Here is a 58,569-nt window from a genome sequence, read left to right on the forward strand (position 1 = left end):
TCATGGGTCAGCGCCTTTGATGGCTTCCTTCTCAAGTACGGACCCATCAGCTGCTGAGAGTTGTCTTTTAAGAGAAGTATACCTGCTGGGTGCCAAGGTTTATGCCTGTAATCCCAGTATTTTGGGAGGCTGAGGAGGATCACTTGAGGCCAGGAGTTTGAGACCAGCTTGAGCAACATAGTGAGACCCTGTCTCTACAAAAAAAAAATTTTTTTATGTTAGCCAGACGTGGTGGAGGTGTATACCTGTAGCCCCAGCTACTTGGGAGGCTAAGGTGGGAGGATCACTCAAGCCTAAGAGTGAGGTTACAGTAAGCTATGATTGGGCCACTGCACTCCAGCCTGGGTGACAGAGCAAGACCCAGTCTCTAAAAAACAGACAGACAAAAACCCCCAAAAGACAAAGACATACACCTCTCAGCTGCTGAGAGTAGTTGTTTGTATCAGAAACCCATGAGGAGGAGTTGGCTATCTATTAATATGTAATCCAGAGACTCCAAAAGACTTCCGCTGTATAGGAGTCACTGGGTGGGAGGAGTAGCATCACTTGTTGGATGACTTTTTGTGTAGACCTATTGCTGGGGTGGCCTTCATTTAAATTGAAATGATTTTTTAGTGACCTTGTAAATCTGTTTTTAAAAAACTATTATGAAGGGGAAATTGTTGCCACTAAAAGCAAAAAGGTATTGGGCTTATTTGAGAGAGATAGTAAGTGAAGAGAACCAATGCTGATTGCTTGACTGGATCTGGCATAGAGCTGCTTCCCATGGGCCAAATTATTGCCCCCAGTTTTTTTCTTTTTTTGAGACAGAGTCTTGCTCTGTCATCCTAGGTAGAGTGCGGTGGCATCATGGTAGCTCACTGCAATTCAAACTCCCAGGCTCAAGTGACCCTCCTGCCTCAGTCTTCCGAGTAGCTGGGACTACAGATGCATGCCCCAACATGGAGGTAATTTTTCTATTTTTAGTAGAGATGGGGTCTTGCTCAGGCTGGTCTCGAACTCCCAAGCTCAAGCAATCCTCTCACCTCTGCCTCCCAGAGTGCTAGGATTACAAGCGTGAGCCACTGTGCCCGGCCATAATATTCTTGTTTATTAAATTTTGTCTTACTGACTTGGTGTCCATTTCTTGGAGGACCAGGACAAACTTATCACCCTAAAAGCACGCCTGTTGCCTCATTCTATTCACAGTCTTCTTCCTATGTCAGCTACTACATTGTAAAATCAAGATTAATGTACTTTACAAAAAAGGAATCACACAATATGTACAATTTTGTGTCAGACATCATTTCCTTAGCATTTATGTCCATGACACTCATCCATATAGTTGGAAGTTGATGACTTTGATTCACTCTGATTGGTGGATATTATTGCAGCATATACATTTATATAATCCATTGTATTACTGATGAGGATTGAGTACTTTCCCCTAAGTGGAAACTCCCCTTTCATTCCTTGAAGATTTTATCTCTTGGCTCAGTGTTTACTCTTCCAACCATACTGTAATAATTGGATATGTTTAGTCTTCTAAGAGTCATGTCTGTGAAGTATTTTCTGCTCTAGTACTCAATAGAGGGTAACTTTAAGCTGCAGAGTAGGAATCCACACTACCACTCTCGAGGTTGGAAACATGAACTTTGCTCTTCTGGGGCATAGTGAAAACTATAGCCCAAGAGCTCCAAACCGCCCAAAACATTTCCGCCTCAAGATGGCGAAACAGTGGATGGTGCTCTCTGGGAAGTTTCCACAAGTTCCGTCACGTCTCGGGCACTTCCGCTCAGGTGGCCGAGAAGGGAATTCTGGGAAGTGTAGTCCCCTCGCTACCTGGAGTCGTACCAACTTCCGCTCCAGGAGGGGAAGTTGCTGCCATCTTTCTTGTCGTTGTGCCGATTTGGTTCAGCATTTTTCATCCTTCCAATTCTTATGTCCTGGTAGGGCACAACCATCGATTGTGGGAAGAGAGGCTGAGCTTCCGGCAGCGTTCCCTTTGCCGAAGCTTCTTCGTGTTTGGATCGGGCCAAGGTCGTCCATCCTCTGGTGTTGGGGTTTCCCGCGCTCTCCGCTTCCTCATCTCGCCTTTGTCACCCCTCTTCCCCTTCCACCCCTTTCCCCTTCCACCCGTTCTAGAACTCCTTTAAGGTGGAATGTTGTTAAGTTACTAATACTTAAACTGTCTGTTCCTCTGATTATTTTTCTGTATTTTGGGATGATATTCGTACCTTTCTAGTAGGGTGTTTTGAGAATTAAATGAAATAGTACAAATAAAAATCTTAAAACAGTTCTTGGGACGTGGTGAGTGGTTGTCCCTTGTTTTTAGTACTGTTTAATTTCCTGGTAAGTGCTTAGTTTTCTGAAATCTATGAACCTGGCATTGCGTCAGGGTTCCAGCTGATCCCTGTAGGAAGCTGGATAGTCCCACCCCTTCTAACCCCGGTTTTTTGTTTTTTGTTTTTTTAGTGAAGGAAAGACCCGTCTGCAGAGGAGTAAAGGAGAAGGGAGAGTGGAGAGGTAAGAATATTCTGTGATTTCTGAGAGAGAGAGACATAATGGTGGTATTTCATAGCCTCTTTTCCTTCCCAAAAGGGCTACTTTTCTTGTTCCACCATTGTTACCAAATGGTTTTGTTTGATAATTGTTGATACTGTAGAAATCATTTATGATGAGTTGAAAACACCAAAACCTAGCTGCTACCAGCTATCAGGTGTCATTGTGGCTTTTCTCCCTTCACACTTTTATCATATCTGTATTTTCATTTTCCCCAAAGCATTTGAGATTATGCTGTGGAGATGATATTTCTTTAGCTCTTAATAATATTTAAGTATATATTCTAAGCACAAGGACATTCTCTTCTAGAATCAGGGTTTCATGATCAAAATCAGAAGAATTATATTGATGACATGTTTTTGCGGGGTTTTTTTGTTATTTTTCTTTTGTTTATTTGTTTGTTTGTTTTTGAGACAGGGTCTCACTCTGTTGCCCCAGCTAGAGTGCAGTGGCATCATCATAGCTCACTACAACCTCAAATCCTGGACTGAAGCGATCCTACTGCTTCAGCCTCCCAAAGTGCTGGGATTACAGGCATGAGCCACTGTGCCTGGCCTGCTAACATGTTATCTAATCTACAGTCCATATTTGAATTTATTGTTTTTTATTTAAATTACTTACAACTGATTTTTCCCCAATTCTGTCTACTATTATGGATTGTCTTAAACTGTCATGTTTCTGTTGTCTCCGTTAATCTGGCACAATTCCTCAGCCTTTCTGTTTTTGCTCATAATGTTTTTGAAGAGTACAGGTAGGTTAGGAGAAACTCCTTCATTTGAGGTTTATCTGAATATTTTATGTTTAGATTCAGATTATGATTTGTTGGCAGGGACATCACAGTAGTAGTGAGGTGTCCTTCTCAGTGCAAATAACAGCAGCCAAAGGATGCTTGTCCCTATATTGGTGATCTAATTTCATTCTTCTGCGTATGGCAATTCAATTTTTCTTTTTCTTTCTTTCTTTTTTTTTTTTTTTTGAGACAGAGTCTCGCTCTGTTGCCCGGGCTAGAGTGAGTGCTGTGGTATCAGCCTAGCTCACAGCAACCTCAAACTCCTGGGCTTAAGTAATCCTTCTGCCTCAGCCTCCCGAGTAGCTGGGACTACAGGCATGTGCCACCATGCCCAGCTAATTTTTTCTATTTTTTTAGTAGAGATGGGATCTTGCTCTTGCTCAGGCTAGTCTTGAACTCCTGACCTCAAGTGATCCTCCTGTCTTGGCCTCCCAGAGTGCTGGGATTACAGGGATGAGCCACTATGCCCAGCCTATACTTAAATTTTTGAGAAACTGTGAAGCTGTTTTCCAGATTGACTGCATGATACTTTTTCCCCCCAGAATCTTTGTGTTTCTTAATAGAAACTAGAAACCAATGTTTTTCTTATCACCATATATGTGGGTAAAAAGGGAATTTTTAGTCCTTTCCTACTTAACAGAGAAACTTCACTTGTTTTTATACCATTTAGAAAACATGAAGTTGTGACCACAGACATTCCACACTGTGAAATGTCTCTAGGAAGCTCATTAGAGAACGCATCAGGTTTTTATTGTGGCCTGGCCATATAGGCACCCTCTGTCTAGCGTGTACCAAAATTTCAGACGCCCAGAAGGAATGCAGGTATTTAGATTATACCACATTGTACAGTTTAGGCACAGTGAGCTAGTCTAACAGTTTTAGAAGAGTAGGATATGGGTTCTGGGACTAAGATTCTCATGGGAAAGAAAGAAAGAAACCAGAATGGTAGAAGCCCTTGTGAAACCCATGTTTTGTGACATCAGTCTTCTAGACAGGGCTTTCAAAGGACAGCAGTCTCAAGCCTGCTATGCTAACTCTTCTGCACATGTGTTATGAGAAATCCAAGACATTTGAGTATTTTTTTTTCTTTTTTCCTCCCAGCAGATATGAGAATAGGTTTTCTTCCCTATTTAAAGGGAAGTTAAAACTGGAAACTTCTGAGTAGATTAAACCTTAAATATTTGTTGTTCCCTGTAAATGAAAAGACCACATGTGGCTTTTTCATGTTCCCTTCTGAGTTATTTGTGCCTTCAGGTTGATCACAAAATATTAATAGCAGTAGCACCCATGGTCTGCCTGTTGTTTCATTTGTTTGTTTGTTTATATTTGGTTGGCTTTTGTTTTTGTTCGTATCCAAGGGAAGAAAATTGTCTCATTTGTAGGTGTGTGTAGTTCATGTCTTCCAAAGTGCATGGAGCTTCTAATTCTGACTCTAATTCCCCAAGCCTACTTTTCAGCTCCCAATTATCACTATGCACTTCAATTCTTTTTTCATTCCTTGCCCCTGGGATTGCCCTAATACAGCTTTGACCTTGGCTACATTTTAATATCTTAAGGAGAATATTACAAATTATTATCATTTCTGTTTAAGGGAGGAAGATTTCTCACATTATTAAAGTTTATATTGACTAGATATCCATTTAAGAATTTGAATTTAATGCCACAGTATCTCCTATTTATTTCACATGCTGAAATTCTAGTCTAAAGTCATTCTCAACCTCTATATTAATCAACCAAAGACTTCATGCTTTACTATATATGCCACATATAAAGACAAATGACCTTGTGGCTTTGGTTTGGCATCCTAAACACATCTGAACCAATTGGAGAGGTATTTTTTGTTTTTTTATTTTCAAAGAAAAAATTTTACTTTTTTCTACTTAGAGAAATAACACTTGCACACTGAAAAACACATTGTTACTGAAAAGTATCTGATGCCTTATGCATCTCTTTATCTGTATCTTTTTAGTATCATTTATAATAAACTAGTAAACATAAGTGTTTCCTTAAGTTCTGTGAGCTGCTCCAGCAAATTAATTGAACCCAAAGAGGGGGTTGTGGGCACCCCAGCTTCAAGCTGGTTGGTCAGAAGTTCCACAGGCCCAGACCTGCAACTAGTGTCTGAAGGTGAAGGACAGTTTTGGGGACTGAGCCTCAACTTATGGGATCTGATGTTATCTCCAGGTAGATAGTGTTAGAATTGAGTTAGAGGACACGCAGCCGGTGTTATATGAAACAATACTCAACATCACCAATTATCAGGGAAATGCAAATTAAAACCACATTGAAATATCATCTCACACCTGTTAGAATGGCTGTTATCAGAAAGAAAAAAGATAAGTGTTGTTGACAATGTAGAGGAAAGAAAACACTTGCACACTGTTGGTGGGAATGTAAATTAGTGCAAGCATTAGGGAAAACAGTATGGAGGTTCCTCAAAAAATTAGAAGTAGAATTACTGTATGATCCATTAATCCCACTACTGGGTACATATCCAAAGGCAATTAATCAGTATGTCAAAGAGATATCTTCACTCCCATGTTTACTGTGGCATTATTCACAAAAACCAAGATATGGAACCGACCTGTTATAACTGTCCATCAATATATAAATGGATAAAGAAAATGTGGTATGTATATGCAGTAGAATACTACTCAGCCATAAAAATGGAAATCCTGTAATTTGCCAGAACATAGATAAACCTGGAGCGAGTTATGTTAAATAAGCCAGACACGGAAAGACAAATACCTCATGATCTCACTTACACGTGGAATCTAAAGAAGTTGACCTCATACAAGTAGCGAGTAGAATGGTGGTTATCAGTAGAGTGGTGGGGGAGGGTGTGTTGGGGAGATTGTATGTATGTACATACCATCCTACCTGGGTCACCCAGTTTTAGCCTCATATCACCATATTCTCTTAACCATTAGCCGCCTTCTCAGTTGTCTACTGAGCCCTGAACAGTTATTTCCTTCAAGATTTTATCTCCTCACTTGCTCCCTTTCCAATAATACTGTCATAATTAGAGGAATTTAGACTTGAGGAATTTGTATCTATGGAATATTTTTGCTCGAGGACTCAGGGAACAGTAAGGACGACTGTCAGTGCAAGACCATATTACCACCCAAGACCTTGGGACTGTGGGATTCGTTCTTCATTGTAGAAGTGTAATCAAAAAGCTCCAAATGGTCGCAACACTTCCCGGAGGAGGAGGAGGGACTAGGGCGTTTTTCCTCTGGGCAATCTCGGAAGCATCCAGGCTCTGGAGCGCGCGGGCACTTTGGCGCCGGCGGGAAGACCCGGAGAATTCTGGGAAGTGTAGTCCACACGTTCTTGCCGAAGCGGGCACTTCCGCTCCCAGAGTGCGGTTGCCACCATTTTTCCTGCGCTGGTTTGCGTTGTTCTTGGTCTCGTGGGCCCTTCTGAATTTTTTGGACATACGCTTGGAATCCTCGATGAAACAGCTGTCGATTTAGGGGAAAAGAGGCCACGGCGGAGGTTTGGAGGGGCGAGGGCGGTGGTTTGCGATCTCATCGGCGGAGCTTCTTGTGTTTGAGGCTGTCCTTGAGTCACCGGGGGCGTTTGGGACTTGGTCGAGGGTGTATCTCCTGATTTGGGGGTTTCGGGACTCTCATCTCGCCCAATCCGCCTTCTTCCTTTAGTGGCGCGAGGCCGATTCCTCCGATATAACGTTGGGGATTTTTTAATACTTAATCTCTCTGGTTTTCTCCTTCCTGTTCTTTAAATGGAGATATTAAGACTTTCCTAATAGAATTGTTCTGGGGACCGAAAGAGGCAGTACAGATGAAAGTTTTAAAACCGTTCCTGGGGCCGGGCGTGGTGGCTCATGCCTGTAATCCTAGCACTCTGGGAGGCTGAGGCGGGCGGATTGTTTGAGCTCAGGAGTTGGAGACCAGCCTGAGCAAGAGCGAGACCCCGTCTCTACTAAAAATAGAAAGAGGAGCTCCAGTTGCGCAATCAGTTAGCGCGCGGTACTTATAAAATAGAAAGAAATTATATGGACAGCTAAAAATATATATAGAAAAAATGAGCCGAGCATGGTGGCGCATGCCTGTAGTCCCAGCTACTCGGGAGGCTGAGGCAGGAGGACTGCTTGAGCCCGGGAGTTTGAGGTTGCTGTGAGCTAGGCTGACGCCATGGCACTCTAGTCCAGGCAACAGAGTGAGACTCTGTCTCAAAAAAAAAAAAAAAAAGAAAGAAAGAAAAGAAAACCCGTTCCTGTCACGTGGTGAGTGGTGATCTCTCCTTATTGTTAATTTCGCGGGAAGCGGCCAATTCCTTAGGTTGCGGACAGAGCTCCAGCTGCAGTGTCCCTGGCCCTTCTCTTTGATCCTTGCAGGATGCTGGATAATCCCAGGCACCTTCTGACCTCGTATTTAGGAATGGGAGGGATATCTCCAGCTGCCAGGGAAGGAGGGGAGGAGTTAATCATTTTGTCAGGATTGGTGACACAATCGTATTTCACAGCATTCTTTCCTTTCACAGCCTGACTTCTCAAAAAGGACGGCAGAGAGACAGAGGGAGTGACTCTTTGACTACTGAGAGCAAAACTCCACGTGAGTGTGACTTAGCAGTTTTTTACGGTAAGGTTCATATCTGTTGTAGGATGTGTAATTGCCATGCACATTGATAATGATTAAGCCTTAATTGCTAACTTCAATTCTAAGGGCTTTATACAAATAAATACATTTACACTACAGGGTGGCTCTGCAGAGAGGTACTGCTTTTTTCCATCTTAAAGAGCAGAGTAAGACACAGGGAGCACAAGTATTTGATCATAGGTACGTTACAGTAGACAAATTTGAAAGACATCATCTTGGCCAAGTGAACAAAGTTGAGATCACCAATGAAGGAACAAACCGATATCACTTGGCCCTGTTATGTTTCAATGAAAAGAACACTTCACCACTTCGGTGGTAATCCTACCAACCATGGATAATGTGAACCTGAATGTGAAATGTATCAAATCCCAAATGAATATTTTTCTCTACAATACCTTGCCTGTACTCTTCAAAAACATCAGGAATAAAAAGACAAAGGCTGTGGAATCATTCCAAATTAAAGAAAATCATAGTAATGTGACACCCAAAGGCAACATATAAAATTAGACTTTGAACTGAGGAAAAAACCAGTTGTAAGAATTTTAAATGAAAATACAACAAATTTAAATATGAAACTACGGATAGAAAACATCTACTGGGCCGGGCGCGGTGGCTCACGCCTGTAATCCTAGCACTCTGGGGGGCCGAGGTGGGTGGATCGTTTGAGCTCAGGAGTTCGAGACCAGCCTGAGCAAGAGCAAGACCCCATCTCTACTAAAAATAGAAAGAAATTATATGGACAGCTAAAAATATATATAGAAAAAAAATTAGCCGAGCATGGTGCTGCATGCCTGTAGTCCCAGCTACTCGGGGGGCTGAGACAGGAGGATCGCTTGAGCCTAGGAGTTTGAGGTTGCTGTGAGCTAGGCTGACGCCACGGCACTCACTCTAGCCTGGGCAACAGAGTGAGACTCTGTCTCAAAAAAAAAAAAAAAAAAAACATCTACTATGTTATCTAGCATCATTTAATAGGTAACACAATTAACTACTATTAGTAGTCACATAATAGGAATCTAGTATTTACTGTAGCAATATTGTCTAGTATAATATTTAATATTATCTAGCATGTTATGTGAAACTGTATAACCAGCCCTTCCTAAATGCCTCTTACCAAGATACCCCGTGAGTACTCTGTATGTGGGCTTCCTTGGTGCAAAGAGCTACATTAAGCTGTCTCTGGTTGCAGGTATGTTTCTGGTGGTATTTGGCTGATGGGAACAGCAAAGCAAGTAGGCAAAATATAAACAATTGACAAATTGGAGTAAAGAGTATATGAGAATTTCTTATACCATTTTTGCAACGTTTTTATAGATTTGAAATGATATAAAAATAAAGTTTTAAAATGTCAGGAAAGAGCCATAGGAATAATAATAATAATAATGGGAATAATAAGGATGAGATGAGATAACATGGCAGTTTGCTAGTTTATTCTCTCTTGGCCATGTTTGGAAGTTTCCGTAGTTAAAAAGGAAAGCATTAAGAAAAGCATGATAAACATTTTGTTAAAACATTCATAAATAAATGTATAAATACACACAAAGATTTACTATAAAGAAATATATTAGAAGCTCAACAGTTACTAGAGCTACCACAAAGCTTTGAAAATAATAAAATTTCTTATGGAGAGATACATTATTAGTTGGCATTCTGCTGTAAAGATGAGCTTCTTCCCCATTTATTTATTTATTCATTCATTCAAATTGAATTTTTTTTTTTTTGAGACAGAGTCTCATTCTGTTGCCTGGGCTAGAGTGCCGTGGTGTTATTCATTCATTCAAATTTAAGTATTCTATGAATATGGATGAAGAATGCAGTCTTGTTAAGTTAAATGACATGTAGATTAACAATTATTTTGTTCAGCTTTATCGAGGTGTATTTTATATATCATAGAATTCACCCATTTCAGGTATACAATTCAGTGATCTTTAGGGACTTTAGAGAGTGGAGGAAGCATCCCCATAATTCAGTTTAGATTATTTTCATCCCCCAATTGCACTCTTCATGCCTACTTCAGTTGAACCTCATTCTCACTGCCAATCCAGTGTAACCACTAACCTACTTTCCGTATACATTTGCTTACTCTGGATATTTCATATAAAAGGAATCACACAATCTGTGGTTTTTTGTCACTGGCTTCTTTCACTTAGCATAATGTTTCCAAAGTTCATGCATGTTGTAGCCTGAGTCAGTACTTCATTCCTTTTAATAGCTGAATAACATTCCATTGTGTGGATATGCCACAATTTGTCTATCCATGAAAGGGCATTTTGGTCATTGGCAGTTTGGGGATATTATGAATAATGTGGCTATCAACATTCATGTGCTGATCCACAATGCACATCCATGTTGGTGAGTGGCATCCCTGGCCACCTTTTCATGTCTCCTTTTCTGCCTTTGGCACTTTTCAGGAACAAGTTATTGCCTTCCCACGAAGTGCATAACTCAGGACTCTACAAATTTCCTGAACAGGAGAAAAATGGTGATGTCCAAGGTGAGTAGGGCTTGCCTCTTGCTGTTAAAATTCCATCTCACTACTAAGATCGTCACATATTTTTCTCTCTCGGGAAGACTCAAGGAGAACAACACGCATTTGAGGACCTGTTGTGTGCTATTTCACACAAATATTATTGTAGTTTTCACACAGGAAGAGCTAGATTCTGTTTTCTCCGTGCCTCAGTTATACCTTATATGTATTTTATTTACTGATCTCTTCTTACTCCGTTATGTAGTGAGCAGTTTAACCAAAGTAGTAGGTAGCCTTCATTTAAACTGTCCAGTGATACTAGAAGATTTGCCAGTCACTGTGTTCTGTTCCTGCATTTACTCCAGAGCAGCAGAATGATGAGGTTCTTTGTGTCTTCTTCTTCCTAAAAATAGGAGAAACCCACCAGGGTCAGACGGGAAGCCAGAGGTTAGGAATGTTAGCCATTCTGCTCAATGAAAAAGAGAGACAAGAAGAGAGAGAGAGAGAATTCTTTGTTGAGGGACCTGTGCCCTGTGGTGTGGGTGTTTGGAGTGCCCTGTTGAGTGGTGACATTCACAGGTGGCCCAGCTCCTCCCTGACCCTGCCTAGGCGTGACCTATTTTCTTCCTGACATGTCACCTACTCAGGTGTACTCAGCACTCCAGGTACCCAAGGACAGTGATTACCATAGTTGTTATAGAAAATCTTTAAATTTCTTAATAGCAAAAGATGCCTTACACAGTGTTACCAGAAAAAATAATGACCTGGGACAAAAATATTTATTACATGGATACCTAAGGAAAATAAAATCAAAATAACAATCTTCTGCACAGAATAAAGAAAAAAGTACAAGCATGTAGGAACAAAGTACACTAAAAGGCAAGTGAAAAAGGAGGACTAAGGTAGCCAATAAACTTGAGAAGTGATTGTATTCATTAATTAATATAATCAAGTAAGTGAGAATAATAAAATGAATTGTTTTTCCTAATCCATTTCCCAAAAACATGGGAATATTTACAACCTGCTCTTTGCAGTCATGAAGAGATACTTGGACTCTTGAAAAATTAGGGAGAGTGAAAACCTTAGAAAGACAGCATGGAATTATATATGGTCATAATTTAAATGTACTTATTTTTTGACATTGTAATTTTCATTTGAAATTATTTTAAATAATCAGGACAGTAAGATCTACATAAAATTATTCTCTTTGCAGATTTGGTAATAAAGATATGTAAAATTAAGTATTCATTATTTATAATAGATAAAAAGAGTTCATCTGTTCCCTGCAATACTATGCAGACATGAAATAAGGTGAAACAGATAACAATAATGACAGTTATAATAAAAAATAATATAAAAATAGCTAATGTTTATTAATATTTAATCTTTGCCACACATTTTTCCCAATGCTATATATATTCTGTTGTTTAATCCTTGAAAAAACTGTCAGGTTAGAATTATTATACATAGAAGGAACTAATGCATGTAGGTGAACTTGTCCAAGGTCCCATGACTGGGAAAGGAAAGAGCCTTGGGATGTGCTCTAAGGCACGTTGGTTCCATATCATGACATTGAATGCTGCAGTTAATGTATGCAGTTTGTGCCTTGGGAGTACAGAGGACCCACTGCATAGCTGTCCCACGCAGATCACCACCATAAGCCTCTCAGTTTGCGGATAGTAAAGAAAAGTGGTAGCATCCAGGGTTCAAATTTGAGAGAGGGGGACATTGGGCGTTATCAAACAGGTTGGGACTGAATTGCTAAATGTTGCCTGGGTGTTTAGCAAGATTTATTGGAATCTAATAACATGTAGCCCAGGATACAGCATTTAGAGTCCAATATGATTGCTTACAAGTAGACTCAGTGATTGCCCAATATAAAAGTACAGGACTTCTCTTTCGTTGTTGCACTTCTTGGGGAGCTGAGGAAAATCAGTGTGTGTCGTTCTCAGGGTAGAGACAGAATGAGTGAGAAATCTGTAAGTTGACCTACATCTCTCAACATCCAGAACAACTTCCCACCTGTCTTCTCTGCCTGCTCAGTGCCACCCCTCTCCCAGTAATCACTGGTCATGACCCTGAGGTTGCATATGTTGGATGTTGTAGGAGGCAGTGACGTTCAAGGACGTGGCTGTGGTCTTCACAGAGGAGGAGCTAGGGCTGATGGATTCTGCCCAGAGGAAGCTGTACCGAGATGTGATGGTGGAGAACTTCAGGAACCTGCTGTCAGTGGGTGAGGACACCCACCCTTTGTAATGGAACATCAGGTCCCAGCAGTGACTTTGTATCCTTGGATGTTTAAGTTTGAGTATACAGTGGGAACCTATATCTCCAGTCAATTTTACCTAGAATGTGTTGGGATTAAGGATGCGATTTGACGTGTTCACAGGGCATCAACCATTTCACCGAGGTGCATTCTACTTCCTAAGAGAAGAAAAGGTTTGGATGGTGAAGACAGCAACCCATAGAAAAGGAAATTCAAGTAAGAACAAAGCAACTATGTGCCCTTGTACATGACTCTCCCATTTGTTTACTTCTGTCCATGCCCATTTCCCTTGCCCTGCAAAAGTGCCAAACCTCTTTCCTGGATTAATAACACTGCCTTCTGGCTGGGTGCCCTGCTCCCGCCCTTCCCACCCTGGCATCTGTTCTGCTCCCGCCCTTCCCACCCTGGCATCTGTTCTCTTCTTAGCAGCCAAAGTGATCCCTAAGAAGTATAAGTCAGGGCCGGGCGAGGTGGCTCACGCCTGTAATCCTAGCACTCTGGGAGGCCGAGGTGGGCGGATCGTTTGAGCTCAGGAGTTCGAGACCAGCCTGAGCAAGAGCGAGACCCCATCTCTACTAAAAATAGAAAGAAATTATATGGACAGCTAAAATATATATATAGAAAAAATTAGCCGGGCATGGTGGCGCATGCCTGTAGTCCCAGCTACTCGGGAGGCTGAGACAGGAGGATCGCCTGAGCTCAGGAGTTTGAGGTTGCTGTGAGCTAGGCTGACGCCACGGCACTCACTCTAGCCTGGGCAACAGAGTGAGACTCTGTCTCAAAAAAAAAAAAAAAAGTATAAGTCAGATTATCATTCCTCTGCCCAACAGCCTTTATGGCTTTTTATCAATGTTACAACCTCTTTAAGTGGCTTTTAGAGACCCTGTGCTGTGCTCTTTGCCTCCACTGCCCCTCTGACTACTACACCTCCTGTCCTCTCCCTCTTGCTCTGTCATTTCCAGCCGCATTGTCCTCCCCGCTATTTCTCAGTCCTGCCAAGGACATTGTATTGCCTGTTTTTGGTCACCAATTACCACAAACTTACATTCAACAACAAACATTTATTATCTTTCTATTCTTTAGGCCTGAAGTCTGACATATCTTACTGGGCAACAGGGTGTCTGTAAGGCTTTGTTTTTTTTTTGCTATGCACTTGAGAAGTAACCTTCACTTTTATGAGTGTCTATGAACTGTCCATACTCCTTGGCTCTCATTTCCCTTCATCTTCAAAGGCAGCAACTTTGCATCTCTGACCATCCTTCCACAGTCACGCTCCCTCCGCCTCTCTGCTTATGCCTCCATCTTCCGCCTTTCAGGTCCCTTGTGATTATACTGGTCATTCCTGAATGACTCAGGAAGATTTTCCTCTTTCCCAGTTAGCTGACAAGTGATCTTCATTGCATCTGCAACCTTAATTCTCCTTGGTGTGTAACATAACACATTTGTAAGTCCTGGAGATTGGGTCTGGACATCTTTCAGGAAACACTATTTTGTGTACTACAAAAGCTTTTGCCTCACAGCTCTTAATTCTGCTCTTCTCTCTGGTTGGAGTGCCCTTTCCCCTCAAAACTTTCTGGCCCCTCCTTTGGTTTATTCAGATCTCTGCTCACGTTTAACATGACATAGGCCATCTCCAACAGCTGTGTTTAAAATAGTATTCTATCTTTACTCTTCTTGGCCTGCACATATTTTTTCTCATATATTTTTGTTTATTGATCCCCTCTCCTTATTGCCATGTAATCTCCAGAAGGAGGAGTTTACCTGTTTTGTATATGGCTGTATCGTTAGTGCCTACGCTACTCCCCGTACATGGCAGATATCTGTATTTGTTATCCGGATGAATGAGTTAATGTATGTGGGGACTTCACTGTCTATAGGAATTGTGGAGATAGCTAGTAAATGATACACAAATCAGAGTACATGAAATATATTCATCCCACAGTAATTGTGGGCTTTTGGTTCCAGGACTCCCCATAGATAGCAAAATCCAAGGATGTTCAGTTCCCTTATATGTGTGAAGTATTTGGATATAAGCTAAGCACATTCTCCCATATACTTTAAATTGTCTCTAAATTATTTATAATAACAAATGCAATGCCTACACATCACTTAATTTACATGGATTCAAAACAGTACCCTGAGTGCAGCTAATTCAAGTTTTGCTTTTTGGAATTTTGTGAAATATTTTTTTTTTCCCAAATATTGTTGATTCACTGTTAGTCAAATCCACAGATGCCAAACCCACATATACTGAGGGCCAGTTGTATATCGCAGAATATTTTTGTTTGTTAGATGGCTGTCTCTCCAATTTCAACTTGCTTGGCTTCCTTTGAGATGATTGTGTTTTATGTGTATGCAGTTGACCCACATGCCATGGAAAGTTCTAAGCATTCTTTTTGTGACCACACTGAATAACATGCTTCCCCTGTGCCTTACTCTGGAGCTTTTGGTAGGGAGCATATTCATTTCTGGAAAGAAATCCATATTGAATGAGGATTTCTCAGACAGCTTCCCTACATGTGGAGAACGAAATCTCGATTTCCTGATTTCCAGCTACATTTCCTTTGAAACATTTACCCATCTGCAGCACATTTGCCTTTTCCAAATTGTATATGCATGTCATTGTCCCCATGTTTTTCCTTCCTTCTAGAGAGGGAAGAATGTGAATGGGGATGACATAAGTCACACAGCTAAACGTTGACTATGTTTTTGGTCATCTTTCTTCAAAAACACACATATTTCTGCATTTTTATTTTATACAATTGTTAAAAACATTAATGAAAATAGACTAAACAGTTTTTATTTTTATAAAGAACTAGTGCTGTATGTTGGACTGGTGAACTTTATGACCCAGAAGTAATTGGGAAACTGTCCTCTCAAAATATACATATCCAGAAAGAGACTCTCCCTTCTCCCCAAAAACCTTATTTTTAAGGTACAGTGTCTTAAATATGTCCATGTTCCGGTGTGCACCAATAGGTACACACTTACAAATAATATTTTCCAAGATTCAACCATTTGAAGTTAACTTTCCAGTTGAATGATTCATTTCATTCAGGACTTGGCAATATCCTGATCAAAATTTTGACTATTTTATGAGCATGAACAACACTAAGAAACATCTTTTATTATAACCCAGACAAACATTTTTCATGAGTGTAGATGTCGATGGGTGACTTCAGTAGACATTTCTTGTAATGACACCTGTCCTGCTTGTCATGATGCTATGATAATTTCTATTCTAGTTCTTTTTTGTAAATGCTTATTACAGGTTTTAACTTTATTTTACAGCTCACTAATGGTTTGTAGTCTTCATTTTCAAAACTTTTATAAAGGTCTGTTTATCTACATCATAGACTTTCTTTTCATTCTAAATGGTTCTTGCCACCTTTTATTGTCTCATCAGGACCATCCTCCTTTGTACCTCTGCCAGATATAGCCTTGCAGATTCCTATCAAAACTGTAGTTGTCTGTCCCTTTCCTATTTCAGCTACCCAAGTTATTGTCCATATCAACATGGAAAAATAAGATTAAGTATTTTTATATATCATACAAAATTCCTATGCAAGAATATTTGAATATGCAGATATAAACACTCCTAGGTGTTTGATATTGAGCATTGTGAAGAGCTTAACCAATTACAAAGTTGAAAGGGACAGTGTACAGAGGACTGCCCTCACATCACAACAACTGCAAACTTGGGAGTTTTTCAAAACTACCTTCATGTTCGGTAATTCACTAAAAAGACTCCTAGAACTCACTAAATGCTTTTATACTTATGTATATGGATTTTTACAGGGAAAAGATGCATATTACAGTTAGCCAGGAAAAAAAATCAAATAAGATAGAGTTCAGGGACGTACCAAATGTGAGGACCTTCTATTATACTCTTCCCATAGAGTCAGGATGCATTACAGTCCAATGATTAAAGTTGACTTAAACACAAGAATACTGCTAATCAGGAAAGCTCACCTGGCCCTGGTATGCAGAATAATTACTGGGCTCCATTACAGCCATTATTGGTTAAGTCCCATGTGGCAATAAATCAGTCTCTACCTTCAATCATATTGTTGTTCTTTCTGACATGAGTAACCCCCAGGCCCGACCAAAGGAGCAGCCAGCCATAACCCTAAGTCATATTTTTTTATTATCCAGAGTAACCCATCTTGTACCCAAGGAGAAAAAGATACTCTCCTCAGGCATGACACTTCAAGATCCTAGAGATTATCCCTCAGATGTTGAGGACGAAGTCCACACTGCTTTCTTAGCTAGCTTAATTTCTTTAGAAAGATATATAATATAAATGCAAATATAGAAAGTATTGATTATTTTATTACTTTTCCTTAAAGTTCTTTTGATTCATATTTTATGTATACAATGTTACTGATTTTGTAATTTTTCATGGAAGATTTTAGATTGACTAGGAAATCTACTAGAAATAGTAACAGGTTAAATGTATGTATCATATTGACTTTTCTATTAAGTCTTTATTTCTCAAGGATTTTACATGAGACTTGGTGTGGCTCTAAATTGGTCGCATGCAAATGACAGACTATAGTGCACTTGAAAAACACAAAGTGAATGTTCCTTGTGTTTGTTAAAGTTTAGTGCCACGTCTTTAGTTTGAAATCTTGATAACACTGAACAAAGGCTTCACTTATCCACATCTCTTAATTCTGTGTTCTGATAGGAGGCAAGATCCAAACTGAGAAGAAGACTGTTCCAAAAGCAGGACCACATGAAGAACTGTCCTGCATGCAAATCTGGGAACAAATTCTTAGCAACTTAACCAGGTCTCAAGACTCCATGGTAAATAGCTCTAAGTTCTCCAAACAAAGTGATTTCCCATGTGAGGTTGAGGCAGGACTGTCTACAACTGACAAAAATCAGGAACCTTTCCAATGTAATGAGTGTAAACAGTCCTTCAGTGATGTCTCTGACTTTGAGCTTCATCAACAATTACACTCACGAGAGAAGTCTCACACATGTGATGAGTGTGGAAAAAGCTTCTGTTATAGCTCAGCTCTTCGTATTCATCAGAGAATCCACATAGGAGAGAAACGCTATAAGTGTGATGTGTGTGGTAAAGAATTCAGTCAGAGCTCACATCTGCAAGCTCATCAGACAGTCCACACTGGAGAGAAACCATTCAAATGTGAGCAATGTGGGAAAGCCTTTAGTCGTAGATCATCACTTAATGTCCATTGCAGATTACACACTGAAGAGAAGCCTTATAATTGTAAGGAATGTGGGAGGGGCTTCATTCATGATTCACAGCTTCAGGAACATCAGAGAATCCATACTGGGGAGAAACCATTCAAATGTGAGATATGTGGTAAGAACTTCCGCGTTAGGTCAAGACTTAATAGGCACTCCATGGTTCATACAGGAGAGAAGCCATTCAGATGTGATACATGTGGTAAGAGCTTTCGTCAAAGAACCGCACTTAATAGTCATTGCATGGTCCACATAGTAGAGAAACCATATAAATGTGAGCAGTGTGGAAAAGGCTTCATTTGCAAGGGAGCTTTTTATAAGCATCAGATGGTCCACACAGGAGAGAAACCATATAGTTGTAAAGAATGTGGGAAGACCTTCAGATGGTCCTCAAGTCTTTTGATCCATGAACGAGTCCACAGTGGAGAAAAACCATTCAAATGTGAAGAATGTGGGAAGGGATTTTATACTAATTCACAACGCTGTTCCCATCAGAGAGCCCACAATGGAGAAAAGCCATACAAATGTGCAAAGTGTGGGAAGGGCTACAACAGGAGCTTGGATCTTGAGTTTCACCAGAGGGTCCACACAGGGGAGAGACCCTACAAGTGTAAGGAATGTGGGAAGAGCTTTAGCTGGGCCTCATGTCTTTTGAAACATCAGAGACTCCACAGTGGGGAAAAACCATTCAAATGTGAAGACTGTGGGAGGAGATTTACTCAGAGTTCACAACTTCAGTCCCATCAGACAGTGCACACTGGAAAAAAGCTACACAAATGTGAGGAGTGTGGGAAGGGCTATAACACTAAGTATAATCTTGACATGCACCAGAGGGTCCACAGAGGGGAGAGACCCTATAATTGTAAGGAATGTGGGAAGAGTTTTAGCTGGGCCTCATGTCTTTTGAAGCATCAAAGACTACACAGTCGAGAAAAACCAGTCAAATGAGTATGAGAAGAGATTTACTCAGAATTTACAAGTTCATTCCCATCAAGGATTCCAGATGGGAGAAAAGGCATACAAATGTTAGGAAATGTGGGAAGGGCTTTAGTATCAGCCTTTCTCTGTGTTTGAAAAAAGAGGGAGGCTTCCCAAGTTATCGAAGTATGACTATAGTAATAGGATATCCATTTAAGGATTTCAGTCCAGTGCCACAACTTCTTTTGGTTTTTGTTGTTTTTTTTTTTTTGACACTCTGTGACATGAACTTAATAGTTTTGTTGTTGTATTTAATTTTCATAGTAAAAATACTTCTATATTCTTTTACTTACAAGAATAATGCCTGGGCCAGGCGCAGTGGCTCCCGCCTGTAATCCTAGCACTCTGGGAGGCCGAGGTGGGAGGATCTCTTGAGGTCAGGAGTTCAAGACCAGCCTGAGCAAGAGTGAGACCCCCGTCTCTACTAAAAAAATAGAAAGAAATTAGCCAAACAACTAAAAATAGGAAAAAATTTGCTGGGCATGGTGGCACATGCCTGTAGTCCCAGCTACTTGGGAGGCTGAGGCAGGAGGATTGCTTAAGCCCAGGAGTCTGAGGTTGCTGTGAGCTAGGCTGATGCCATGGCAACTCTAGCCCGGGCAACAGAGTAAGACTCTGTCTCAAAAGAAAAAAAAAAAAGAATAATGCCTGGACTTTCAAAACAAGTACATTAGTACAGAAAAATCTAAAGAAGAAAATAGAAGATAGTAGAAAGTCACTAGAATATTTTGGTAAGCATGCTATAGTGTGTGTGCATATAGGTAACAATTGTATATACTTTTACAAAACAAGGAACAAAAGTTTCTAATCAGATTGTTCCAATTTGAAGCTAATGTTAAATGTTTTTTTCTTTTAAATAAATTTGGCTCCAACATAATTTCTAATGCCTGTAGTATTATGATGTACTGAATATTTTTCCCTTAAACAGTTTTCTGCTGATGAAGATCATGTGATAATCAATTTTAATGGCAATATGTCTAGACTACAATCCCTAGTTATTTAATCAAACATTAAGTGTTGTGAGAGTTTTTCATAGATATTCACTCCATAATCACTTTGCTTTGAGTAGGTATATTATGGTAGGTAATCTGGGTGAGCCTGTTCAATCAGTTGAAAGTTCTTAAGAGTAAAGCTGAAAATTCTCTGAATGAAGAAATTATTGTACCTATTTGGTAATAGCTTCCTCTCCAGGGTTAGAATTCCATCTTGGCCTTCCTGGTGGCCAGCCATATGCATTTTGGAATTGCTTACCCAGTCCTACAGTGGCAGAGTTCCTTGCAATAAATCTCTTGTATATGTCCTGCTGATTCCGTCTTTCTGATTGAACACTGACCAAGAGATATTTTATTTCAGAAGTATTTCTAGAAGAAGAAAATTATAAGAGTAAATTTTCTCAATTGATTCTGTGTTTTCTGGAATTGGGTTTCTAATCTTACTGAGTTTAAAAGCACTATTGACTATATTCTCTGTAATGTAGAGCACTGGCGATCAAAGGCATGATGTGGGCCGGGCTCGGTGGCTCACGCCTGTAATTCTAGCACTCTGGGAGGCCGAGGTGGGTGGATCGCTCGAGGTCAGGAGTTCGAGACCAGCCTGAGCAAGAGTGAGACCCCGTCTCTACTAAAAATAGAAAGAAATTATATGGACAACTAAAATATATATATACAAAAAATTAGCCGGGCATGGTGGTGCATGCCTGTAGTCCCAGCTACTCGGGAGGCTGAGGCAGGAGGATCGCTTGAGCCCAGGAGTTTGAGGTTGCTGTGAGCTAGGCTGACGCCACGGCACTCACTCTAGCCCGGGCAACAGAGTGAGACTCTGTCTCAAAAAAATAAATAAATAATAAAAAAAAAAAGGCATGATGTGGTCATACATGCCAAATATCGTATTGGATAATCCTACTCAAATACCTATAGAGAGCATGACTTTAGGTGACCACGAATCTGTTACTTTGGGACATATTTCTCAAACTAAGGAGTATAGTGATAATTTCCTCATTGCTCTTAATTGCGCTTCAGAAATAGCAAAGAAAGAGATGAGGTCAAGGTCTCAAATTCCAGCTCAGGCAGAATAACCTGAAAGCTGCAGTCATTTTGCATGGCTTCTTAACCTTGCCTTGTTGGTTCTGGCATTCATAGTAAATAAATTGATGGGAAGCCTATTAAATTGTTACTTGATTTGTATAGTCAAAGGAGTCCTATTGCAAGGGATCGGAAGTCTAACTGGAATCACCTAGCACAGGTAAAGCCCCAAAATAAATTCTAAGACCTGTCCATTTTACAAATCCACAATCTTTTTGATAAAGGGAAGGCCAATTCTAGATGACAATGGACTCTGCTATACTGTAGAATTCTCCACAGTGATGTATGGACATGAACCCAAGTGACTGTATTCAACAAGAGAAATAATCACACTTTTTGGCAATGAGAATCTTTATTGTCAAATGGCACATTGATATGATGATTGGACCTGGTGAGGAGGAACTAGGAACTCATCTAGGCATGTAAGACACATGCATGTCAGAGTGAAGGAACAAATCTTACACATTTTCATTGGCCTTCCACCTTGGTGAAATTTCTACAGGTTCACAGATGTGGGTCCATTGAGATGTGGGGCAAGTACCATATGGCACCTCCTTCAAACAAAAGAAAAGTGTCCAAATGCCTAGTGGGCTTTCTGTGCTACTGGATGCTACTTAGTCTTCACTGAGGTGTCTACTCTGCCTTTTTTTGAGAGACCTGAAAATACTGACTCAGATAAAGCTCTGCAGTGTATCCCAGCTGCCATATAATCTCTGCCACTAGGACCCTGATTCAAGAGATCCAAAAGTGATAGAAATGTCATTGACAAAGTGATGTTTGGAGCTTTTCGCTGCTTCAAGTTGGTGAATCAGGACACACATGCACAGGGTTTTGGAGTAAAGTCCTGTTATCTTCTACATATACTTACTCTCCTTTTGAGATAAAGCTTTTGGTTTTGCTAGTGGTCTGTGGTCTGAGTTTTCCATCATAAAATGGGTGTTGTTGGCCTCTCCATTTATTTAAGTTGCCTGTGCATGTCAGCATTCCATTTGCAAGTGGTATATATGCGATTGGGTTTGAGCAGGACTTGAAGCCACAGGCAAGTGCCCCTAAGGCTGATGGCCCCTATTCCTGTTACGTTACCTTCAGAGTGAATGAACATGAAGATAAGTCATATGAAATTATTGTGTCTCAGCAGCAGAAAGAAATGGGATAAATAAAAGTGAACAGAACCTAAGGAACATTGTGGACATCAACAGTTGGACCAATATATTATATACATTATAGAGTCTCGAATGGAGAAAGAAAGAGACAGAGAGCTTACTTAAAGAAATAAGGGCTGAAAATTCAAGTTTGAGAAACATGGATCTGCAAATCCAAAAAGGTCAATGAACTTCAAGTAGAATAAACCCAAAGAGGCTGGGCGTGGTGGCTCATGCCTGTAATCCTAGCCTTCTGGGAGGCCGAGGCAGGCGGATTGCTTGAGCTCAGGAGTTCGAGACCAGCCTGAGCAAGAGTGAGACCCTGCCTCTACCAAAAAAAAAAACAAAAACAAAAACCGATAGAAAGAAATTAGCTGGACAATTAAAAATACATATAGAAAAAATTAGCCGGGCATGGTGGTGCATGCCTGTAGTCCCAGCTACTCGGGAGGCTGAGGCAGGAGGATCGCTTGAGCCCAGGAGTTTGAGGTTGCTGTGAGCTAGGCTGACGCCAGGGCACTCTAGCCCGGGCAACAGAGTGAGACTCTGTCTCAAAAAAAAAAAAAAAAAAAAAAAAAAGAATAAACCCAAAGATACTCACTCAGATACAATGAATTTGTTGAAAGCAGCAAGATGAAAATGACTTGTCATGCATGTACAAAGGATCCTAGGTAAGATTTTTCAGCAGGTTTCTCATCAAACCTCCAAGGCTGTAGGATATATGTCTAAGTGCTAGGGGTTGGGGGGTGGGCAGGGGGGAACCCTGTGTACTGAGAATTCTGTATTCAGCAAAACTGTCCGTCAAAAATAAATTAATGCTTTCTTGGGCCAGGCATGGTGGCTCATGCTTGTAATCTCAGCACTTTGGGAGGCCGAGGCAGAAGGATCACTTGAGCCCAGGAGTTCAAAACCACCCTGGGCAAGATAGTGAGACCCCCCATCTCTACCAAAAATTAAAAACTAGCCCGTCATGGTGGCATGTACCTGTAGTTCCAACTATTCAGGAGACTAGAGGCAGGGGGATCCCTTGAACCCAGGAGTTCAAGGTTACAGGGAGCTATGATCACACCACTGCACTGCAGCCTGGGCAGTAGAGCAAGACCCTGTCCCTTTTTTTAAAAAAGAAAAAATTACAATGGTATCTTTTGCAGAAATGAAAAAATCCATCCTAGCATTTATGTGAAATATGAAGGGATACTCTTTCTCTTTCTCTCATTGTCATGTATTAGCCCGTGTCACTCCCAATCCCTGTCCTCCCTCCATTAGTCTCCAGTACTGATTGCATCTCCTCGCTTGTTCCTTTTCCAATAATACTGTCATAATTGGAGGCATTTAGGCTTCAAGAAGTTGTGTCTACACAATATTTTCGCTCGAGGTCTCAGGAAGAGATAAGGACGCCTCTCAATTTAACAGTCCACATTACTGGCCCAGCGCCCGGAGCTGTGGGATTAGTTCCCTTGGGTATTGAAGGAAGTGCAGTAAAGGAGCTCGGTGTAGTCCAAACACTTCCTCCTTAAAGGGTGAGATTCTGGACTTTTTCCCGTTGGCATTCAAGGAAGTGTAATCCAAACGCTCCGTGGGGTTGCGAGCACTCTGGCTCAGGCGCCCTTCGCGGTCTTCTGGGACGTGTAGTCCAGTTACCCCGTGGAGTAGCGGGCACTCTGGCTTTGGCCGGTGGACCCGAGGAATTCTGGGAAGTGTAGTCCGGTAACCCGGTGGAGCCCCCGGCTCTCTGGCTTTGGAAGGTTGATCCAGGGAATTCTGGGAAGTGTAGTCCAGCAGTCCCATGGTGTCGGCGGCACTTAGACTACCGCAGCACACGCGTGTTACGCTTTTTAGTGGTAATTCGAGGCATTTATGGGTCTTGAAGGTCGTTTCCAACGTGTGTGCTTACGTTGGGAGCTCGCAACAACCTGACTATCGGCTAAGCGGAAAAGAAGTCTCGTCGGAGAGCATAGGTTTGGAGGGGAGAGGGCGGCGGTTTTCATTCCCGTTGGCGGAGCCTTCTGGCGTTTGGAATTGTCCTCGCGCCCCGCGTCGCAGGGGGTTTAGGACTTAGTCAGGTCGTCTTTCTTGGTGTGAGGCTTTCCAGGACTCTGAGTTTCCTTAATCCGCCTCCCACCACCCCAACGTGTGCGGCCATTTTCTCGCTTTATAACGTTGGAATCTCCCCGTACCTCCCGTTGCTGGTTTTTTTAATGGGCATTTTTTAGGACCATGCTAATAGAATTTGTCCTTAGAAGCGCAAGGTGACACATAACAAGGTCCACACACGTTTGTGTAGTTCCACAAGATCAGACTTTCATTGATGCTTGTTTAATCATAAAAGCCACAAGCTATATGTAGTTCCTAAGGAGGAAATTCTTAGTACTATCCATTCGCTTGGTAGTGCTAACAGGAAAAAAAAAATATCCAAACTTTGTAAAATAATTTAAAGAAGTTTGTTCTGAGCTAATGCGTGTGACCACATCCTGGGGGGCACGTCCAAGAAGCCTTGAGTAAGGGATCCCAAGGCGGTCGAATTAGATTTTGGTTTTATACATTTTAGGAGACAGGAATAGCAAGTAAAATCATAAATCAGTACGTGGAAGGTATACATTGGTTTGTCCCAAAAAGGCTGAGCCGGACATCTGGAAGGAGGGTTTTACGGGTGGATTGAGAGAATTCTTTGATTTATAATTGGTTGAAGAAATAAAGCTTTATTTAAAGGCTTGGAATGTTTCAAGTTAAGATGAGGAAGTCTGTTTATCATAAGCAAGCTGCAATGTACAGACTTAAGTGATCTGTTAAGCAAATTGGTGACATGCATGTGTAATTTAACCTTTGTTCTGTTAATAGTTAATAATTTAGTATCTTATTGTCACAAAGAGTGTGTTTTGTCAGTCTTATGATCTCTGTTTTAACGTTAATGCTGGTCATTTGTTGATTCTGTCGATGGAAAAGAAACCAAACTCTGTAAAATAATTTAAAGAGGTTTATTCTGAGCCAGATTTGAGGACCATGGCCCAGGGCCACGCCCAAGAAGCCTTGAGCAAGTGGACTCGCTGTGGTTGGGTTACAGTTTGGTTTTATACCTTTCAGGGAGACAGGAATTACAGGTAAAGCAATAAATCAGTACATGGAAGGTATACATTGGTTTGGCCCAACAAGGTGGGACATCTCAAAGCAGGAGCTTACAGGTTGCAGATGGGTTTAAAGACTCTTTGACTTGTAATCGATTAAAGAAATGAAGCTTTATCTAAAATACTTGGAATGTTTTAAGTTAAGATAAGGAAGTCTGTTAATCTGGGACAATCTACTGGCCATATATTAGTATTTGTTGTGTAAATTGGGACCTGCAGGTTTATCTTGTATACCCTTAGGCCTGTTAATGAGTTAAAAGGATATCTCCAAGAAAGGAGGGGGTTACGATGAGGCATGTCTGACTTCCCTTCTCATGGCTGGCTTCACTGAGAAACTTCTTAGCTACTGAAAGCGAAGCTCTATGTGAGTGGTACTTGGTTTTTTCTTTTACAGAGATGTTCACCTCAACCGAGAATGTGTAGGATGTGTCCTGGGACATGGGTATTGATAATATAAAGCCTTAATTGCTAACTTCATTCCAAGGACTTTATACAAATAAGTACATTTATGCCATGCTGTGGCTCTGTACTGCTTTCTGACATTTTAAAGCTGAGAGTGAGACTCGGGATGCACAAGTTATTGGCCCATAGTCAACCAACTAGTAAGAGGTGGAACTGAGGTTGGAACCTGGGCTGTATGATCCTGAGCCTGAACTGATAATCTCTTGGATATATTCTTACTGAGGCATAGCAAGTAGCTGGAATGAGGTGGGCAAAGTAAGATAGGACTTGATTGAAAGGACCTTGACAACAGGCTAATGGGCTTGGGACAACTTCTCTAGGAGTTGTAAAAAATTTTGTCAACTATTATGTTTCACTTATTACAAGTATTTCACATCGTTATAAAACCATGTCATTGTGGAGCCTTCTCAAATTAGAGAAATATGACTAGAAAAAGTTTTTTAACTGCCCATGACTTCAGGATGTAAAGATAGTAACTGTTAAGCTTTAAATGCATTTCTTTTTAGTGTTTCTTTGTGCATATTTATATATTTATTTATGAACATTTTATCAAAATTTTTATCATTTTTTCAAATGTGTTCCCCCTCAACTGTTTAACTATGGAAATTTTCAAACACTGCCAAGAAAGAACAAACTAGTGAATTGCCATGTTATATGATGTTCATTCTTATTATTCTCACTGTTATTTATTATTCCTCTGTTTCCTGATATTTTAAAACATCTAATTTTTATATAATTTGAAACCTATAGAAAAGTTGCAAAAACAGTATCAGGAATTCTCACATACTCTTTACGGAACTTTGCCAGTTTTTTACATTTTGCTTGTTTGCTTTGTTGATGGCTATCGCCAAATAGCATCAGGAACATACCTCTAATGGGACACAGCTTATTGTAGCTTTCTGCAGCATGGAAGCCCACATCCCAGGGTAATCACGGAGTATCTTGGTAAGAGACATTTAGGAAGGGCTGGCCAGAGGGTTTCACATAACATGCTAGGTAATATACTAAAAAATATTTATTTTATTTTATTTTTTTTTTTATTTTTTTTTTTTTTGAGACAGAGTCTCACTCTGTTGCCCGGGCTAGAGTGAGTGCCGTGGCGTCAGCCTAGCTCACAGCAACCTCAAACTCCTGGGCTTAAGCGATCCTACTGCCTCAGCCTCCCGAGTAGCTGGGACTACAGGCATGCGCCACCATGCCCGGCTAATTTTTTTTGTATATATATATTTTAGTTGTCCATATAATTTCTTTCTATTTTTAGTAGAGACGGGGTCTCGCTCTTGCTCAGGCTGGTCTCGAACTCCTGACCTCGAGCGATCCACCCGCCTCGGCCTCCCAGAGTGCTAGGATTACAGGCGTGAGCCACCGCGCCCGGCCCCTAAAAAATATTTATTACTTTTTTTTTTTTGAGACAGAGTCTTGCTCTGTTGCCCGGGCTAGAGTGCCATGGCGTCAGCCTAGCTCACAGCAACCTCAAACTCCTGGGCTTAAGGGATCCTTCTGCCTCAGCCTCCCGAGGAGCTGGGATTACAGGCATGGGCCACCATGCCTGGCTAATTTTTTCGATATAGATTTTTAGTTGTCTGGCTAATTTCTTTCTATTTTTAGTAGAGACAGGGTCTTGTTCTTGCTCAGGCTGGTGTCGAACTCCTGACCTCAAGCGATCCTCCCGCCTTGGCCTCCCAGAATGCTAGGATTACAGGCGTGAGCCACTGTGCCCAGCCAAATATTAGATATCTGTTAAGAGACTACTAACAGTGTTATTTATTACATAGTACTAGATAACATTAATAACATCATGGTGTCTAATATGCAGTTACACGTTTAAATTTGTTCTGTTTTGCATTTAATGTCCTTGTAACTGCCCCCAACCCCCAGGCGCATTCAAAGTCCAATTTTATGAATTGCCTTTAGGTGTCATATTTCCATAGTCCTCTTTAATTTGGAATGATCCACAGCCTTTGCATTTTTGTGCTTGATACAATACTTTTGAAAAGTATGGGCAAATTTTTCTTGAAGAAACACAGTCATTTGGGGTTTGTCTGATATATTTCACATTTAGGTTCAGATTGTATATTTTTGGTGGGGATACTACAGAAGTGGTGAGGTGTTCTTTGCATTACAGCATAACAGGACAAATGACGTTGATGTGTCCCTTCATTGATGATCTCAACTTTGTTCACGATGATGTCTTTCAGATTTGTCCACTATAAAGTTACTTTTTTTTTCTTTAAATAAAGTTTCTTATGGGGAGATACTTTATTAATATTCTGCTGTAAAGACAAGCATCCACTTCACCCTGATTTATTCATTCACTTGTTCAGCTGTAAATATTCTGTCATTATGGACTCAGAATTGAGTATTATTAAGTGAAATGAAATGTAGATTAACAATTATTTTTCCAACTTTAGTGAGGTCTGTGAATAGCATTCACCCATTTGAGGGGTGCAATTTAGTGATCTTTAGGAACTTGCAGAGTGGGGTAATCACCTCCATAATTTAGTTTAGACCATTTTTATCCTCCCACAAGGAGTTGGACTCCTTGTGCCCACTTACCTTACGGTCAGACCTTACTCTCACTGCAAATTTGGAGCAACCACTAACCTACTGTCTTTCTATATACACTGGACATTTCATGTAAGTGGAATCACAGAATCGATGGTTTTCTGTGAGTGGCTTCTTTCACTTAGCATAATGTTTTCATGGTTCATGCATGTTGTAGCAGGAGTCAGTACTTCATTTAATTTCCAAAAACATTCCATTGCATGGATATGCCACAATTTGTCTGTGCCTTTACCCACAGGTGGACATTTTGGTTGTTTGCAGTTTTGTGTTGTTATAAATAATGCTGCTGTGAACATTCATGTGCTAATTCACAATATCCCTGGCCACCTTTTCATGTCTCTTTTTCTACCTTCTGTGGCACTCTGCAGGCATGATTCTGCCTTCCTGTTAACTCCGTAACTCAGGGCTCTTCAAATACCTGGAAGTAGGAGAAAAATGGCCACATTCAAGGTGAGTATGCCTTGCCTCTCTTTCTGTTAAAATTCAGTGTCACTACTCAGATTGTCATGTGTTTTCCCGTGTTTGGGGAAGACTTGAGGAGAACAACAGGCATTTGAGGACCTGTTGTGTGCCAGGTGCTTTCTTTGTCATTCATTCATTCATTTATTGCTTGCCAGCTGATCTGGCAGATGAGATATTACATACTTCTTAGTGGATTCCAACTTTCATGGCCACTGTCCTCCTTTGTCCCTTTGTGTTGATTTCGCATTTTTTTAAATGTTTATTTTATGTAGTAAAAAAATTACTAGAAATGAACAATTCTCCCACTTCCTTAGCTCCCTGCTCACAAATTAGCCATTTTTATCTTCTCGCGCTCTTCCTCATGTACATTCGTTGCTCTCTCTCTCTCTCTCTCTATATATATATATATGTATTTTTTTTTTATTTTTTATTTTTTTTGATACAGAGTCTCACTCTGTTGCCTGGGCTAGAGTGCTGTGGCATCAGCCTAGCTCCCAGCAACCTCAAACTCCTGGGCTCAAGCAATCCTCCTGCCTCAGCCTCCCGAGTAGCTGGGACTACAGACATGCGCCACCATGCCCGGCTAATTTTTTTCTCTATATATAAAATTTTAGCTTTCCAGATCATGTCTTTCTATTTTTAGTAGAGATGGGGTCTCACTCTTGCTCAGAGCTGGTCTCAAACTGCTGACCTCGAGTGATCCTCCCACCTTGGCCTCCCAGAGTGCTAGGATTACAGGCGTGAGCCACCTTGCCCAGCCTTGTTTCTATATTTGTATTGACGATATATGTCTAATCTTAAATTGTGTTTTTATATATTATTATATAATGTTCCATTTTTATGACTGCATCATATTCCTATTGAATGAATATACGCTTATAACGACCTCACAATTATACACATTTAGGTGGTTTAGGAGTCTTGCTATTTTAAGAAACACCGCAGTGACAGTTATATAACCTTTTCCCCTGAAATTAATTCTGAAAACAGGATGAGGTACTTTTGTCACGTACCACACTGGCCGTTTTGTAGATAGAATATTGCAACAGGCACAGCACAACTGCTACTTCTTGCAAATATTGTTGAAGTTTTCCTATAGGCACAGCTAGATTCTGTGTTCTCCCTGCCTCAGTCCTACCTCGTATGTATTCTATTCACTGGTCTCTTCTCATTCCTTTACGTAGTGAGCAGTTTGACCAAAGTACTAGGGAGCCTTCTTTTAAAATGTCCAGTGGTACTAGAAGATTTGCCAGTCACCGTGTTCTGTTCCTGCGTTTACAGAGCAGCATCATGAGGAGATTCTTTGTCTCTTCTTCTTCTTAAGTATGGAAGAAGCAAAGTCTGCCATGATCAGGAACAGGTTTCTTACCGTTTTTTCATGAAAATTTACTCCTCTGTGTGGTACTAGTATCTCATAGGGGACATAAACCCAAAGCCAGTTACATCTCCTGGTAGGTTCCTAGTGGTTCTGGGGTACCTCGTATGCTGCTGGCTCAGTGGGACATTCCGTTCCCAGGATGATATCTAAGGCCACTCCCAGCACACATAATGTTCAAGATCTCACAGTCTTCCAGCTTTCCAAGCATGACATTGTCCATCCTGTATTTCGGTCACCCGTAGGCCACCCACGGGGAAAGATATAACTTGGTGATATGTCCGCCATTCACTTATTTACCATTCAGTGACCCATTTGTGGACATGGGGACATTGGATTTTACCAGCCACATCTCATTCATGGTACAGTTGTGCACGCTCAGTTCCCCCCACATGTGGTTCATGAAGCCCTTACACAGGGGACTGTCACTAGTCCAGTCAAAGGAGTGTGATTTACCAAAATACCAGCCCACTGTGGCTTTCTTAGTTGAGGTTGTGAAATTGTGTCACCTTAAACCAGTTAGCACAGGGCACCTCCAGCTCTCTCCCGTGTGGCCCGTGTCAGATCCTCGCTCGGTAAACCAGGGCTTGGGTTCTGTTGGCGTACACTGTGGTGTTGGGGATGCTGGTATGGTTTACCACTTGTCAGGATGAGTGGGTCACTGTGGCCTGTGACAGAACAAGGTTCTGGATAGCAGATCAAGCACTCTGTCAGGTTACTTGAGGTGGCCATAGCTTGGGAGAACCTAACAAAGGTGTTATGCTTCTTGGCCTCTGCTGCCTCATCCTTGTGGGAACGGCAGATTGACAGCTGTTGGGTAGAAGTTGGGCTACGGTGGTGTAGTGACGCAGTCTCTCTGTCCCCATCCTGAGGCTACTACCGCTGCCAGCATCTATTCACCTGGTTACTTGGCCCAGACCTTTCTGCCTCAGTTGTCCAGTAAGGAAAGGACATGTCCTATATAAAAAGACATATCTGATGTCGTCACTTGAATGGGAGGGCCAGGTGTCCCTAGCACCATTAGAAGGCCCCTAGCACCCTGGTGTTCCGTGGTCCCATCCTTCATCCCACGGGAGCCCATGGAAGTTGGGAGGGCTGCCGAGGGGAATCGTCACCTCCAGATTAGAGTCAGGGGAACCTGTCTGGGGTACTTTGGCAGCCTGAACCACAAACCGTCACCAGGATGTGCACTTTAAAGGGAAAAAGCAAAAAGAATGTTCGGGAACACTGAGGTTGGGATTTCACAGGCCCAGTGTAATCAGGCGGCTGCCAGGTCTGCCTCCACCCCAGCTAAGCGCAGTAGTTCTCAACGCATGCTGCACTGACCCATTCCCCTTGTACCGGAGTGCAGGGTGTAGCGTCCACGTTACCCTAGTCAGGCAGGGGCACCACCCCCCAGGGGACTGGGCGATGTCCTTTCTTCAGTGGTCTTGTGAGTCACTGTTCTGTTGGCCTGCAGGTGACAGGGTGCATGGCAACTCCATCACATGCCTTGAGAGTGTGCCCATTGTCATGTGACTTGGGCAGTGAAGGATGTTCCTTGGTCAGAGTGAAGTCCCATGGAGTCTTCAAAAACATGACATAAGTTCTTTTCAAGGATGGCTATGGTAGTTCTAGCTTCCATGTGAGTGACCCATATTTGTCTCTTCCAGGCAGCAGACTGTTGCCATAGCCTTTGTCCCCACACAGGGGATTTCTTAATAGTCCAGTCGCTCAGTTGCCATTCTCCTGACCAGAGACTAGGCTGTTGGCAACAGCCCGTGGTCGATGAAAATGTGGTAAGATACGGTAGAAGCATTCAGCCTTCATGGTGCGTGGCTGGTCCCTGTGCCCTGAAGGTCTTTCTGACCAGCTCAACTGGGCTGTTACGTTTTGACCTGATTGGTGTAACATTTTTATCTGTATCAAGTAAGTCTTGAGTTAACAAAATAATGTCCTGTTCTCCACTGAGTAGGCACTAGTACTTTTGTTGAAGACCCCACCAGGGCTTGGGGAGGTTGGGTGGTAGACAGGAGTGGATATACCCCGCTGTTATAGCTCAGTTCTTACACGTGAGGGGGGCACACCCCCAGAGGTGGTGGTGATGTTCTGTGCCACAAGCAGCCAAGATATTAGTGCCACACTCAGCAGTGGGAACCGTGGTCGCCAGCACCCAAAATAGCCGAAGGATCCCACTCCCAAGCAGATAAGCAGCAAGGATCGCCGTGTCTGACCCCAAACTTTGATGTTATCAGTTTAGTTTTTCCCCTACCGGGGCCTGGAAGCATTTTTACGAACCCAGGAAAAGTCTGAATTCCCCTGCCTCTTTGCCCTCTTATCTTTTTTTTTTTTTTTTGAGACAGAGTCTCCTTCTGTTGCCCAAGCTAGAGTGCCGTGGCATCAGCTTAGCTCACAGCAACCTCAAACTCCTGGGCTTAAGTGATCCTTGTGCCTCAGCCTCCCAAGTAGCTGGGACCAAAGGCATGTGCCACCATGCCTGGCTAATTTTTGTATATATATTTTTAGCTGTCCATATAATTTCTTTGTATTTTTAGTAGAGATGGGGTCTCGCTCTTGCTCAGGCAGGTCTGGAACTCCTGAGCTCAAACAATCCGCCCGCCTCGGCCTCCCAGAGTGCTAGGATTACAGGCGTGAGCCACCGCGCCCGGGCTGCCCTCTTATCTTGGCGGAATGGTAAGGACCAGGCGACCTTGGCTCCATACCTAATTGTGCTGCTCCATTTGAGACAGGAAAGCCTTATGTCTTCCCTTATCAGCTATCTGGGATAGCCGCTATAACATGTCCTTTTCTGTTTTTTGCTCTTGTCTGTCCTTTACATAGTGAGTCTCCCTTTCTCCAGAGGCCCACATCACCTGGGTTGGCTCCCTCCCTCTCAGATGCCTCAGGGACCCTCTGACTATGCACTTCACCCGCTTCCTGAGCTCTCCGGCCCCAGGAATGAGTGATTACTTAAGTGCCCAGCCGTCAGAGATCACGTGCCGTGCTCCCCTGTTTCCTTACTCTCTTCTCTCTCAGTCCATGCAGCCAGCTCGCTCACGTCTGCAGAGGGGTGACCTATGTCCCACTTATCACCCTTTCCCCCCCATAAATCATCCAGCGGCATGTCCATACCCTGCGCCCCCCGGCTGCCATCTCCACCCTGGGCCTAGAACTGGGGGATATCATTGCCGCACTCGTTCCGTGGAGCAGGTTCACTGGTTACCAGTTTGTGCGAGTCTGGCAGGACAGAGCACACTCACACGACAGATTACAGGAAGCAGGTTTGTTACTTACAGATAGGCAGCAAGGGAGAAAAGAATCCAGGATCCACTGTGGGCCAGGCCCTCAAGGCTCAGGAAGGCTACGTAGGGCAGATGGAGTCTAGACTGTGCGTGTCCTCCTTGCACCGCAGCTGTGGCACCCACAGGGCAGCCTGCCCTTGGTTATATACCTCAGGGGCTACATGACTTGCTGGGCAGTCTCTCCCTAACTCAAGATATTATGTTCAGGCCGGGCGCGGTGGCTCACGCCTGTAATCCTAGCACTCTGGGAGGCCGAGGCGGGTGGATTGCTCAAGGTCAGGAGTTCGAGACCAGCCTGAGCGAGACCCCGTCTCTACTAAAAATAGAAAGACATTATATGGACACCTAAAAAAATCTATATAGAAAAAATTAGCCGGGCATAGTGGCGCATGCCTGTAGTCCCAGCTACTCGGGAGGCTGAGGCAGTAGGATCGCTTGAGCCCAGGAGTTTGAGGTTGCTGTGAGCTAAGCTGACGCCACGGCACTCACTCTAGCCTGGGCAACAAAGTGAGACTCTGTCTCAACAAAAAAAAAAAAAAAAAAAGATATTATGTTCCCTAGGAGGGACAGGAACAAGGCTCATTCTGCTTCAGACAGTCCCTCTCTATCTCAGATACTGAATTCCTAGAACATTCTATGGTTATTCTTAACGACCATAAGCAAGAGAGAGGAGAATTTGTCCAAGGCCATCCTGAAAATTACCCCCTAGTTACCGTAAGCTCGTTAATGTGGCAAATACTAAAGAAAAGTGGTAACATCCAGGGTTCAGATATGAGGGGGACATTGGGTGTCATCAAACAAGGTTGGGACTGAATTGCTAACCGTTGCTGGGGTATTTGGCAAGATTCACTGAGATCTGATTATATGTAGCCTAGGATACAGCATTTTAGAGTCCGATAGGGTTGCTTACAAGTAGATTCAATGATTGCTCAAAGTAAAAGTCCAAGACTTCTCTTTCGTTGTTGAACTTCTGGGGGAGCTCAGGAAAATCAGTGCGTGTTGTTCTCAGGATAGAGACAGAATGAGCGGGAAATCTGTAAATTGACCTACATCTCTCAACATCCAGAACAGCTTCCCACCTATCCTGTCTGCCTGGTCAGTGCCACCCCTTTGTCAGTAATGACTGGTCACGAGATTGAGGTTGCGTATGTTGGATGTTGTAGGAGGCAGTGACATTCAAGGACGTGGCTGTGGTCTTCACAGAGGAGGAGCTGGGACTGCTGGACTCCGCCCAGAGGGAGCTGCACCGAGATGTGATGGTGGAGAACTTTAGGAACCTGCTGTCAGTGGGTGAGGACACCCATCCTTCGTAATAGAATATCAGGTCCCAGCAGTGACTGTGTATCCAAAGGTGTTTAAGGTTGAGTATGCAGTGGGAACCTAAATTTCCAGTCAATTTTGCCTAGATTTTACCTAGAATGTGTTGGGGTTAAGGATGTGACTTTGCATGTTCACAGGGCATCAGCCATTTCACCGAGATGCATTCTACTTCCTAAGGGAGGAAAAGTTTTGGGTAATGAAGACAGCAACACCTCCTGTCCTCTCCCTCTTGTCATTTCCAGCCACATTGTCCTCCCTGCTGTTTCTCATTCTTGCCAAAAGCACTGTATTTCCTGTCGCTGGTAACCAGTAACCACAAACTTAGCCTATTAAACAATAAACATTTATTATCTTTCTGTTCATTGGGCCTGAAATTTGACATAGCTCACTCGGCAAAAGTCAATATGTCTGTAGGACTTCATTTTTTTCTAGATGCTCTTGGGGAGAAACCTTCACTTTGGTTTACCATTATCTAGGGATTATGCACTTCTTTGGCTCTCGTTTCCCTTCCTGCATCTTCAAAGGCAGCAACTTTGCATCTCTGACCATTCTCCCATCATCACGCTCCCTCTGCTACCCTTCTTATGTTTCCATCTTCCACCTTTCAGGTCCCTTGTGATCGTATTGGTCACTCCTGGTTAACCCAGGATGAGCTTTCTATTTTCTGGGTAGCTGACAAGTGACCTCAATTGCATCTGCAACCTGAAATCCCCTTCCTGTGTGTCCTGGGGATTGGGTGTGGATGTCTTTCAGAAGCCATCGTTCTGTCTACCCCAGAAGCTTCTGCCTCAGAGCCCTTACTTGCTCTCCTTTCTGATTGGAATAATCTCTCTCCTCAAAACCTTCTAGTCCCCCTCTTTGTTTATTCAGGTCTCTGCTCAGTTTTAGTATCATGAAAGAGGCTGTCTCCTACCACCCGTTTAAAATACCATCCTATCTTTACTCTTCGTGGCCTGCATGTTTTGTTTCTCATGTGTTTTTGTTTACCGATCACCTCCTTCATTGTCTTGTCATCTCCAGGAAGGACAGTTTATCTATTTGTTTATGGCTATATATATATATATATATATCTTTAATGCCAAAAATAGACCTGGCACATGGCAGGTATCTGTAAATATTTGTTAACCTGACGAATGAGTTAATTGATCGTGGGACTTCACTGTCTACAGGAGTCATGGAGATGATTAGTAAATGATACACAAACCAGAGGGAATGAAATCGGCGTCCCTTGATAACCATGGGGATTTGGTTCCAGGATGCCCCACAGATGCCAAAATGCAAGGATGCTCAAGTCCGTTACATTTATGGGAAGTATTAGCACATACGCTACACACATCCTCCTATGTACTTCAGATCATTTCTAGATTATTCGTGACACCAAATGTAATACCTCCATGTTGTTCATTGACATGGATGTAATTTAGTACTCCTAGTGCAGCTAATTCAAGTTTTTGCTTTTTGGAACTTTTCGGAATATTTTTCCCCTGAGTATATTTGACCCGTTGTTGGTCAAAACCACAGATGCCGAACCCATAGATACAGAGGGCCAATGTATGTTGCAGAATATTTTTTTTTTTTTTGTCTTTAGATGGCTGCCTGTCCAATTTCAACTTTCTTAGGTTCCTTTAGCATGATTGTGTGTTTTATGTGTGTGTAGTTGACCCACATCCCCATGGAAACTTCTAAGCATTCTTTTGATGACCACACTGAGTAACATGTTTTCCCTGTGCCTAACCCTGGAGCTTTCTTTCCGTAGGGAGCATATTCATTTCTGGGAAGAAATCCTTGTTGAGTAAGATTCTGATGTCTACTTCTCAGACAGCTACCCCCTACACATGGGGGAGAAAAATCTCAATTTCCTGAGGTTTTAGGCAATAGCCAGGTTCCCAGCTACATTTCTTTTGAAACATTTACCCATCTGCAGCTCATCTGCCTGTTTCAAAAGCTATTAATACACGCATATCACTGCCCCCAGGTTTCTTTCACCTTTTCCTAGAGGAAGAAGAATGAGGATGAGGGTGACACAAGTCACACAGCTGAACATTGCCTTTATTTCTGGTCATCTTTCTTCAGGAATGTGCATATTTCTGCATCTTTATGTTATACAAATATAATTGTTAAAAATATTAAAGAATATAGATTTAACACAATTTTGCATTAATTTTTATGGAGATTTAGTGCTATATTTTAAACTGGCGAACCGGAATTAGGAAACTGCCCTCTCAAAATGTACACATCCTGAAAGAGACTCCCCCTTCTCCTGAATAACCTCTTATTTATAAGTGACAATACAAATTAAACATATCCTTGTACCGATGTGTACCAACAGGTATACAGTTACCTATTAATTTTTTTGAGATTCAACCTTTGGAAGGTATCTTTCGATTGGAAAAATTTACTTAATTCAGGACTTGGTGATATCCTGACCAAAGTTTTGACTGTTTTATGAGTATGAGCCATGGTAAAAAACACATCTTTCATTATAATCCAGACAAACATTTTTCATGTGTATAAATGTATATGGGTGACTTTAGTAAGCATTTCATGTAATGGCACCTTACTGCTTGTCATAATGCTGTGATGATTTCTATTCTAGTTCTTTTTTCTTTTTTTTTTTTTTTTTTTGAGACAGTCTCACTCTGTTGCCCGGGCTAGAGTGCCGTGGCGTCAGCCTCGCTCACAGCAATCTCAAACTCCTGGGCTCAAGCAATCCTCCTGCCTCAGCCTCCTGAGTAGCTAGGACTACAGGCATGTGCCACTGTGCCCGGCTAATTTTTTTCTATCCATATTTTTAGCTGTCCAGATCATTTCTTTCTATTTTTAGTAGAGACGGGGGTCTCGCTCTTGTTCAGGCTGGTCTCGAACTCCTGACCTCAAGTGATCCTCCCGCCTCAGCCTACCAGAGTGTTAGGATTACAGGCGTGAGCCACCGTGCCCGGCCTCTAGTTCTTTTTTCTAAATGCTTATTACAGGTTTTGACTTTATTTCACAGCTCACTGATGATATATAGTCTACAATTTGAAAGCAGTTGTAGAGAACTATACATCTGTAGGCTTTCTTTCCATTCCAGATGATTCTTGACATCTCTGATATTCTCATCCCCTTGTGTAACCATCCCCCTTTGTGTAACCGTGCGAGGTATGGCCTTTCAGATTCCCATCAAAACTGTAATTGTCCGTTTCCCATTTTAGATCACCAAGTTATTGTCCATATCTACACAGAAAAATAAGTATTTTTGTACATGTTATGTAAAATTATTATGTATGAATACTTTGAATATGCAGATATAAACATTCCTAGGTGTTTGATGTTGAGCATTGTGAAGAGTTTACCTAACTACAACATTTACAGGGACAGTTTACAGAAGATTGCCTGCACTTTACACCATCTGCAAATTCAGGGGTTTTTCAAAACTACCTTCACATTCAATAATTTGCTAGAAAGACTCTCAGAACTCACTGAATGTTTTTATACCCCCAGTAACAGATTTTTACAGGAAAAAGATGCATATTACAGTTAGCCAAGAGAAAAATCAAGTAAGACAGAGTCCAGGAAAGTACCAGATGAGGACTTTCTATTTTACCTTTTCTAGTTTACTCTTCCCATAGAGTTAGGATATGTTACATTCCCAGGGTTAAGATTAACTTAAACATAAGAATACTGCCAATCAGGAAAGCTCACCTGGGCCCTGGTATGCAGAGCAATTATTGGGGCTCTATTATATAGCCATTATTAGCTGAGGCCCATGTGGTAAATCAGGCTCCTTTAGGTCACATGATTATACCTCTCCTCCAACCAAGGAGTGGCCAGCCATAATCCTAAATCATGTTTTTTCACTGTCCAGAGTTTGTACCCAAGCAAACAGACACTATTCTCAGGCATGACACTTCAAGATCCTGGAGATTATCTCTTAGATGTTGAAGACAAAGGTCACCCTGCTTTCTTAGTTAATTTCTTTATATGGATATACAATATACATGCAAATATAGAAAGTATTGATTATGTTATTACTTTTCCTTAAAGTTCCTTTTGATATTTTGTATGTATACTTTATTAGTTTTGTAATTTTTCATGTAAGATTTTAGACTGACTAGGAAATTCACTAGAAATAGTAATAAGTTAAATGTATATATCATATTAATTTTTCTATTAAGTCTTTTATATCTCAAGGATTTTACATGAGACCTGCTGTGGTTCTAAATTGGTCTCATGCAAACCAGAGACCATGGAACACTTGGAAAACACAAAGTGAATGTTCCCTGTATTCATTAAAGTTTAATGCTGTGTTCTAAGTGTGAAATGTTGATAACACTGAACAAAGGTGTCATTTGTTCACATGGCTTAATTCTGTGTTCTGATAGGAGGCAAGATCCAAACTGAGATGGAGACTATTCTAGAAGCAGGACTACATGAAGAGTTGTCCTGCCAGCAAATATGGGAACAAATTGCACGTGACTTAACCAGATCTCAAGACTCCATGATAAACAACTCTCAGTTCTCCAAACAAGGTGATTTCCCTTGTGAGGTTAAGCCAGAATTGTCTATAATTGACATAAAACAGAAACCTTTTCAGTGTAGTGAGTGTAAAGAGTCTTTTAGCGATGTCTCCATCTTTGAGCTTCATGAACAATTACACTCAAGAGAGAAGTCTCATACACGCGATGGGTGTGGAAAAAGCTTCTGTTATAGCTCAGCTCTTCGTATTCATCAGACGGTCCACACTGAAGAGAAACCATTCAAATGTGAGCAATGTGGGAAAGGCTTCAGTCGTAGATCATCACTTAATGTTCATTGCAAATTACACACTGGAGAGAAACCTTATAATTGTAAGGAATGTGAAAGGGCCTTTGTTTACAGTTCACAGCTTCAGGAACATCAGAGAATCCATGCTGGGGAAAGACCATTCCAATGTGATATATGCGGTAAGAACTTCTGCATTAGGTCAAGACTTACTAGTCATTCCATGGTTCACACAAAGAAACCATTCAGATGTGATACATGTGGTAAGAGCTTTCATGAGAGATCAGCACTTATTAGCCATTGCATGGTCCACGTAGGAGAGAAACCATATAAATGTGAGCAGTGTGGGAAAGGTTTCATTTGTAGGCAAGCTTTTTATAAGCATCATATGGTCCACACAGGAGAGAAACCATATAGTTGTAAAGAATGTGGGAAGAATTTCAGATGGTCCTCATGTTTTCTGATCCATCAACGAGTCCACAGTGGAGAAAAACCATTCAAATGTGAAGAGTGTGGGAAGGGATTTTATACGAATTCACATCGGTATGCCCATCAGAGAACCCACACTGGAGAACAGCCGTACAAATGTGCGGAGTGTGGGAATGGCTACAACAGGAGCTTGGATCTTCAGTTTCACCAGAGGGTCCATACGGGGGAGAGACCCTACAAGTGTAAGGAATGTGGCAAGAGCTTTGGCTGGGCCTCATATCTTTTGAAACATCAAAGACTCCACAGTGGGGAAAAACCATTCAAATGTGAAGAGTGTGGGAAGAAATTTACTCAGAGTTCACAACTTCATTCCCATCAGACAGTGCACACTGGAGAAAAGCTATACAAATGTGAGGAGTGTGGGAAGGGCTATAACAGTAAGTTTAATCTTGACATGCACCAAAGGGTCCACATGCGGGAGAGACCCTATAAATGTAAGCAGTGTGGTGAGAACTTTTGCTGGGCATCAAGTATTTTGAGACATAAGAGACTGCACTGTAGAGGAAAACCATTCAAATGTGAGGATTGTGGGAAGAGCTTTGTACACAGTTCCTGCCCTAAAGACCAAGAAACAGACCACAATGTAGAAAAACTGTACAAATGTGTGGACTGTAGGAAGCGTTACCAGAGGCGTTTGAATCTTGATATGCTTTTATCATTATTTTTAAATGATATATAATTATTGTACATACTTGATGGGTACACATGTAATATCAAATTACTGTAATGTATAATGTATCATGATCACATCAGTATAATTAGCATATCCATTCCCTCAAATATTTATTTTTGTGTGTTGGGAAACTTCATAATTTGCTCCTCTAGCTATTTGGAAATAAACACTAAATTGTTAACTGTAGTCACCCTGTAGTGCTGTAGAATACTTTTTTGAGGCTCAGGAATTTCAGGGAAAAAGAAAGAAAACTTATTCCTCCTATGTAGCTATGCTTTTGTATTGGCTAACCAACCTTTGGCTGTTTCTCCTCTGCCTACCTTTTTCCACCTCTAGAACCACTATTCTACTCTCTACTTCTACAAGATCGTTTTAAACTTGCATATATGAGTGAGAACATTCCATATTTATCTTTCTGTGTTTGGCTTATAAATCACTTCACACAATGTCTTCCAAAGCTCATCTGTGCTGCCACAAATGACAATTTTTTTCCCTTTTTATGGCTAAATAGTATTTTACTTTGTGTGTATGCCACATTTTCTTTATTCATTCAACACTTAGGTTGATTTTGTGTCTTGGCTATTGTGGTATCTATTCAACATACTGATTTCTTTTCCTTTGGATATATACCAAGTAGTGGGATTGCTAGATCACTTGAATCTTGGTATGCATCAGAGTGTCCACATGGAAGAGAAACCATGGAGGTATGGGAAGGGTTGTATGTGTTTTATTCAGGCCTCAAGTCTTCAACTTCATCAGAGTGTCCACTTGGAGAGAAACCTTAGTAATGTGATATGTGTTGTAAAGTCTTTACTCAGTCTTCACGAGTACAGTCATCTGAGAGTTCACAAAAGGAGAGAAACAGTCAAAATATGAAGCATGTGGTAAACACTTCAGTTTGAGTTCATGTCTTATAATTTATCACAGATTATACATTATATGTCCAGTGTCGTAGGAGGGAAAAAACACTTATTTAAGTTAAAGTCAGTAGTTCTTCTATAGCTTAGCATATTCCAGTGGTCCCAGGACCACTGTAGCAGAGAAGCCTTATAAGTGGTGCAATAGGGCTTCATTCAAAAGTTTGACAATTATAGTTATCATTTCAGTAGATAGGCCTTAGTTCAGGCATTTACAAAACTCTAATGATGGACATGCCAAAATTGATGTCTGTTAGAACGTAATCTACATGTATCTTTGTTTTCTGCTGCATCTTCACAACATTAACACTGATTAGCACTTTGTATGTGTTAAATGAATCAAAAGGAGAAAACTTAATATTTTAAAATTGTGTGCAAAAGAGGAAACCTGCAGAAAACAATTCAAGGAAACATGAGTTGAAATGCAGAGTATACTCAGTATTGAAATCCACAGTATTTTGAATTATTGCACTTGTCTCCAGGAATCCCCCATCATCTGTTCTGAAGTTAGATTCTTATTTTTTGCGGTTCTGTCTATTGTTCCATTGGTTGTATGCAGTATAAATTCAACTATCTTTTCTAATGTTTCTCTTAGTCCAGGCTGACAAGGTATTGTTAACTTTGCAATAACAGACCACTGCATGTTTTACAATTTAAAAATTTCAACAGTGTTAAGGCAAGATTTACAGTAACACTTTTAAAGTGTCAGATGTAGTTACATTGACAAAAATTTTCTTGGTTCTGAATTGATCGTGGTTTGTGATCGTGCATTTCCATGCAGGCTTTGATATGATTGCCTTCTAATTGCTATAGCATTTCTTTCGTTAAACTTGTAAAATAGAACCTATGCCAAATTTGAAGGACATCTTTTGTCAACCTCCTTATCCAACATTCTTTCCCTCTCTTATGAAATACCAAGAGAAACTTAAGGAGTTCAGTAATTTTATAAAATGTGCTTATTATTGGAGTGGGAGTAACATTTACACGCTCTTTATTGTTGGCAGGAAAAATAGGTCTTTTGGAAAGCAGTGGGTGTCAGAATGTATATGGTGTGACTTTGATCTGGAAATCATACGATAGGAAATTATGATTATGAAATTAAAACTCTGAAAAGTAGAAGACCACATTGATGTTACTCCATTTTAAATGGAGGGAAGTGTTCAACAGGAATTTGTGTGAATTGTATTAATTCCTGTAATAACATGAGCCCGATTAAATGTTGGGATAGACATACAATAAAAGGAAAAGAACGTAATGTGGGCTTTGTGAAATCAGATTCTAACCTTCATAATATAAGCAAGTAAAATCTTTGTGTATTTCTGGGTTTTCTTTGGACTGCACATGCATAATGCGTGAACAAATATTTTTACTAATTGTCTCTGGCAATGAGAATTTGCTGGCATTTTTCCATTTTATAACTTTATGCATTTTCTTTTCTCAGTGAACATAAACTTTTCCAAAGCAGTAACACAATATCCTGAAAATCGCTTCATGTAAGTACATTCTTTTTTTTTTTTTTTTTCCGAGGGACTGGTTCTTTATTTCAAAAGGACACTTGTCAATATTCAGTATCAAAACAGTTGCACTGTTGGTTTTCTCTTTCTCCCAGTTGGCCCCAAAGAGACCACACCAAAGGAGAGTACATTTTAAGCCAATAAGTTACAGGATGTACACCTAACAGACCTCACAGAAACCTTATCAAAAAGTGGGGATTGGGCAGGGGAAAAAACTTTAAAGATCAGCACACTGGCAGCCCACAAACTGTAGAGAGCTCTCACAGCTAGATGGGAGTGGCCAGGGTGCCCCAAACCCAAAGAAGCAAAGTTTGAAAATAATATAAAATTTTCAAAGTTTTGTACATAAGCTATTCAAGATTTCTCCAGCACTGACTGATACAAAGCACAATGAGATGGCACTTTTAGAGGTAGCAGCTTCAGACCCAGAAAAGGGTAATGAGATGAGTTTCATATGGCAAAAACATAATTTTCTTTCTTTCAAGGAGGCAGGAGAGCAATTAAGTGGTCAACTCAAAGTAAGGGGCACATGATCCATTCTGTGAGTGGTTAGGAAGGGGGTAGAGATAGGACAAAAATTTGGTCTCAGAGGTCTCACCATCTTAATTTGGTCACTTCTAATGAAAAAAATAAAATTGTCCAAAGATACCTTAAAGCCGAAAATCTGAACAGCATGTTTTTGTTGGTTCCCCCACCCCCACCCCCTGGCTTACTCCTCCTGGGATCACCTTTCAGGTTTGGCTGGTACTTTGTACAGAGCAGTGAGGTTTCCTACAGTGGAGTCTTTCCCTGGGCTCTGTTTGGTTCTCAGTAAGGCAGGCCCATACCTTTTTGCCTCCTCTATAGAGAGGGCAGTATGCATTAAGCTGCAAAATTACCTTCCAAAAGTGAGAAAGGGATTAGATTGCTGCATCAGAGCTGTGGAAGTATTTGGAATGTTTTACAAATGGTTGCTACACAACGACAGAAAAGGTAATTACAAAATGTGTACATCACAGCATGCTTTTAAAGACATTTTGCATTGTGCTCACATTCCCTTAAATGTTGTTCCCAAAAGTGCTCAGCCTCTAGCCCAGCTGGAATCTCTGGGAAGAGGAAGAGACAGTTTGGCGAAAAAGACGTGGTGGGTGGGGTGGAGGATGCAGGGGGACGGCGAAAGGAGAAAGCAGCCTTCCAGTTAACGATCAGCCCGCAGTTTAAAGGTCAGCTTTGGGCAGGCTGGCCTCAGGCGGAGTCAGGGTCAGAGGGAGAAGCTGCGGCAGGGCAAGTCTGGGGTGCTCTACGTCTAATTCAGGTCAAGCAGAGTCTGGTCCAGCATCCTTTGTATGCAGAGGTGCTCCTCTTTGGTACATTTCAGTTTTTCTTCCAAATCATCAATTGTCTTTTCCAGCTTGGGTACCGATCTCTCAGCAAACTAAGCAAGGGTCTCTGCCTCCTTGAGTTTATCAGTAAGAATCTTTATCTCTTCCTCATGTTTGTCTTTTTGAGAATACTTTTCTTCAGCAGCGCTCAGACACTTCTGGTCCATCCGTCTGATCTGCTCATCCATCTCTCTTGGCAACGGGACTCTGCCAGCTCAGCTCGTTTCTCTGTGCGTTCCAAGTCTCCTTCAATAATCACCAACTTAACGAGCCACCTCTTCATACTTCCCATCTGCCTCTTCTGCAATATGTTTAGCTCCTTTGAGTTGGATTTCCTGGAGTTCCATCTTTTCTTCATCTTTTAAGGCCCGATTTTCAATCACCTACATACCTCTCTCACTCTCAGCAGCAGCTTTTTCCGTTTCCTCCAGCTTTTCCAGGACAGTTGCCAGGTGCTCCTGAACATGATCCACCTTCTCTTCAACCAGATGGATCCTACGGTTCAAGGAGGCCCCCTCAGCCTCAGCCTGTTCCCGGGCCCGCCTTTCTCCCTCCACTTCCCGCTGGAGGCGCTTGGCTCTCTCCTCTGCATCATCAGCCTGCTGTTGCAGAACCTGGATCTTGCGCTTCACCGCTTCGATGGTGATGATCTCAGCCATGGTGCCTACCCTGCTCCTGCTCGCGCTCCCGTTCCTGCCTCAGTAAAACATGCTTTTGTCACCTACAGAATCCTCCTCAGTACTACTGCAATAAATCATCAGCTTTGGGTGACATATTGATAATAATGCCAAGCTTTTCAACGGTTAACTTGCTTTGAGATGCTGAGCAATTTACTAACTTATCTGAAATTTGGTGTTTCTATGTCTAAAGTAGGAATATTAATACTATGAAAACTTTAAATGTAGTAAGGGTTTTTACATGAGAATATAGCTTCCCCATTGGCCCTCTCAAACGGTGGTGGTCTTTCCTACCAAACCAGTGGTATCACACGGTATCTGGAGTAGGGGCTGGTACCTTCCACGCTCCTCATGGCCCCTCCCAAGCCATTCTACTTTGTCCATCTTTTAAACTCTTAGTTTTAGCCTCACATTGTCAGCTTATGCTAACCATTAGCCTCCTTTCAGTCATCTGCTGACCGGTAGCCACTCTCATTGATTCCTTGAAGATTGTATCTCCTCGCTTGTTCCCTTTCCAATAATACTCCTGTCATAATTGGAGGCATTTAGGCTTCAGGAAATACAGTATTTTCGCTTGAGGACTCAGGAAGAGGTAAGGACGCCTCTCAAATAATTTAACAGTCCCCATTACTGGCCAGGCGCTCGGGGGCTGTGGGATTAGTACCCCTTGGGCATTGCGGGAGGTGTAGTCTCAACACTTCCCCTCGGCAGGTGATACTGTGGACGTTTTCCCTGGGCATTCAGAGAAACTTGGACCGAGCGCTCCGCGGAGTCACGGGCACTTTGGCGCAAGCAGGAGTACGGGGAATCCTGGGAAGTGTAGTCCAGACGCTCTGGAGTCGCGGGCACTTCCGGTCCCCGGGCGTGGGTTGCTGCGCTACCTTCCGTGGTGGTTTTGAGATTTTTTTCCGTTTCTTTTGGGACCTTCAGAATGTCTCCGGGTATGTTTGGGGCTCGCAACGACGCAATTTGAGTAAGGGGGAAAGAAATCTCGGCGGAGAGCGGAGGTGTTTGTTCCTGTCGACGGAACCCTCTTGCGTTTGGAGCTGTTCTCCGGAGGATTCCGGGGTGGTGAGGGGGGAGTTTGTCGTGACTGGGTCGTGTCGCGTCTAGCCTGTTGGGAGGGTTTTTTCTGGGCTCTCAGCTCGCCCAGTCTGCCTTCCTCCACCCGACTTGTGCGGTCACGTTGTTACAGTATAAAGGTGGGGTGTTCCTTAATCTTTTCCTTGTTGTTTTTAAAATGAAGATTTTGGAACCATCCTGATAGAATTATTTTGGGAACTGAAAGAGGTAGTATGAACATAAGCCCCCGAAACAGTTCCTGTTAAATGATGAGTGGTGATCTCTTAGTTTCCCACGAAGCGGTCGGGTATCCTGGTTAGGGTCGGAGCTCTAGCTACAGTGACCCAGGCCCTTCTCTCTGACCTCTGCAGTACGCTTTCTAATCCCAGATGCTTTCTGACCCTGTTTTTGTTTTTTTGTTTGTGTTTGTTTGTAGGAAGGAGAGGGTTACTTCCAGCCTCCACATAGGGAAGGGAGCATTTAACTTTTACCAAAGGCGGCGACAAGGTCAGGGTATTTCACAGCTCTCCAGGCTGACTTTTCAAAGAGGACTGTACGGAGTGACTTGTTGGTTACTGAAAGCAAAGCTCTACGTAAGTGGTACTTGGCTTTTTTATTTTACAGATGTATTCACCTCAACTGAGAATGTGTCATATGTGTTCTCGCGCATGGATATTGATAATCATCAAGACTTACTTGCTAACTTTATTAAGTGCACTTATGCCACACGATGGCTCTGTGGAAAGGTACTGCTTTTTTCCATTTTAAAGATGAGATGGAGAGAGAATGAGTTACTTGCCCATAGTCACCCAACTAGTAAGAAGTGGAGCTGGGGTTGGCCTGTAGGCATTCTGGGTTCTGAGCCTGAGTTGGTAATCTCTTGAGTACATTTTTATTGAGGCATAGGAACTAGCTGGAATCAAGTGGGCAAAGTAAGTTAGGACTTGATTGAAGGGACCTTGCTAGCAAGGCTAACAGGCCTTGGAATTGTCTAAGAGTTTTATAAAATTGTGCCAACTGTTTTTTGTTATTGTTGTTTTTTGTTTTTTTTTTGAGACAGAGTCTCACTCTGTTCCCAGGGCTAGAGTGCCATGGTGTCGGCCTAGCTCACAGCAACCTCAAACTCCTGGGCTTAAGCGATCCTCCTGCCTCAGCCTCCCGAGTAGCTGGGACTACATGCATGCACCACCATACCTGGTTAATTTTTTCTATATATATTTTTAGTTGTCCAGCTAATTTCTTTCTATTTTTAGTAGAGACGGGGTCTTGCTCTTCCTCAGGCTGGTCTTGAACTCCTGAGCTCAAACGATCCACCTGCCTCAGCCTCTCAGAGTACTGGGATTACAGGCGTGAGCCACCGTGCCTGGCCTGTGCCAACTATTTTGTTTCACTTACTGCAAATATTTCATGTTTTTGTGGAATGATATCATTGTGGAGTATTCAAAAATTAGAGAAATCTGACTAGAACAAATTTTTTAATTACCCATGAATCGGAACGTAAAGATACCAACTTTTAAGCTTCTAATGTATTTCTTTTTCATTTTTCTTTGTATACATTTATATATTAGGAACATTTTAACACAATTTTTATCATATTTTTCTTAATATTTTTATCTGTTCAACTATGGAAATTTCCAGATAATGTCAAGAACCATAAACTAGTGAACTGCTATATTTTATTATGTTTATTATCCTTATTGTTCCCATTGTTAGTATTCTTATGATTCTTTCCTGATATTTTACACTTGATCTTAGCCAAAAGGCTGATAAGTGATCCTTCCTGATATTTTATTTGTTCAACTATATTTTATCACTTGGACTCAGAATTGAGTCTTGATGAGCTAAATGGCATACAGATTAACAATTATTTTTTCCAACTTTATTCAAGTGCATTTTACATGTCATAGCATTTACCCATTTCATGTGTACAATTTATTGAACTTTAGGAATTTTGTGAAGTGGAGTAACTATCATCATAATCCAAGTTAGATAATTTTGTCTCCTAATTGGACTCCTTGTACACATTTACAATTCTCATTCTTACTCCAAACCCCATCAACAAGTAATGTACTTTCTCTCTTTGTTCTGGGCATTTCATATAAATGGAGTCATACCATCTGTGGTGTTTTTTGTTACTGAGTTCCTTTGTTTCACACGTTTCCAGTCTTCATGCATGTTGTAGCATGACTCAGCCCTTCATTCCTTTTAATAGCTGAATAACATTCCGTTGTATGGATATGCCACAATTTGCCTATCTGTATACCCATAGGAGGATATTTTGGTTGTTTGCAGTTTGGGTCATTGTGAATAATGCTGCTGTGAGCACTTGTGCTAATGCACAGCACACATCCATGTAGGTGGGCAGAATCCTTGGCCACCCTTTCATGTCTCTTTCTGCCTTCTGTGGTACTTTCCAGGCATGATTCTGCCTTCCCAGGAACTGTATGACGTAGGACTGTGCAAATTCCCCACAGTAGGAGGAAAAATGACAACATTCAAGGTGAGTAAAGCTTGCTTCTCTTGTTAAAATTCCATCTCACTACTTTAGATTGTAATTTGTGCCTTGAGTGTACGGAGGAACCACTGCATAGCTGTCCCACAAAGGTCACCATAAGTTTGTTAGTTTGCCACAAATTAAAAATGGTAAGAAGTAGGGTTCAAATTTGAAAGAGGAAGATAATGGACATTATCACGTACAGTTGGGACTTCAAGGCAATTGGCAAGATTCATTAACCTAAATACATGTAGCCAAAAACGCAGCATTTAGAATCCTAGAGGGTTACTCCCAAGTAGACTCCATGAGTGCATAAAGTAAAAGTACAGGACTTCTCTTTCACTGTTTCAGTTGTGGTGGAGCTCAGGAAAATCAGTGTGTGTCATTGTGAGGATACAGATAGAATGAGTGGGAAATCTATACATCGACCTATGTCTTTCAACATCCAGAACACCTTCACACCCATCCCTTCTGCCTGCGCAGTGCTGCCTCTCTCCCAGCAATTATTGGTCATAAGATTGAGATTATGTATGTTGGATATTGTAGGAGGCAGTGACATTCAAGGATGTGGCTGTGATCTTCACTGAGGAGGAGCTGGGGCTGCTGGACCCTGCCCAGAGGAAGCTGTACCGAGATGTGATGCTGGAGAACTTCAGGAATCTGCTCTCATTGGGTGAGGACAGGCACCCTATGTAATGGAACATCAGGTCTCAGGAGTGACTTTTTATCCTAGGATGTTTAAGTTTGAGTATTCAGTCGGAATTTAAATTTCTAGTAAATTTTAGCTGTTTTTTACTTAGAATGTGTTGGGATTAAGCACGTATTTTGCATGTTCACAGAGCATCAACCATTCCCACGAGATACTCTCCGCATCCTAAGGGAAGAAAAGTTTTGGACGATGAAGACAGCAACCCATAGAGAAGAGAATTCAGGTAAGAACCAAGCAACTGTGTGTTATTGTACGTGACTCTTCTGTCTGTTTACTTTTTTCCATTCTCATTTCCCCTGTCCTGTTCTAAGTTGTGTAACCTTTTTCCCGGCTTATAACAACTGCCTTCCCAGCTGGTTGCCTTTCTGTTCTCTGCATAGCCGCCAAAACGATCCTTAGGAATTGCAAGTCAGATTGCCATTGCTGGGCCCAACAGCCTTTATGACTTCATATTTTTATTAGTAAAAACTTCTTAATTGCCTTTTAGTGACCCTGTGGTCTGCTCTTCGTCCCTTACTGCCTCTTTGATTACATCTGTCCTCTCCCTCTTCCTGTGTCATTTTCAGACATGTTGTCCTCCCTGTTGTTTCCCTGTCCTGCTAAGGACACTGTATTGCAGCACTGCATGTTGTTGATAACCAATTACCACAAACTCAGCAGGTGAAACAACAAAAATTTATTATCTTTCTGTTCTTTAGGCTTGAAATCAGACACTTCTCACTGGGAAAATCAAGGTGTTTGTAGGGCTTTGTTTTTTTTTCTGGATGCTCTTAGGAAGAAGCCTTCACTTTGGTTTCCCAGTGTTTAGGGACTACTCATATTCCTTGGTTTTTATTTCCCTTCCTACATCCTCAAAGGCAGCAACTTACATAACAGATATCTAAATATTCGTTAACTTGATGAAAGAGTTAATGGATGAGGGGGGACTTCACTCTCTCCAGGAATCACTGAGATAGCTAATAAGTTATATACAATCTAGACTGAAAAAGAGATACCGTAGAATGTGTTTTTGTGTTCAAATGGCTGCCTATACAATTATAACTTTTGTAAGTTCCTGTGTTGTGGTTGCATTTTTATGTGTATGCAGTTGACCCGTATCCCATGGAAATAATTAAGTGTCATTTTTATGACCACACTGAACAACATGCCTTCCCTGTAACTTTATTTCTCCTTCATTTTTGAAGTATAGCATTGCTGGGTATAGTATTCTTGCCTGCAAGTTCTTTTTTTCTTTCAGAATTTTGACGACACCATTTCATTCTCTGCTGGCCTAGAAGGTATCTACTGAGAAACCTATGCTCTTGCTCTGCTGTGGGTTCCCTTATATATGACTAGATACTTTTCTCTTCCTGTTTTTAGAATTCTCTATTTGTCTTTGATTTCTGACAGTTTGACTATAAGGTGCCTTGGAGAAGACCTTTTTAGGTTGTATCCATGTGGGCATCCCTGAGTTTCCTGTGTCTTAATGTCTAAATCTCTTGGTATAATTGGGAAGTTTTCAGCCATTATTTCATTAAATAGGTTTTCTATGCTTTTGCCTTTCTCTTAACCTTCTGGAACACCCAAAATTTGAAAATTAGTCACTTTATGGCCTTCAAAAAGTCTCATAGGCTTTCTCCATTCTTTTCTTGTTTTGTTTTGTTTTGTTTTTCTTTTGTTTTCTGTTTTGTCTGACTGGGTTACATCAAAAGACTTTTCTTCCAGTTTTGAAATTCTTTCTTCTGCTTGATCTAGTCCACTATTGAAGCTCTCAATTGTATTTTTTATTTCATTCATTGAATTCTTCAGTTCCAGGTTTTCTATTTGTTTCTTTTTTGTATTTATCTCTGCTGAATATCTCATTCCTATCCTGAATTTCTTTTCTGATTTCTTTGTTTTGTTTATCTGTGTTCTTTTGTATCTCAGTGAGTTTCTTTAATATTATTTTGAATTAATTTTACAGCATTTCATAAATTTCTTTTTTATTGGAATCTCTTGCTACAGAATTATTATGTTCCTTTGGAGGTGTCATATTTCCTTGCTTTTTTATGTTTATTTCATTCTTAAATTGATAATCTGCATATCTGATGTAATAATCACTTCTTCCAATTTTTTGGATTGGCTTTCATACAGGAAGAATTTTTCCTATAGGTATGTCTTCGGTGTTTATCAGGGAGGGCACTTTGGCTTTGCATCTGAGTGTATGCAGTAGTACAGTTTCTGTATGATTTCTTTGGCTATAAACTGAGTCATTGGTGTCTATAATTTCCTCGGGGGCTTAGCCTGTGGTTGTTAGTGGAGGATGTGGTGAGGCTCTACTGCAGTAGGGGATGCCAGATGGGTCTGTCCTCACTCCCTAGCGGTAGCAGAGTCTGTCCGTGGGCCTTGAGTGGCATGTGTAGCACCAGTGTTGGCAGGTCCAGGCGGTCCAATTCTTGGGCTTCCAGGCAACTTGCTTGGGTGCCAGCAGTAGCAGCTGTGAGCTGGGTGGTGGGTGGGTCATTAAGTTCTTGGGCAGCATGCACAGCCCCGATGATAGCAGTAATGGTGGTGGAATCAAGCTCCTAGGCTACATGCACTGGTGTTAGTGGTGGCAGCAGTGGGCTGTGTGGGCCAGTCTATAGGCCCCCAGGTGGCACCTGCAGGTGAGTGCCAGCAGTGGTAGTGGCAGCAGGCTGGTGGGCCCATCCTCTGGCCACAAGGAAGAGTTCATGGATGCCAGTGTGGTAGTTGGGGTGGGGCAGTCCCCAAGGCTCCAGATGATGTGCTTGGATGCTTGCAGCAGATGTTCTGGGCCTATTGTTAGGTCCCTTGATGGTGTGTGGTCTCTCCTAGTGCAACCAATGTGACAGGACAATCCCAGTGTCCCTAGGCAGTGTGCTTGGGGCAGTGGAGGCCATGGTGCTAGGAGGCTTTTCAGCGGTGTGTACAGCTGTAGGCTTTGGAAGAGGGGACAGGGTTATCCACTATCCCCAAATAGTGTGCTACACCAGTGGCAGACAGCCTGGGTTTTTGTCAGATCTCTTGTTTTTGCATGAGGCAACACACGGCACTGGGCAATCCCTAGGCCCCAGGATGGCATGCTTGGGTACTAGGAGAGGTGGCACTGAGCAAAGTAGGCTTGTCCTAAGACCCACATGGGCATAGGCTGTGGTGGGTGATGCAGAACATTCTCTAGGCCCCAAGCCTCTAGGGAGCATCCTTCGATGGCAGAGGCAATAGCAGCAGAATGCAGGGAAACTCTTTCCTCAGGGCATGTACGAGTGTGCTGCAGCCCTGCTGCTGGGGGACAGGGTTGCTGTTAGTTGGCAGCTGCCCCAGGCAGGCAGATTTCATGATCTGCTAAGTGCAAACTTTGGCTCCCTTTGTATGGGGGACAGCCTCCCCAGTGTGCTATACCCCCCAACCCTATTCCCCAGAGTGTAGGACATGCACTGTATGGCCTAGAGTGCTAGGGACTTGCCATACTGTTGGGTCCAACTGATATTGCTCTATTGCAACCCTCTGGGTAATCGTGGGGTGATGTCAGTGGGGCTCCAGGGATATGGAGATACAGGGGCTGCTGGATCCCAGGGCAAGATGCAGTCTGGTGGGGGTGGGGCTGTCAAGATAGTACCATCATGCAGCTGCTTGAATTTCTGCAGTTGTATGGGACCCAGCGTGAGCTCCCTCTCTGGAGCAGTGCCATTGCACGGACCCCAGGCAATTCACTACACTATCCTCAGGGGACATGAGGGTTGAGGGTTCTCCCATGGTTAGGAGTACAGGAGTTCATGGTGGGAATGTAAACCACTGGAGAACTCTCACTTAACCTTCTCTAGCACTGGGGAGCCTCTCTGGGCTGTCAGCTGATGATAGCCAGGACGGCTGCCTTGCTTCGCTCTCCTTCCATGCCTTCTGTGTTTCCTGTCACCTCTCTGCTGAATTCCAGTGATCTCTCTTAGATGCTATTCGATGTGTTATTATCTACTTACTATTTTGGTTTTTTCTTTGTGGAGCCAAGTGCTGGGTTCCTTTAGTAAGCCATCTTGAAGCCCTCCCACCCTTAAAGTTCCTTTTGATTCAGATTTTATGAGTTACATAATTTACCACGCAAGGTTTTACACCAGGAAATTAGTGAAATAGTAACAGGTTAACTGTATGTATCATATTTTTAATTCTTTAAATAAAGTCTTTTATTTCTACCACATATTTCAAATATCAGACTTGGTATGGTTCTAAATTGGTCTCATGCAAACCACAGAATGTGTCGCACTTGGAAAACACAAACTGCACATTAACGTTTCGTGCCATGTTCTAAATGTGAAATCTTGATAACTGCAAACAGAGGCTTCATTTATCTACTCTTTTATTAATAATTTTGTGTCCTTATAGTAGGCAAGGTCCAAACTGAGATGGAGACTGTTCCAGAAGCAGGACTGCATGAAGAGTTGTCCTGCCAGCAGATCTGGGAACAAATTGCAAGTGACTTAACCAGGTCTCAAGACTCCATGATAAATAGCTCTCAGTTCTCCAAACAAGGTAATGTCCCCTACCAGACTGAGGCAGGACTATCTCTTATTCACATAGGACAGAAAACCTACCAGCATAAAGAACGTATACAATTCTTCAGTGATGTTTTTGCCTTTGATCTTCAGCACCAATTACACTCAAGAAAGGAGTCTCATACATGTAATGAGTGTGGAAAGAGTTTCTGTTACAGATCAGCTCTTGATAGTCATCAGAGAGTCCACATGGGAGAGAAATGCTATAAATGTGATGTGTGTGGTAAAGAATTCAGTCAGAGCTCACATCTGCAAACTCATCAGAAAGTTCACACTGGAGAGAAACCATTCAAATGTGAGCAGTGTGGCAAAGGCTTCAGTCGTAGATCAGGACTTTATGTTCATCGCAGATTGCACAAAGGAGAGAAACCTTATAATTGTGAGAAATATGGAAAGGCCTTCATTCACGATTCCCAGCTTCAGGAACATCAGAGAATCCATATTGGGGAGAAACCATTCAAATGTGATATATGTGGTAAGAGCTTCTGTAGTCGATCAAATCTTAATAGACATTCCATGGTTCACATGCAAGAGAAACCATTCAGATATGATACATGTGATAACATTCATAGCTTTGGCCAGCGATCAGCATTTAATAATCATTCTGTGGTCCACATAGAAGAGAAACCATACAAATGTGAGGAGTGTGGAAAAGGCTTCATTTGTAGGCAAGATCTTTATAAGCATCATATGTACCACACAGGAGAGAAACCGTATAATTGTAAAGAATGTGGGAAGAGCTTCAGATGGTCCTCAAGTCTATCGAGACATCAGCGTATCCATACTGGAGAAACACCATTTGAACGTGGGAAGGGATTTTATACAAATTCACGACGCTATTCCCATCACAGAGCCCACAGTATAGAAAAGTCATACAAATGTAAGAAATGTGGGAAGGGCTACATTAGCAAATTTAATCTTGACTTGCACCAGAGAGTCCACACGGGAGAGAGACCTTATAATTGTAAGGAATGTGGGAAGAGCTTTAGCTGGGCCTCAGGTATTTTGAGACATAAGAGACTCCATAGTGGAGAAAAACCATTCAAATGTGAAGAGTGTGGGAAGAGATTTACTGAGAATTCAAAACTTCATTCCCATCAGAGAGTTCACACTGGGGAAAAGCCTTACAAATGTGAGGAGTGTGGAAAGGACTTCAGATGGGCCTCAACTCACCTAACCCATCAGAGACTCCACAGCAGAGAGAAACCATTCAAATGTGAGGACTGTGGGAAGAGCTTTGTGCATAGTTCATACCTTAAAGATCAACAAAGAGACCAGAGTGGAGAAAAACCATACAAATGCGAAGACTGTCAGAAAGGTTATAAGAGGCGCTTGAATCTTGATACGCTTTTATCATTATTTTTAAATGATACATAATTGTACATATTTATGGGGTACACTGATATTTTGGTATCTATATACAATGTGTAATGATCAAATCAGTGTACTTAGTCTATCCGTCACCCCAAACATTTATCATTTCTTTGTTTTAGGAACTTTCCAAATTTGCTATTCTAGCTATTTGAAAATAAACACTAAATTACTGTTAATTATAGTCACCTTGCAGTGCTGTAGAATGCTAGAACTTACTTCTAATGAGCTGTACTTTTGTTTCCATTAACCAACCTTTGGCTATCCTCCCCTCCCTGCGCTGCAGCCTTCCCTACCTCTAACAGTCACGCTATTCTCTCTACTGCTATGAAGTCAACATTTTAGCTTTCGCATATGAGTAAGAATATGTAGTATTTATCTTTCTGTGCCTGGCTTATATCACTTAACATAATTTCCTCCAAAGCTCACCTATGTTACCACAAATGACAGAATTTTGTTCTTTTTTATGGCTACATAGTATTCCATTGTGTATATATGCCACATTCTCTATCTGTCGATGGTCACTTAGGTTGATTCCATATTTGGCTGTTGTGAATAGTGCTGCAGTAAACATGGGACTGCAGATATCTCTACTATACTGATTTTCTTTCCTTTGGATATATACCCAGTAGTGGGATTGGTAGATCACTTGAATCCAAGGATCTACATGGGAGAAAAACCATGGAAGTGTGGGGAGTATGGTGTATGTTTTGATCAGGTCTCAAGTCTTCAACTTCAGAGTGTCTGCACTGGAGAGAAACCTTAGTAATGTGATGTGTGTGGTAAAGTCTTCACTTTGTTTTAACAGCCATGAGCTCACAGCTCAAGTCTATTGAGAGACATCAGTGTGTACACAGTGGAGAAACATGATTTGAATGTGGGAAGCTGAGGGGTGAAACATTAAAAGCGAGAAACTTGGTTAGCACTTCAGTTTGAGCTCATATCTTACAGTTTATCACAGAATCCATGCTGGTGATAAATTTCACACATCCGGGCATAGTGGCATGCACTTGTAGTCCCAGCTACTTGGAAGGCTGAGGTGGGAGGATCCCTTAAGCCCAGAATTTCAAGACCAGCCTGGGCAATATGGTCAGACCTCATCTCTTAAAAAAAAAAAGAAGAAGAAGAAGAAGAAAGAAAAGAAAACAAAAAATTAAAAAATTTAGCCCTATAGGAGGGAAAACATTTGTTGTTAAGTCAGTGTTTCAGCGATAGCTCACCATATCCAGTGGTCCTGGGACATACAATGAAGAAAACTTGTATGGGGTGAACTGAGGGCTTCGTTCAGAAATTTGACAGTACATATAATTCAGGAGATGGGTCTTAAAAAGAATAAGTGTGTTCAGCATTTACAAATCTCTAATGATAGTCATGCCAAAATTGATGTCCAGTAGAATGTAAACTCCATGAAGGCAGAGTTTTTGTTCGCTGTGAATCTCTACAACCTTAACATTGCTGCTTGAGAGGCTGAGGTGGGAGCATTGCTTGAGCCCAAAAGTTCAAGACCAGGCTGGGCAACATAGTGAGACCCTGTATCTAGTTAATAAAAAAAAAACCACCAAAACTTATTAAAAATATAAAACAATATACGAAAACAACTATGAAATAAGTTCCAAGAGAAACTTACTGGAGTTGGTAATTCCATCAAGCGTGTTCATTATTGGTCATGGGTGACATTTTATATTCTTTTTCTTGGTAATGGAAATATGTCTTTTGGACAGTAGTACATGTTCGAATGTTTAATGAGCAACATTTTGATTTGGAAATCATAAGATAGAAAATTATGATTATAAGATTAAAACACTGAAAAGTAGAAGACCACATTGATGATGTCACTCCATTTTAAAGTAGAAAGAACAAGTGTTGTTGAGTAGGAATTTGTGTCTGTTCTATGATAACATGAAGCCAATTAAATGATGCCATCGACGTGCAATGAAAGAAGAATAACATAATGGCTTTAGGAAATCAAATTGTAACCTTCATAAAATAATCAAGATTTGTATGCGTTTCTGGGTTTTTTTGAGTGCATATATACATGTTTCGTGAAGGAATAAACTTACTGATTTTTTCCTGGCAATGAGTATTTCCTGGCAATTTTCCATTTTATAACTTCATACATTATTTTTTAATTTCTCAATGAACATAAATCTTACCTTAGAAATTATGTGCAATAAAAGTTGAAAAATTATTAGTGCTAATCATTTGCCAGTAATAACAACTAATAAGAATGTTCTATATTATGTGACATAAGTTCAAAATTAAGGAACAGGAATGTGGAAGTCAGTTTTCAAAACAAAAAAATCTCTTGTTTGAATACACAGAAAAATATGAGTGTGGAAAACTCTCTTGGTAATTAATGTGCATGATTTTCTGCTTCAGGCATAAGTCAGGCAGTGGGCCACTCCTGGAGATAGAAATGAAGTGTGTATGCGTATGCTGTGGAGGTAAAAAACAACAAAAATGCTTTAAAGAAAAGGTGTGCATGGGCATGGAACATAGCATGTTAGCAGCAGGGCCTCTAAGGGTATGGAACCGATTAGGACAAAGCAGGTTTGGATGCTGTTCCCTACCTAGACATCATGGTGATACTTTAAGTGTATGAGGTTAAAGGGCTTTCTTCAGCAAAGTGTCTAATAAAGGTAGGTTTGATTTTCATAATTAATTTTCTAGACTATCATGTCTCAGGATACTAGGTACTTATTAAAATCCATGCTGTCTCAATTTGCATAGTGGGTTGGAAGTCCCTAAGACCACCTCTAGGTTCTGTGATTTGCCAAGAAAACTCAGAATATGGTTGTGCTCATGACTACATTACAGTGACAGGATGCAAAGAAGCATGAGTGAAGGAAAAGGCTTATAGGCACTGTCTAGCAGAAGCCAAATGCAATTCATTTAATTCCTTCAGCATTGTGGTATTACATGTGAATTGTGGTATTACATGTGAAATGTCTACAATGGAAGCACATTAATTTTTTTTTTTTTTTTTTTTTGAGGCAGAGTCTCACTCTGTTGCCCAGGCTAGAGTGCCATGGCATCAGCCTAGCTCACAGCAACCTCAAACTCCTGGGCTCAAGCGATCCTTCTGCCTCAGCCTCCCTAGTAGCTGGGACTACAGGCATGTGCCACCATGCCCAGCTAATTTTTTTCTATGTATATTTTTAGTTGTCCAGATAATTTCTTTCTGTTTTTAGTAGAGATGGGGTCTCGTTCTTGCTCAGGCTGGTCTCGAACTCCTGACCTCAAGCGATCCTCCTGCCTCTGCCTCCCAGAGTGCTAGCTTTACAGGCGTGAGCCACCGTGCCTGGCCGAAGCACATTAATGATTCATACCTGAGGTTCTTATTGGGACTGA

General features: G+C 41.5%; 3 protein-coding genes and 1 pseudogene across 7 annotated transcripts; 3 read left to right on the forward strand and 1 right to left on the reverse strand.

Moving 5' to 3' along the window:
- Positions 1-6,725: 6,725 nt before the first annotated feature.
- LOC138374749 (zinc finger protein 221-like) lies at positions 6,726-19,361 on the forward strand. The gene is given in 7 exon segments (XM_069457857.1): positions 6,726-6,829; positions 7,838-7,935; positions 10,362-10,444; positions 12,524-12,650; positions 12,807-12,899; positions 17,374-18,844; positions 18,846-19,361. Coding segments are annotated over 5 exon segments (1,791 nt in total). The 5' UTR covers positions 6,726-6,829; positions 7,838-7,935; positions 10,362-10,429; the 3' UTR covers positions 18,931-19,361.
- Positions 19,362-23,903: 4,542 nt separating this feature from the next.
- Positions 23,904-40,697, forward strand: LOC138374750 (zinc finger protein 224-like). Of its 3 annotated transcripts, XM_069457858.1 has the most exons (4): positions 23,904-24,059; positions 28,619-28,700; positions 34,532-34,658; positions 39,050-40,697. In XM_069457858.1, the coding sequence occupies exons 2-4, from the start codon at positions 28,686-28,688 to the stop codon at positions 40,594-40,596; spliced, it is 1,689 nt and encodes a 562-aa protein (XP_069313959.1). In that variant the 5' UTR covers positions 23,904-24,059; positions 28,619-28,685; the 3' UTR covers positions 40,597-40,697. The 3 variants fall into 3 exon arrangements, with proteins under 3 accessions (XP_069313959.1, XP_069313961.1, XP_069313960.1); XM_069457860.1 differs by lacking the exons at positions 23,904-24,059; positions 28,619-28,700; positions 34,532-34,658 and adding an exon at positions 34,739-34,881; XM_069457859.1 differs by lacking the exons at positions 23,904-24,059; positions 28,619-28,700; positions 34,532-34,658 and adding an exon at positions 37,775-37,826.
- Positions 40,698-44,306: 3,609 nt separating this feature from the next.
- Positions 44,307-45,041, reverse strand: LOC138374751 (tropomyosin alpha-3 chain pseudogene; annotated as a pseudogene).
- A 201-nt stretch (positions 45,042-45,242) lies between these two features.
- Positions 45,243-55,984, forward strand: LOC138374748 (zinc finger protein 284-like). Of its 3 annotated transcripts, XM_069457856.1 has the most exons (7): positions 45,243-45,251; positions 49,162-49,288; positions 49,455-49,547; positions 53,678-54,372; positions 54,463-54,652; positions 54,713-54,874; positions 55,049-55,271. In XM_069457856.1, exons 1-7 carry the CDS (start codon positions 45,243-45,245, stop codon positions 55,222-55,224), a joined length of 1,452 nt encoding a protein of 483 aa, XP_069313957.1. In that variant the 3' UTR covers positions 55,225-55,271. The 3 variants fall into 3 exon arrangements, with proteins under 3 accessions (XP_069313957.1, XP_069313955.1, XP_069313956.1); XM_069457854.1 differs by lacking the exon at positions 45,243-45,251 and adding exons at positions 46,655-46,714; positions 48,539-48,621; positions 55,872-55,984 and having other exon boundaries at positions 53,678-55,195; XM_069457855.1 differs by lacking the exon at positions 45,243-45,251 and adding exons at positions 46,655-46,714; positions 48,539-48,621 and having other exon boundaries at positions 53,678-55,271.
- The last annotated feature ends 2,585 nt before the right edge of the window (positions 55,985-58,569 follow it).

The sequence above is a fragment of the Eulemur rufifrons genome, chromosome 24, assembly GCF_041146395.1.
Source record: "Eulemur rufifrons isolate Redbay chromosome 24, OSU_ERuf_1, whole genome shotgun sequence".
NCBI classification, from domain to species: domain Eukaryota; kingdom Metazoa; phylum Chordata; class Mammalia; order Primates; family Lemuridae; genus Eulemur; species Eulemur rufifrons.

Bases quoted from the DNA above. Each gene is read 5' to 3' on its own strand.
- LOC138374750 (XM_069457858.1), top strand. The intron at 34,659-39,049 runs GTGAGGACACCC...GTGTTCTGATAG, and splicing joins TAGGAACCTGCTGTCAGTGG to GAGGCAAGATCCAAACTGAG.
- LOC138374748 (XM_069457854.1), top strand. From the start codon at position 48,541: ATGATTCTGCCTTCCCAGGAACTGTATGACGTAGGACTGTGCAAATTC. The intron at 48,622-49,161 runs GTGAGTAAAGCT...TGGATATTGTAG, and splicing joins GAAAAATGACAACATTCAAG to GAGGCAGTGACATTCAAGGA. The intron at 49,548-53,677 runs GTAAGAACCAAG...GTGTCCTTATAG, and splicing joins CCATAGAGAAGAGAATTCAG to TAGGCAAGGTCCAAACTGAG.